Source organism: Pyxicephalus adspersus, chromosome 1, assembly GCF_032062135.1.
Source record: "Pyxicephalus adspersus chromosome 1, UCB_Pads_2.0, whole genome shotgun sequence".
Classification (NCBI taxonomy): domain Eukaryota; kingdom Metazoa; phylum Chordata; class Amphibia; order Anura; family Pyxicephalidae; genus Pyxicephalus; species Pyxicephalus adspersus.
The window spans coordinates 102,767,098-102,838,764 of NC_092858.1; the positions used below are offsets into that span (position 1 = coordinate 102,767,098).

Below are 71,667 nucleotides of genomic sequence, written 5' to 3' on the forward strand. Positions count from 1 at the left end.
ATACTGTTTTAGCTCAATATGTGGTCAGAAAGGGAAGTCAAGCAAAACTTCTGACTCTGTAGGAATGTCTGATAATATTTTTATTTTTTGAGAAATCAAAGAAGAATTCTGTGGACTAAGACCTAAATCAGTGGTGATCAAGCTACCTTAAATAGGTGTTCTCCTAATGGATCTTTGACAACAAAGAGCCACACCTAATATTTAGTGAATTTAATACTAAAGAAAGCTAAAAAATACAACTGACATGCAACAGGAGATGGTAAGAGCCTGAAGAATTGTTGCATGAGACAGTCAGAGACTGTTGATATGCAACAGGAGGTAGTCAAAGACTACAAATATGGTATTTGAGGATTATAGATAAATAATAGATTATAAATAATAAGGCACACTTCAGTGCTCTAACAACATATAACTTTATTTAGAAGAGCAAACAGAGGTAAGAATGGAACCACAGGTAAAAAAGGAAAAAAAAACTACAAATGCTTTTCATGTGTATTTAATAAAGAAAGTACCCACTTTCTGGACACTACATACAAAAGTGTATTAAACGTGTACTTCTAAATGTAGAAAAAAACATGCATCGAAAAATGTAAAAGTGTAAACCAGCACTTAAAGCTCTTCCATTTATTCAAGTTCTGTTCTGCACTGAAAACATGTTTGCAATCATTTTAATGTCAGGATATAAACAATTGTTTTCTTTTTAATATAGTAGTAACAAGCAATAAATGGAATAGTTGTTGTTTGACATTAGTTTGAGATGCTTCTAAACTTGAACTTTGGAATTCACTGCATTGGACCTGAATGTATTTACCCTCTTACCAAGCTGAATTGCAATGCCACAGAACTGTTTGAGAATGCAAAACATGCTTAAAAAAAACAAAAGCCCATTGATGCCGGATTAAGGAATCTGCACTCTTTTGCGTCTGGAGAAAAAGAAGTTTAAGCTCCGGATAATGAAGGGATTCTTCACTGTAAGGTATGTGAAAATGTGGAATCGGCTCCCTCAGGAAGTAGTTTTAACGACTACTATAAATTGCTTTAAGAAAAAGCTGGATGTTTTTCCAGAAGCACAGAATTTAACTGGGTATTAAGGCTTTAAAGTAAAAATAACAGTGACTGATGATCCAGGGAACATCCAATTGCCTTATACAATCAGGTAGGAATTTTTTTTTCCCTGTTGAAGCAAATTGTTTCAGGGTTTTTTTGCCTTCCTCTGGACCAACTATGTCTTATAGGGTTTTATATCTGGGATATGTTTATTTCCCTAGTGGTTGAACTTGATGGACTTATGTCTTTTTCAACCTAACCTACTATGTAACTATGTAACTATGACCATTACTAGCCTTTTTTGGTCAAACATCCTTATTATGCTACTGTATACTAAAAAAAACATGCACTAATTAATGTGACATCATAAATCCAGCTGCTTTTGCTTCTTATGACCTGTTGGGACATCAACAGCCACAATTTTCTTCTTATCAGTTTACTCCAACCAATAACAAGTATGGAAAGGAGGACACAAGATGTTCACAAGGAAACATACATCCACAAAACATGTACTCAGTATTCCATGTTTTTTTTTGTTGCAGTTTTCTAAGAAGATTAACTCCTAGGTAGCTCTCTAGTGACAGCACTAGAAGGCCCTGCTATTCCTGCTAAACAACTGACCTTAACCCCTTCTTAACCTTGTTGGTTTATTCATGTGCCCCCCCTTCTGTAGGTCAATACTTACCTCCTCCAAGTAGAAGGTGGGCTGGAGACCACTGTTAAAATGTAACTGTGCAGACTACTCCTATAGAACAATGTTAGAACTGAATGTTGCTCCTGCAGTATGTTGTATGCTATACATCCAAGTCAATAGGACAGTGCACAAGCACGTTTACCCCAGCACTAAATTTTGCTATTGGCTCCAGCATCCTGGTAACACCAACAAACCTAAACCGGTTAGAGCAAGCATTCATTACTGGTTATTAAATGTGGTCTTTAGGACAGTTGTCTATCTGCCACAAGGTTGCAGGAGCATACAGAACTGCTTAATGCATGGTGATCTAAACACCAAGACTTACACCAACACCTGGCTCACACCAAAAGGAGAGTTAGACATTCCACAAACCTGGCTGTCCTAAATATACAACTGATGTCAACTGAATTGTATTGTGCAAATGCAAACAAATGTATTTTGTATGAATTCTGCATATTAATAGGTTATCATGGATATTCAGACTGCATCATATTAGCTCCAGTAACATGGTCATGTTGGCATACTTATTAAGAGTGAATGCATGAATACAGCACCCATGGTGTTGCGTTGTCTCTATTTGTTGAAGCCCCACGTAGACAATTCAATATACCCATGTACTTTGCCTGTAACCCTTGGCATGTTTTAATGCATGTGACATGTGCTAATACTAAACACCAAGATGTGTTAAATGACACTCAAAGTATGACATCTACAATTAGGTTACCATAATTTAGCTAGATTCCAGTCATCACCTTGCAGACATACATTATGCAAAAGGAAAATCCCTTACATGTGCATGTTAGTGTATTACTGCATAAAATATGCGTTCTGCAGAAAAAGCCACCACAACATAAATTATATTATAAAGTATGTGTGTTCTGACTGTGTATGTCCTCTTTTCAACGTGTGCACGGTGTTAGATGTCTGTTGTATGACGTTTTGCTGTGCTGTGTCTGCTCTGACTGTACTTATTTGTTTTGACTGCCTGTGTACCCTTACTGCTCTGTTTGTGTGTGCCCTATTAACTCTGTAAATGTGCTCTGTGTGCCTGCTTTTACTGCATGCTTACCCTGCCTGATTAAGTGTCTTGAATGCAAGTCTGTGCTGTGTTCATGTGTGTTCTGTGTTAATGCTTGCTCTATGTTCACGCTGACAATGTGTGCATGCCCTAGTTGTCTGTGTCTGCTCTAACTGTGTATGTTATTTCAATATTTATACATGCTCTAAGTGTATTGTGTGTGTGTCTGCACATCTGCTTTAACTGTGTGTACTGCCTTTTCATGATCTGACTTTATGCATCTACTCTTTTTGTGTGTTGTAAAGTGAGTGTGTTCCATTTGTGTCTTCCCTGACAGTGTGCTGTAGGTGGAGGATGATCTGCTACCTACAAGCTAACAGATAATATACCCCTGGAAAAGAAAAGTTGGGTGGGCATTGAAATGCATCAGAGTAAGGTGGAAAGCAGTATTACATAAGTCATGAGAAGTCTTCAGTACTGCTAACAAGCATCAGGGAGGGCTTTCCTGCAAAGAAGAGCTGCAAAAGGGAATTTAAATAAATAAAATAATGATTTTTATTAATATTAATGACATTTCGGACTGACTGTTCAGCTGATGTGTCCATTTACTCATCAGTCTATACAGGGGCACTACCATCTATACCACTATAATCGGAAGAACCAGACTGTCTTTTATCATACCAAAAACTAGTAATTAGACAAATTATCACAAGCCTACAATCATCCTTAAATCATATCATTGTATGATCCATTGTATTATGTAGCACTATCTGAAAAGTATGCCTAAACTAAAATGTCACTATGTTGTTAACTGAAAATTAGTTGTCACCAGGTAGGCCCTACATGTGAACACTCCAAATCTCTTGAAATTCCAAACCCAGAAAATTTCACAACTGCATTAAGGAATAATAATAACAATATATAAAAAAGTATTTTTACTGTTTTGGGTGAAAATACACTTTAACTGATTTTTATAGAATTTGTCACCATTCGTAATACATACTGTTTATGTTACTTTTACATGGATGTAAACAAATGACACAAACAGCACTGCTTTATTGCTACACCTTTATAAATCAAAACCTAACAGCCATCCTGAAATTCAAGGTTCAGGGTCAAATAGTTGCAGAAACAAGTCGCCAGTTACATGTGCAGCCATAAATGTTTTTATGACCTTGAAAGAGCACCTGTCTTCCTATAGTTACCCAGCTATATATATTTATATACACATACTCCTCCCTTTGCATTCCAAGGTTGGAAGTCTGCTAAGAGAAGGGTTTGCACTGAGCTGTCACACACTGATATAAAAGTGTTTCAACACAGCTCTGTGTATACACTCAGACCTGTAATCTCACAGCCCTAAATACCCCCAAGCCACACTGCAACATACAAGCAATACATTCACAACTTCCCAGTGCTTTCTCCAAGCAGCTGGTGTTCTCCAAGCAGCTGGTATTCTCTTGTCCTCTGGATCAGGGTGAGTGGGCAAACAAGCCAAATTTTGCAATACTGTATGACAATATTTCAATCAATACAAAATTATGAGCTTGTATCATTCACTTTTTCCTCTCATATGCTTCCTGTTTTACAGATGATAACCTCAGACTTTGTTCTCTATCATCAACCTGTAATGATAAAACATTGGCATAGTTAGTGATTTACTAGATCTAAGTTTAGAAGTGAAAATCACATGACTTGAACTTCACATTACACAACTACTGCTATACTCACTTCCTACTTTGGATCCTGTGTCCTCTGCAAACTGACATTTTGTTAATACTGTTATATTATTATAATTATCAAAACATTCTTGCAATAATTACAAAGCTGAACTGATTTTCAGAAAATTGTGTTTGGCTTTGTTTTGAAATACTTTAAAAAGTATTAGTTGCTTAGATAAACATTGCTTATGATTTAATATATATGATTTTATACATCTTCTTTTCGTCTTTATCTAAGGATTTGTACGATATATATACTAAATGAAAATGTGATCATATCCCTATTTCTAATTTATTTTGTATATAATTGCACTGTTACATTTTTTTATTGTGTCAATACCAAGTTGTATCATTTATGCTCTTCAGTTGAAGAAATTCATTTTTGGTAATGAGTTTAATAATAATTAATAAAAACTACAATTATATAATACAATTCTGGAATGAATTGATCGGCACACATACAGTGACTGGTTGTCATTAAATGTATTTTAAAATATTGCCAGTGTCATTACCTGATTTTTTATTATCCCCTTGCAATCCATAAAAAATCTTCATTAAATTAGATAATAAAGTCAAGCTGATCATATACATTACATACACACAATGTACTATGTTTGGGTTTAAAGTAATAAAATGTTAAATATATTATTATTAAAATGCAAGAACAGATGAATAAAGATGATTGTATTTCAGTTTCTCCGGATAATATTAGGAGATCAAGTACACAACTAATGGTAAATCAGCCTTTTTTAAGATACGCCATTGATGGTGTTTACAAACAATGTAATTTGATGATAGGGTTTTGTGCTCAATATTACAATGAGATGCTGTAAAATGTTACTGAAATGTTACCATTAGGCTTGTTTTACCTTGCAAAATGAAATAATTCTTTTGAAACAGAAAGATGAGATTGTAAGGTTTGTCAGATTGTCAGAGGGGCAGTAGGCTTGGAAGTACAATGACTGCATCCTTACACACGTCAGCCATGTAGCATCTCACCTGTGGTCACCTATAGGGCAGTAGTAAGCAGTTCAGCACCACTTGCTGCCCCGCTGCAGTAAAAACCTCTGGTTCATTAAGGACCGGCACAGAGGTTGGGGCAGCTGAGTGTCCCCACCGCTCATCTTAGCCTAATGTTGGACATCTATACCATATTATGAATCTCATATTATGAACTCTAGATTACCCAATAGAGTGAGGGCCTACTTACCAGTAGACGATCTAATTAATTTATATCCAGCCAGTAAAGTGCTGTTACTGCATAGTTAGTAAAGTTAATATAGTAATACATTTTTAAATGGAGATTGTAAATTTACATTGTAATGTTAATAAAAAATGCTAATCCTCATAAACATCAACACTTTCGATTTCTACTACATTTACAATACTTGAACGTAGTCGATTTCTAAATCAGGTTATATGATTTGTGGCTAGTTCAAGAATGAGATTATGAGCATTTACAGCCTTTGATAAATTGTACAATTCTGACATGTTTCAAGTACTGAATGATGGTGGTAAGGTGGTATTTGTTTAGGCTTACAGAAGAAATAAGCAAGGAGGACCTATTAGGTTTGAGGATTAGCATTTATGAACCACAAAATCTGACTAAACAGAAAAATATTGTCAGGCAGAACATATTTTAAAGATAAATTTAGCTTTTGGCTAATGTTTTGCATTCAAGAGTTATGGGACAGTCCTGACAAACACGATGCCACAGTGTTTTGCAAGATGACATGATGTTGTTTTCCATGGTTTACACTTCATGACATCATGAAACAAGAATATTTTTGTTGTGGCTTTAAATACAACCACTATATACAGTATGCATCAGGTATAGAAAAAATGGAAGGTCAGTATACAGGTCTCTTAATGACAATGAGTGTCAGCAAAGTGTTTGGAAGTGTTTAAAGGTGGTGCAGATGCAATCTGGTTTGTCAGAAGCATTTTACAGCATCCTTTGTCTGCACCACTTCTATAGACTGGAAAGCCTTCTAAATGAATAAGCAAGCAGTTGGTAACAGTTGTAAAGCAGGTGAAAGCATTTAGAGAAACAGTAGATGACCCATAATCCTTTGTAACATGTAGTAACAGAACCACAACTACACCAAAACAGCTTACTAGAGCATAGCGTATCAATTTTTGGCTTACTAGCTAAAGTATAAATATATATATATTCATATATATATATATATATATATATATATATATATATATATATGTGTGTGTGCATGAGCTTTGCGCAACCTTTTTCTTCCAGGATCCTAATCCTCAGAAGCCATTAATTGTTGGATTTCTCATAAATATACCACTGTCTACACCCTATTACTTCACACTGTGCATAATATTTATTCTTAAAGACATTGAGGTTTGAAGACATTGGGGTTTGTTGGGATTCCTCAACTAAATTGACAATTTTTGAGCCCATTTGCCTTCATTCCCCCTTAATTCCCAAGCTTATCCTTATCATAAATTTAGAGGTTCAGAGCAATCATTTGCTTAATCCATATGTGCATTCATATGTTGCTTATAGGGAATGAGAGCTCCAGTTTGGTACTTCGGCAGATGACCCACATATGGTCTCACATATCTATTTGCTTGATAAATGTTATTACCCTGGAATCAGCTTTTAAGGTACTTACAAGAAGGTAAATGAAATCCTCTCAGTGTTCACATACACACCTTAATTACTCTTTGTTTTACTCTTTGACTTTTAGAAAATGTCTGACCCCAGGGTATACAAATTATACCTGGTAGTCTTGCCCATTTATTACTAGAGTTTGGACAAGGATTTTTAAAATGCTCCAAGCTGTGACTAGCACTTTTACATTTAAAACCTTCTTTTCTTGACAAATATCAATTTAAGGCCTGCAGCTTCATATTATTGGCTGTGAAGTAGACTAACACCCAAGCCTGGCAAAACCAAGAAATTATTTACCAAGGTTCCTCAAGGGGTACGCTTTTTTTTATAAATGTGAAGCTAACTAGTATCCTCGCTGACACATATCCAGATTTTCTGCAGGTTTGATAACCTTGAATCCAGTATTCATTCCCAACCTTATCTGCTGTATCACTCTCACTTTAATACCAATGCTTATTTTTGAAAGCTTGGACACCCGATCATTCTTTTTCCTCTTCCCTTTTCATCATTTATCTTTTTCTCCCTCCTTTCTTTTTTTTCTCCAAATTCCTGATATTTCCCTTTTCTGTTTCATAGCATGAGGTTTTCCTTCTCATTCCTTCTCATGGGGCCTTCTCAAGTCAATTTTAGTTGAATGTGGCCCTAGATAGTTGTGTGTGATATTACTTTTTTGCATTAAGTATTTATCTGTGTAATATTGTTGGTTCATACCTCATATAATATCTGATTTATAAAAATTCCATTGAAACATATAATTTATGCATTAAATCTAACATTTGGTAGCAATGTTTTTAAATGTCAGTTTTTTTTTTACCTAACTAGGTTTTGTATGTTTGGGTTGAAATTACAGGTATGCCTTTCCCTCTAAGTACAATTTAATTACTTTGGATTGCCCTTGGCCATAAATGTCTAGTTTAATTAACACATTTTTATTTTATTTCACCAACATTTATTTTCAGAGCTAGGAGTACCTTGAGGGAAATTCCTAAACACAAGTCAGGTTTTACTAGTTTTCCTAAAGGTGTCTTCTAAACTATCTATTGGCTACATGACTGCTTCAGCACTTCATACAGTTATCTTAAGCCTGTGACTAGAACATTTTAAATGTGTTTTTAATCTAAATGTAAACCTGTAACTGAGTTAAGTTTTGAGATATCATGGTGGTCCTGCTGTATTTGTGGTCCATCTCCTATCGATGGCACTGTGTGCTGGGAAGGTTCCTGTTTTTGTCAAGTTTGCATGGGTTTTCTTTCCAAACTTGATATATAACTTGAAATATTGATTTCTAGTGAAATGTAAACATTGGGGGTTTAGGGAGGCATTATCACATTCACATATAGAAGCATTATGTTAACTAATTCTGAGGTATTAATGTTGTTGGTAAATAATATGTCCTTTATCTTTTATCTTCTCTGATCTGTTTTACCCAGATTCACTTCTGTCCCCGCTCTCCCCTCTGGCGGTGTTTTAAAACCCATTGGTCTGATCTATTCTGACAGCTGTTCTTTTTGGGAGGGGCCATGCTGAACTTGTTATAATGATGGGAGGCTAAAAGCAGTAGATAAACACTGCAAGGCTACATATCTCGACATTTTGCTTTTGTAGCCATAAAGCAGAGGCGGCACCTGGCTCCATATAAAAGGTGAAATTGGGATATATTCATTTTTTGGCTGATAAAGCGGAATATAATGATTTCTTTATGGGATTTAAAAAAGGCTTGGTCAAAGCATGAGAAGAAAAAAAAACAATAGGACAGCTTGGATAATGGTGGACAAGTAGTACTGAGAAGCAATGATAAAAATACAGCGATTTTCAAACAGTTGCAGCTATCAATGGGAAGCAATGGAAGGACTAGAAAAGTAGTACTTATTTGTTTATAGTCTTATGAGATAATTCACTTTGTTTGTGCTAAATATCAATGTTTACCCATGGAAGGCACTGATTGAACATGTTTACAGAAAAATACTTTTGTTTGTAAAATGATATATTCTTCCACAGCTTACATAACCCTACCATCTGTGTTTGGGCTGAAAATCGATTGTATCAGGCTGTATGCACAATGATTATCCGCCTAGGACGGCTCACACCTGGATATTTCCGTTTACTGCAGGTACACTTGTACGTGTATTACCTATACATGCAGAGTTTGGTTTTATCACTATTGAGTGTGTTTGTTTTTAATGTAACAGCCTTTATTCTGGGTCTCATACACAGGAACACATTCAATAAGATTTCACATTGACATAAAAAATGGAATTGTTGTGTCATCTACATATGATTAATGCATTCAGGATGAATGTGTGTCCTTAAGTTGTATCACACATGTAAGCACAGCTATGTGAATATATTTATTAAGCAAACAATGTAATCTAGGTCTTAACAGGTCTGCATCCTTTTTAATTACAGCTACAGGTATCTGGAGAAGTGGCATCAGAGCCCAAAGACAGATTAGTAAATCATTTGGCATTTCTTCTTGCTCTCATGGGTCTTGGACTATCCTACTACAGTGTCCGCCAAATGATGCAAGAGTCCAGCATTCACTCTTCACAAGGACATAGATGAGAGCGTTGCAAGGCAGGGAGAGGACAGTACTGGATGCTATCAAAGGCAGACAGGTCAATAATGTATGTATGTATGTATGTATGTATGTATGTAAAGAATAGATCAATTTAAATCTTCCTACATCTAATAGGGGAAGTGCAACATAAACATAGTAATGTGCCTGAAAGAATGTATTGGGAGGACAACGAATGTATAAGAGCTAAAATCACGTAGCATTCATTGTTACAGATGGTAAAGCATGATAGCCCAGAACAAACAGATGTCTTATTTTCATAATGGAATAATCCTGGTGTTTTTATAATTCAGAAAAGTATACATCATTTAGGAAGCTAATATAATGTAAGTTGCTGGACAATAAACTGGATGAATAATTTATGCATACAAAATGTAAGTTACATAAGTGACCTGATATCAGTAAATGATACTGTGTATGATCTGAAATAGCAAAAAAGGTAAATGGATATAGCCATTTAATGTAAACATAATTTACTGTGCAAAAGATGGCTTACTAAATGTATTATGTGAATACACACAAGCACTTTATGTTCCTATTAATATTTTATCCTCATAACCATAATCCCCAAGCTTGACAAAGAGCTAGAGACCTCATACTCAGTTGTCAACATATGTTGTATTCCCTCTTTTTTTCTATTAACAGCTTCAGTTATAGCAAAGTAAAAATTAGACTTTCATGTTCGCTTTTCATTTGTCTCTAATATATGATGTATTAATTTTATACAAATGGGTGATATTGGAAAAATGTACTATTTGAATCATCGGTCTTCTGTTTACACTCGTTTTAAATTGTGTGACAATAAATAGTTGTACAACATTAACTTGTATATGTTAGTTTGTGAATAGTTACTCTATGTATACACACCATAAAATGTGAAGCGATCTTTAGTGAACAGCAGTGTGGAGGTTAAACGCTTCAGCGGCATTTGTGCATCCGTGCATGATGAGACATAATTGAGAATGACAGGCGGACGTGTTTATGGATGCCTGAGCAAGCGGCATATTCATTTATGACCATACAAAGAATAGATCATCTAGTTATATAACCCAGAACACAGAGATATCCTCAGCTGACAGCAGTGCTGTGGCTTGAAGTCACCTTGTCACGCACATGGCAAACAAAACAAATAGTTTGTATATGGCTTTGCTTGTTGTTTATTTACAGTTATATATTCTTTCTTCACATAATAAACAGTCCAGTACAAAAGGAGTTGGTAGACTCTATGGATAAGACAAATTGCGTGGAATAATTTACATGTAAATATTTAGAGTATTATTAGGAAAATATTTGTGTACTGGTTTAAAATAAAACAAATTGCTTGGCTTTCACACTGATCCAATTGCTTTATTACTTTGGGCAATTCACATCAATTAATGTAAGGATAAAGATTTTGCTATTGTTCATGATATTGTCATTTTCAAGTTACAACATTTATTATGAATATTCTTATGCCAAAGCTATATATATTGAGCCACTTGTGTACTGACCTGGAAAAAGTATGCAAATAAGGATATCTGATTTCATTTGTTACATGCTTGTCCCAGGTCATCACTAAAAAAAATATTGAATAAAAAGGCTCAACATCTATGAAACCAGCCTAAGTGTATGACAAACACAAAGGAAAATATTTACTAGCTCAACCTCTCAGGAGCACATTTGAGTGTCGTGGCTAGGCATGTAATATGAATAAATCAGAACTGCAAGTTCCACATCTGGATGTTTTTTGACCAGCAGACAGAAGATTATTCACTTTAAGTCCTCAGTGTCTACTGGATCTATGAAATTCCAATGTAAGTCATGAAGGGAGTATTTATTCCATTTCTACCTCCTGTGTCTGGACCTGTATTTGTTTTGGTGGTCTGTATGAGCCCATTCCTGCTGCCCTTTCGGCTTCCTCTTGAGTATATGGTTCTTCTCTTAGCTGTTTCAGCCTGTAATGGAAATATCACATCCAGAGTGAGACGTCATTCCTTTGCCATGCCCACAGCTCAGTAGTTCACCCAATGCACAATGTATTCATCTAAACATGTTCCCACAAGTCACTGTATGCTCGATATGCTAATGTTTATTTATGCTACTGACAGCTTGATGTTTACACTGTGATGTAGAGAGTTTTTAAACTTTGTCAGGTTTATTTTTTAAAAATTTGGGAATTTCATTGATAAAAAAATTATTTCTCCTGTCACTGTAAAGCTCGTACAAGTTGTGGAGGCCACCACTGGGACAGGTGAATATGGACAATATTATTAACATTTTTAAAAGCCCCATTTTCCTCACTCCACTAAGATATGTTTTTTTTTGTCTACGTTCCTTTGATATCCTATCACTCCCCATCCTGTCTTGACAGGAAGTGAGAGGATATATCCCAAACTAAAACACAGACATACAATGGCTGGATCTAACTCTGTCTTGCTCTAACAAAAATGAACTAGGTATTAACTGGATTTGGGGCTGTTGTAGTCTATGATCCCAGTTTTCAAAACATCTCCATTATGAGAGATATAAACTCTGTCAAATGCGTGCAGACTTCAGTAACTTTTACGTAGCTCTGACTCAATTCAAACTAAATCCACTATTCTAAAACTAAAAACTGATAATTCTGGAGGTCATGGTTTAAAAACAATTCTAAAAGCTTACTCTAAATTTGTACTTTTCAGATCAGGTAGCTGCTTGAAGGCTTGTTAGGCTTCAAAATTATCCTAGGATATTAGTCGTAAATTATTTTTTATCAAGCATACTTCATCATCTCAGGCATAAATATGCTTTTAAATGTCATACAAGATTTAATTTATGTCAACACCATCTTACAGGTATGCCACTGTGGAACTAGACACCAAAGTGCTAATGAAATGTCCTCCAATATGTCATTAGTGGGCCTGATTTATTAAAGCTCTCCAAGGCTGAAGAGAATACACTTTCATCAGTTAATCTGTGTGATCCAAAAAACCTGGAATGGATCTGATCCAGGAATTAAACATTTGCTAACAAGTAGCAAATGACTTTAGGAAATCCATGCCAGGTTTGCTGGATCACCCAGCTTCACCGAAGAAAATGTATTCTTTCCAGCCTTGAAGAGCTTTATTAAATCAGGCCCAGTATGTCAGTTTCTTAGTTAAAGCAGAAAACTGAAACAAATTTACAATTTTAAGAAAACTCCATAAAGTAATGTTTAGGTTTTTCATGTGATAGGAAAGAACAACTGTTCATACACAAGTCTGACTTATTTTTACTCATAGGATCAATATTTCCTATTCTACATGGTACAACCATGCTTGACTTCAGACACTAGTATATTAGGGAGGGCTGGTCGAGAGGCTCTTCAAGTTTCCATGAAAAAAAGCTAGAAGAAAAGTACATCCACAAATATATTAGGAATCTCTTTACCTTCTTTTGTGAACTTTCGTTTTGAAATGCTCCTTTAAGGTCTTCAGATCCACAAAATATCTCCTAGAAAAAACATTAGTTGGCATATATCAATACAATAGATATAATTACATGTATACAGTATAAAAAAACCTGTGCAAAATCATTTACTATTTTCAAAGTGGCTAAACCAAAATAAAGGCTGCAGCCTACAATGCCCTTTACAGCCAAACTATTAAAGTAATCTGCTGCCATGCTGTCAAACCAATGCAAAACTTCTTATAGACTTGAATGGAATGTTTCTCCTGAAATACAGGCTCCATGGCATGTTAGCGAGTAGGTATGGGCAGCCCAACATTACATTTTTGAAGACTTTATGCATGAAAAAGTGCAATATGTCTATGTCATGTTTGTCATTGGACCTGGCTAAGAAAAAAAAGGTAACTCTTAGAACTTAGGTAGTATTTTTGTTACAGGACCTTTCAGAATAAACCTATCTCAAAGTGTCTGGTAAGCAGGCCAAGTTCAGACCTCATAACAGTTGAAAACGTTCTTTCAAATGATAGGTCAGACTGTCTTTATGCAATGCAATAATTGTTTACTTTAGACAGTGAAAACAACAAATTTCTAACAAGAAAATTACTGACAATACAAATCATACCAGTGTAATAACATTGCTATCTCAAAACCACCCTTTCCGAGGTCCAATATCAGTTGTCGCACATGCTTGATGAAACACACTACAGCCAGCAGACTGGACATTCTCCTGTCAGTATGTTCACTGCCAGCATGTGCTCTCCTGCTGAGCCTGACTGGCTTCCAGAGCTGGGTCTTCCTTCCCCTGGTTGGAATAGTGCTTTACCAATACAAGCAAATCAGTGAAGCTTCCACTGTCAACCCAGCCACCTCTAAAAACTTTAAATGTCTTGTTACACTGACTCTCTAGTTTTAGTAAGACAACTGTACAAATACTGCTATAACAAATCTTTGCTTTAGCACCATCAGAGTCACCAGACTGTGGAGAGTATGCCGATCCATTAGGAGAAAAGTAAAAAGGTACATGTGTGCAATATTTGGGGTTATGGACTCTAACTATTAAAGCAAGAACATTAACACAGCGGATAATCAAACAGCATTTTAGAAAAGGAAAGGTGAAGAAATGGCAGCTTCTATGTTTCTTTTATGACAAATCTTTTCTACAGTGTATATAAAAAGCAAATTTATTTACAGTATGTTAAGAATCATTACTACAGTAAGGTCTATAAATATTTGGACAGAGACAACTTTTTTCTAATTTTGGATCTGTACATTACCACAATTAATTTTAAATGAAACAACTCAGATGTAGTTGAACTGCAGACTTTCAGCTTTATTTAATTTAGTGGGTTGAACAAAAAGATTGCATAAAAATGTGAGGAACTAAAGCCTTTTTAACACAATCATTTCATTTCGGGGGCTCAAAAGTATTTGGACAAATAAAAAAGCTGAAATTAAAATGTTCATTTCTAATACTTGGTTGAAAACCCTTTGCTGGCAATGACAGCCTGTAGTCTTGAACTCATGGACATCACCAGATGCTGGGTTTCCTCATTTGTAATGCTCTGCCAGGCCTTTACTGCTGCGGCTTTCAGTTGCTGTCTGTTTGTGGGCCTTTCTGTCCAAAGTTTAGTCTTCAACAAGTGAAATGCATGCTCAATTGGGTTCAGATCAGGTGACTGACTTGGCCATTCAAGAATATTCCACTTCTTTGCTTTAATAAACTCCTGGGTTGCTTTGGCTGTATGTTTTGGGTCATTGTCCATCTGTACTATGAAACGCCTCCCAATCAATGTGTCTGAATTTAGCTGGATTTGAGCAGACAGTATGTCTCTGAACACCTCAGAATTCATTCGGCTGCTTCTGTCCTGTGTCACATCATGGATAAACACTAGTGTCCCAGTGCCACTGGCAGCCATGCACGCCAAGCCATCACACTGCCTCCGCCATGTTTTACAGATGATGTGATATGCTTTGGATCATGAGCTGTTCCACGCCTTCTCCATACTTTTTTCTTGTCATCATTCTGATAAAGGTTGATCTTGGTTTCATCTATCCAAAGAATGTTTTTCCAGAACTGTGCTGGCTTTTTAAGATGTTTTTGAGCAAAGTCCAATCTGGCCTTTCTATTCTTGAGGCTTACGAGTGGCTTGCACCTTGCAGTGCACCCTCTGTATTTACTTTCATGCAGTCTTCTCTTTATGGTAGACTTGGATATCGATACACCTACTTCCTGGAGAGTGTTGTTCACTTGGTTGGCTGTTGTGAAGGGGTTTCTCTTCACCATGGAAATGATTATGCCATCATCCACCACTGTTGACTTCCGTGGACGTCCAGGTCTTTTGGCGTTGCTGAGTTCACCAGTGCTTTGTTTCTTTCTCATGATGAACCAAACTGTAGATTTTGCCACTCCTAATATTGTAGCAATTTCTCGGGTGGGTTTTTTCTATTTTTGCAGTTTAAGGATGGCTTGTTTCACCTGCATGGGGAGCTCCTTTGACCACATGTTGTCTGTTCACAGCAAAAATCTTCCACATACAAGCACGCCCCCCCCAAATCAACTCCAGGCCTTTTATCTGCTTAATTGATAATGACATAATGAAGGAATTGCCACACCAGCCCATGAAATAGCCTTGGAGTCAATTGCCCAATTACTTTTGAGCCCCTGAAATGAAGTGATTGTGTTAAAAAAGGCTTTAGTTCCTCACATTTTTATGCAATCTTTTTGTTCAACCCACTGAATTAAAGCTGAAAGTCTGCATTTCAACTGCATCTGAGTTGTTTCATTTAAAATTAATTGTGGTAATGTACAGAACCAAAATTAGAAAAAAGTTGTCTCTGTCCAAATGTTTATGGACCTAACAGTATATACATTTGTCTGAAATGATAATAGCAATGGGAGATCTATGGAGTAGCCATTACAGACCCCCCCTAACAATGAAAAATACTTTGCAGCAATTCTCATTAGAATGCATCTGAGACTCAGCTTGAACTGCTATACAGATAAACTGGGTCACAACACCAAACTAGCATACTTATTCCATGTGAGTGAGCAAGATGGTCAAGTAATCACTACTGCAACCATGAAATCAACTTTGTCCACATGGCATAGCTGGTCATTAGGCTCAATTACAAACTTAGTGAAAGTCCAAGACACTGCAGATCAATGATTTTTGTATTATATTATACAACCCCTAAATATTAGAAATGAATTTCCAGTATGAGTCAGAACATTTCAAGCACCCCAGAAGCACAGTATTTTTTGCACATAACTAGTAAATAACACTTCAAAGCACATGCTTTATAAATAACCAAACAACACTGATCCATTTAGTTTAGTATTACTACACTTTCCAATTCGTATACTGAGCCAAGAATAAGCAACATTACCCTTTAAATGCATCAAATGTAGCCTTGGGGAACACATCTGTTGAGAACCTTTGTTCTACAGTACATTCACATATCACTAGTGGGTAAAGCCCAAACCCATTTCCTTTTGCATAGAGGAGGAAAGAGTTACTTACAGCCTCCATCAGGCTTTTGTTGTTGTTCATGTCCTTACATGATAGGAAACCTTTCCAATGACAGACAAAAACACTGTTGGTAGGATAGGAAAGGGTCAGAATGGCCTTTAAGGCTGGGTCCACATGGACATTTTTAAAATGCATGTACGCATTCCTACTGCTTTCTAGCGTTAACCCTGCATTTTAATTTTTGTAAACTTTGCAAGCAGCTTTATAGATAATGCTCATAAACATACCTCAATGAAACGTCCTAGTGTAGATTAGCCCATTGGATTGCATAGGAATTTCAAACATGGGCTTTTAAAGCCTCAGGTTAAACACTGGGGAAAATGTCTATGTAGACTAAGCCTAAAGGTGTGTGTTCTGACCAGACAAGAGCATATGAAGACCAACTGACACCGTGTGACTTACGCGCAATGTAGACAGTAGTGCTGAGCATTTCCAGGAACATCATAGTCAATTTCCTGTTTCAATAAACGGCCGGCATTCTCAGGGCGCATATCTTCATGTATTTGATCTATATCCTTCACCCTCCTTTTGGTTTTCCAGGTCTTAGCAATATTTTTCTTTTTATCATTTTTGTGATTTCCAACCTGCTTTGAGCGAGTCATCTCTGGAAACAGACAAAAAAAAAAAACATAAAAGTTAAGGTAAACAGATGTAAGAAGAAAACAAAAAAAGGTGCCTACTCTTACCCCTAGATTATGTAAAGATCTCTCCTATGTGCTCAGACAGTCCACAAACCCTGCTGTCAAATTCAACCAAACAATGACTATTATTACACAGTATTTATATAGTCATCATATTACGCAGCGTAATACAAAGCCCATAGTCATGCCCCTAGCTGTCCCTCAAAGAGCTCACAATTTAATGTCCCTACCTCAGTCATTTGACTTTAATGCAGTCTAAGGTCAATTTTGGGGGGAAGCCAATTAACCTAATGGCATTTTTTTTTTTTTTCGAGGTGTGGGAGGAAACCACAGTACCCGGAGGAAACCCACACAGACACCGGAAGAACCTGCAAACTCCAGGCAGGTAGTGTCCTGGCCAAAATTCAAATCTTGGACCCAGCGCTGCAAAGGCCAGAGCACTTACCACCGTGCTGCCCATATGGTTTGTTAAATACTCTAATAAAAGCACTTTTGTTACATCTGTACAAAAAGAACTGTTGTTCTGCCAGAAACCCAGTGTTATTTGTGAATTTTGTTTTTAGCTCTCTTTATGAACTACAGAACGGTATGGAGTTAGGACTATTCCTGTCCTAAATTTATCAACACTTTATCCATGAAGGAGCAGCATTGTAAGAAAGTCTTATGAAAGAGGCCTGACAAAGTGTAATATAAGGGAGCTGATTGAAGTATCTAGTCTTGGGGCTGTCAACTTGATTTTGGCATTTCAATTTAAGTACAATAAAATATTATGCTTACCAGCAACCACTTGAAACAAAAACATTGGAAAACAAAGTACAAAAAATTCAAACCCCTTCCAGTTTGTATTGTTGTTCGCACCCCCTAATAAGTAGTCTCTGATTCATTTGATCTGGTGGTCATGTCATTAAAAGTGAACAATGTTACGTGATGTTTAAAAACAAGAGGCACAATTCTGATTTTTTACAATCTTAGAGCCATGAACACACGAGTAGGACAAATGGCTGCAGAGCTAGAGAGGTGTGTGTAAAATAATATATTATGATGCAATAGGTTTAGGAGACGATTCCTCAAGCTGAATAATTTCCTAGGGAAGAGGTCACAAACAATATCTTCATATGGAAACACCTCGCATGTATTTAAAGTATTCCTATTCCATAGCATCCCTCAAATGTAGCTCTACATAGGAACTAAGAGGAGCATGTATATAAGAAGGCAGATATTGATGTCCGCCACATACGGAAATGTTGGGTCACATTTTAGCCTTCAATTTACAACTTGTTTTTACAATCAGCCAACAATGTCCCAAATCAGCTGGACGAACTTTGTTATTGGAGGAGAGCGGTCACATGACTATGATTATATTCTTAGAAGAATTGCAACAAAAGGTAGCTAAACACACATATTCTGTACATATATACGTGTGTGTGTGTGTGTGTGTATAATTTATCGGCTTTTTTTACACATACCCCTCTCTGCACAAGTTTCCTTTATTAGAATGGGATGTGAGCTGATATTAGTGAATACAACTCATAAAAAACAATGATCTTACCAGCTGCACCCACGTTCTAACATCATTCCTTTGTACCATACTGAGCGAATAAATGTAGGAAAATACAAGGCCGCAGTTCACTGTAACCCGACAGCTAGTTTTACGGAAACAAGTCTTTCTAAAACGGACTCACCTGGTTTTAAATGCTTAATGTTTCAGCCACCATGCATGAGAGAAAGCAACTTTACATTTACTAGAGAACCAACTGTATTATTAGCACTACTGTCCCTTAACAGCTTAGTATACATTTACATTGGCGGCCATATTTCTGTGGCTACAATGTGCGCTTTGATAGCGAATGTTTATGATAAAATGTCTGCAGAGAATAGACAAGCAAAGCCGGCTAGTGGCAGCTAGTTCCCATCCAATAAAGTGACCTGGAAGTGACGGCAGCCAGAAATCCGGAAGTGGGCGGGGCTTTACGGATCAACCTTCTAGCTAGGGAAACTGCAGTTTTCTCCTCACACAGCAGAAAAGTTTTGTGTCTGTGTGATTTATATATTATTAGCTGTCATGTTAATTCTGGAGTGTCATACCCTTAATATAGGGCGCACTGGTATTTATGTGGGGCGATATAAGAGAGACATATGATGGGGGCCACTGACATTGCAGGGGGATATTGGGGGTTCAGAGGGTGTTAGGTGATTGGAATGCATCGGTATTATTACAGGATGAAATGGAAGGGGGCAAGTGTCAGACAGGTGATGGGGTGCACTGGTTTTGTTGTAGGAGATATAGAAGGATGGGGAAAAGTGGGGACAGGTGTTTTGTATACTGGTGTTATTACAGGGTAATATGGGGTTATGGGAGGGGGATAGACATGTGATGGGGTGCACTCCTACTGTTAGGTATTTTGGGGGTACAGGAGGGGGTGGGACAGGTGATGGGGTGCACTCCTATTGTGAGATAATATGGGTGAGTACAGGAGGGGGTGGGGACAGGTGATGGGCTGCACTCCTACTATTGTGAGGTAATATGGGGGTACAGGAGGGGGTGGGACAGGTGATGGGCTGTACTCCTATTGTGAGCTGATATTGGGGTACAGGAGGGGGAGAGACAGGTGATGGGGTGGATGTGCTCCACAGAATGTGTGTGTTGGGGGGGACAACGCACTCCTTAGAATGTGTTTGTGGGGAGGATAACACAGATCAGGGGGCAGCACGCCTCACAGATGGGTTGGGGGACAATGCACTCCACAGAAAGGGATGACAATGCAGATCAGGGGGCAACACACTCCACATATGGAATGACTGCAGAGTATGATGACAAAACAGATTAGAGTGACGAGGGGCTCTACAGATGAGGATGATGATACTGTGCAGGGGTCTGATTTGCAGTTAAATGGGGTCCTTATTCTGTAATTTGTGGTAGAAGACCTGATCTATAGCCTAAATGTACAGTACAGTACAGCCTAAATGTACTCCAGGCCCTCCCTTTTGCTGTTCCCTCAGTGTTAATCACACTGCCATGGTGTAATAATAGTCTACCCCCCTCTCTCTGCTCTCATTCAATCTGACAATATCTTAACCCCACTATCCCCACTCTTTCCTATACTTGGCAACCCTACCTTCTGTCCCAACCTGGTGGACTCTGGATACAAATACTTAGCAGAGCAAGCCGTTTCATTTTCTTGATTTTTTTTTTATCACAAAATCTAATGGCCCTCCATATCAGAGATGAAAGATGATCTCGAGTTTGCTCCACTGGGTTTCTGGCACATTATCCAGCTCAGACATTTTATACACTTTCTTCCATTGCCAAACCAATTTATCTTTTCTTTTACTGTATTGGAGCAATTTTGTTCAGGTCATGGTCCTGTACATCGGGCAGTGTCCTTGCTATATGTGGCCATGATTGTTCCTGAACCTGATTTTACTGTACTTACAAAGATGGGAAAGGGACCTTGGTATGGTACAGGAACAAATCTCCATGTTGTTTCTGTTTGCCCATAAGTCCTCGGAGTACTGCCTACCAAGACTTAGGATACAAAATCCTCACTCGATGGTACTGAGTCCTGACACGTTTATCCAGTTTTTTATCGTAGAAGTCACACCGTTGTAATGAAGGCCTAGGCATGCTCCTTCATATATTTTTTGACTGTCCCAAAAAAATTTTTTTTGTTCTCAGGTTTGTCACCGTATGCAAAAAAATAAACAGATTTGAGCTGGCATTCTTCATGCTTCCCTGGTCCTGCCTACAGTAATTTTCTGCTCAATCGCTAATATGGCTCGGGCATGTATTCCAGCTCTCTGGAGTCAACTGGGGACTCATACTGTAGTTTATAGTTCTCTAAATCATATATATCCAGGGTTATTCCCATCCAGTGGTTCCTATCCTTATACTAGACCTGACCACTGAAATAATGAAGTCTCTGTACTAAAAAGGAACTAGCCTTGTTGTAAATAAGCGGGGTATTTCCTATCCCTATAATGGACCTAACCACTAAGAAAATGATGAAGTCCGTCTACTGGATGGGAATTAGTGTTGTTATATATGAGCAGGCTATTTCCTATCCCTATACCGGAACTTTCCATTAAGGGGCATGAAAAGGTCCTTGTACTGGATGGGAAATAGCCTCATATATGAGTGAGTTATTTTTTTAATCCAAATACTGGACCTGACTACTAGGCAAAGATGAGGTCTTTGTACGGGATGGGAATTAGCCTGGATATTTATGAGTGGGCTTTTTCCTATCCCTATACAGGACCTGAACACTAGGGAATATTGAGTTCTTTTACTGGATGGGAAGTACCCAGGATATATTTGAGTGGGCTATTTCCTATTCCTATACCGGACCTTGACAATAGGAGGCATGAAAAGGTCCTTGTACTGGACAGGAAATGGCCTGCTTATAAATAATGGGGTATTTTCTATCCAAACACTGGACATGACCACTAAGGAATAATGAGGCCCTTGTACTAGATAGGAATTAGCCTGCTCATACAGGGACCTCATTATTCCTTAGAGGTCATGTCCAGTATTTGTATTGAAAATACCCCATTATATATAGGCAGGCTTTTTCCCATCAAGTACAAGGACCTTTTCATGCCTCCTAGTGTTAAGGTCTGGTATATTAGCCCACTCATATATATCCAGGGTAATTCCCATCCAGCAGAAGGGCCCCATTATTCCTTAGTGGTCAGGTCCAGTATTTGGATAGGAAATCGCCCACTTATATATGAGCAGGCTCATTCCCATCCAGTACAAGGATCTCATTTTCCTTAGTGGTCAGGTCCAGTATTTGGATTGGTCCAAGAAATCCAGGGTAATTCCCACTGGACCTAACACTAGTAAGCATCATAAGGTCATTGTAATGAAAGGTATTTACCCTTGATATAGATGAGTAGGCTATTTCCTATCCAAATATTGGACCTGACCACTAAGGAATAATGAGGTCCTTGTATGGGAAGGGAATTTGTCTGCTTATACAGTTAGGTTCATACATTTTTGGACAGAGACAACTTTTTTCTAATTTTGGTTCTGTACATTACCACGGGTAAATTTAAATGAAACAACTCAGATGCAGTTATACTGCAGACTTTCAGCTTTATTTCAGTGGGTTGAACAAAAAGATTGCATAACAATGTGAGCAACTAAAGCCTTTTTTAACACAATCACTTCATTTAAGGGGCTCAAAAGTAATTGGACAAATTAAAAAACTGAAAATAAAATGTTCCTTTCGAATACTTGGTTGAAAACCCTTGCTGGGAATGACAGCCTGTAGTCTTGAACTCATTGGCATCACCAGATGCTGGGTTTCCTCCTTTATTTTTGCTCTGCCAGGCCTTTACTGCAGCGGCTTTCAGTTGCTGTGTGTTTGTGGGCCTTTCTGTCCGAAGTTTAGTATTCAACAAGTGAAATGCATGCTCAACTTGGGTTCAGATCAGGTGACTGACTTGGTCATTCAAGAATTTTCCACTTTATGCTTTAATAAACTCCTGAGTTGCTTTGGCTGTATGTTTTGGGTCATTGTTTATCTGTATTATGAAACGCCTCCCAATCAATTTAACTGCATTTAGCTGGATTGGAGCAGACAGTATGTCTGTGAACACCTCAGAATTCATTCGGCTGCTTCTGTCCTGTGTCACATCATGGATAAACACTAGTGTCCCAGTGCTATGCACGCCCAAGCCATCACACTGCCTCCGCCATGTTTTACAGATGATATGGTATGCTTTGGATTATGAGCTGTCCCATGCCTTCTCCATACTTTTTGCTTGCCATCGTTCTGGTAAAGGTTGATCTTGGTTTCATCAGTCCAGAGAATGTATATCCAGAACTGTGCTGGCTTTTTTAGCAAAGTGCAATCTAGCCTTTCTATTCTTGAGGCATATGAGTGGCTTGCACCTTGCAGTGCACCCTCTGTATTTACTTTCATGCAGTCTTCTCTTTATGGTAGAATGTACAGAAAATGTACAGAAAAAACTAAATTAGAAAAAAGTTGTCTCTCTCCAAATATTTATGAACCTAACTGTATATGAATGGACTATTTCCTTTCCCTATACAGGACCTGACCACTAGGGAGCATGAAAAGGTCCTTGTACTGGATGGGAAATAGCCTGCTCATATATAAGTGGGCTATTTCCTATCCAAATATTGGACATGAGCACTAAGGAATAATGAGGTCCTTGTACTGCATGGGAAATAGCCTGCTCACACTGAGAGGGACCTAGCGGGACGGTCCTTCTATTGGATGGGAACTAGTCACAACCAAAGTCATCTGTCGACAACCAGGGATCGGCTCAGAGCACCAGTGTGGGAGAAGAGAGTGTCACCATAGAGAAGAGAGGAGCTGTGATACCCTGGATCGACCCCCTTAAGATCCCTCTGTAATAATACGTGTGTGTGTGTGTGTGTGTGTGTGTGTGTGTGTGTGGTGATAGGACCAACTGGCATGGTGGGTATAGTAGAAAGCAGCATCATATGGACAATTATAGAATAGATCTATAGTGTAATGACATAAAAAAAAAACAAGTCTCCTGTCTTTGTAAACAATTTAAATGTAGTAGTCCTTTTTAGAACCTAATCCTCCTGTGCTTCAGATCCCCTCTAATGCCCCTCCTTCACCTTTAATAAAGAGATTCGTATGAATAAATGTACTATTTACCCACCAAAGTTCCATATATATTTACAAACATGCTAAAGTGGGAAATAAGTGACAAGCTAGGTGTGAAAAAGTTTGTTGTTAAACTGCATTAGTTTGTTTAGGCAAACACTCTTGCTGTTTATTTACCATGGTGCATGATCCTAGAGACGAAGGGGAGGGGGGGCAGAGGTGTACATTGTATAAATATGCCAAAAGGTGCCCATCTGTTCAATGTCAGATGGTTTGGAGGTGCAAGTAATATTCAATAATATAGCTGCCACTTGGTAATTCATTAAAAACTGTACTGAACTTTTGTGGTTTTCTTTTCTACATAGAAACTATCCAGCTGAGCAGTTACAGGATGTCGCCTATGATCTCTGTAAGCATTACAAGAAGCAATTTTTTCTCTTTCTTTACATCTGTCCCACTGTGTTTGTAGTGTAAACAGGACAATGGTCGGATATTATAGCAATTTACACCAAATTTGGTTTATGTACAACGGACATGTGAGCTCATCCTCATTTCCTACTTGTTAGACTTCAAAATGCAGGGAGAGGACAAGGCTCCCCTGAAAACACAATAAATAGAAGGATATAGTACAGCCTATAAACACCAAGTCAGTTTTGGTTGGCTTTTTTCTGCATTCAACATATGCTGTACCTTAATAGATGACGTTAGTAATTTTTGTATCTGGCATTGTATGTGTTTTTAACCTCCTAAAAAATAAAACCATACACTAAATTCACAAATTCCTTTATTGATACCCTTTTTTTTGTAAGGTCTCATCTGTCACATACCGGGAAAGATGGCCTTTCTCAACCCTCCTGCCCTATGGGCCCTATTGGTGGCAAAAGTAGCAATAAAGTAGCACAAGTGTCTTTGGCATGTACCCCTACTTCTAGAACTGGGTGCAGATGGAACTGAGGATAGAAGCGAACGCACAGTAAACGTGCAAGCAGCTGGCAAAAGGGTCTGCAGACACATGGTTTGTCAGAGGAACAGGCCAAGGGTAGTAACAGGTGGGTGACATAGTACAGAATCTACAGGCAGTTGCATTGTCACAGGGTCAAGTCTATGTTAGAAACAGGTGATCAATAGTTTGGCTGAGATCAGCCAAGGAAGAAAGAATAGTTTATGGGCAGCCGAGTCGATAAGAAGTATGCAGTTGTCAAAATTGCGGATACCAGGTGCTATTGCAGATGCAACCAAATGACAATAGGAACTGTAAGTGCCTGTCCACATGCCTGAATGCACATTTCTTGCCATTAAGTGAGATCTTCCTTACATTGGTTTTCTCCATTGTTATTTGTGTTTTGCTTGGTTGAACACAAACATCAAGGTTGTTTGTGTGGTTTGGGGCAGATTGTGGGCAGAAAGGGAGTACGGCTTGAACACATATAATATTTATCATTTGTAATACTAAAATAGGAACCCAAATTTATCCTGCAATCAACCTACTCGTATCTACCCTACTTGTTAGGAGAAAAAGGTGCAGCACTAGGAGGCATTTAGGAAACATGCTGACTGTAGTATGCTCCTTCCCCATTATCCACTAAACAGGATACAGCTGCAATGGTGACACTACTTGTGTTTGTGTGTTGCATGTTTCATATGTGTATTTAGCTGTCTGCAGGAAAGTTTAACAATGTGTATGCCTAAACACTGTGTAAGAGTTCTGAATGTAAACACTTCTTGACCTGGATACTAACACAAAGCCAAATTATTATCACCGTCAAGGTTTACCTAAAGCAATCTAACTGTATGATGTCCCAGCCATATACATGGTGCATACAGTCTTGGGAAAGTTTGGGGTAAAAAAACAGTTCACCTACCAGTATACTTTTGGATTATGTGAGAAAATTGGAGAACCCAGAGAAAGCAAAAAACAAGGAAACTCCAAGCAGACAGTATTATTTGTGTCAATCCATCCCTATTCTCTAACCATCTTATTGTGTTTTTCAACTGTCATGAAAGTTATTAATGAATTATCTACCAGTCAGACCACTCCCTTGTTATATCCAAAGTATTGTGCTGTTTGTATCACATTAAATCTAATTATAAAATGAATACTAGGTAGAGTTCCATTGTAATCTGGCAACAGAATAAGTAATATACATCTCCATGGAGACACCCAACTGAGCTCAGGGCTCTCATTGCACTCAAAGTAAGGTGATCGGCCTTCTTTTTTTTCCCCAAGTGGCTTATGAAAAAATCATTGTTCAGACAATACTAAAAACCACATCAGTTCTGTGGGGTAGTTTTACTTCAAACATTTCCAGGAAGTAACCAAAGTTAAGATGGAATTGTTTGTATAAAATCGCAAAATTGCAATCGTTTTTATTAATATTAGCCAAAGTGACTGTAAGAAGTTTCTACTTTTTGAGATTTTGTACATTAACAGCTGTGTAATAAAATTTATATACATTTTTTTACCAAAATAGATTTTTTAAGCCATGAAATCAGCATAATAATATAATATAGATTTATGTGCCTCACTATTTGAATGTGTTGTAAAATAATATATTAATTTTTAAAGAAAGAAATTTTGCGACTAAAGCTTTACTTACCCCCTTGCCTTATTATCAAGGTGTCTCCAGATGAGCAGTCCAGTTGCAGGGTTTAGTAGTTTTAAAAATCTAAGAGAGTGTGGTGCTGAAACCAAAGCCAAACATTCACAGATTACCGATATGAAATGTGGTTTATGTCCTGAGGGGAGTTTTGTTTTAATTATGATTTTATTCATATAATTTCTGTACCTGGAGTTACACTTTTTTTCAATTAAAAGGAAAGTTTATTTCATGTTTTCATAGTTTCATATGAAGAAGGTTGCTACATTACACTACATTAAAGTGAATCTCTGAGCTCCATTTGTTCCCTCCCCCCACTACCATCCCAATCTGCCTACAGTTTTGTGCATTTGTGCAGCTCCATTCATTTCTATGGCAGATGCATTATCCTTCAAAAATGAGAAAACCTTATTTGCGTAACTGTCAAAAAACACACTAGATGTACATTTTTCAATGCATATGAGGAAGGAGAACTCATCATGCATTACCTACAAAGTTTCTTTTACATTGACCAAAATAAAAGTTTTAATCATTTCTTGCTTTCCATTGATGCCTCTGAAGTTCCTCTTCCTGAAGCTGTTGGGCAATTCAATCTACCATAACTAATCCTAAACTGAAATGTATTGTTTTAGGTAGATATAATTAATTCAACTTCCAACTATGCACAGCATCTTTGTGACAGCATCATTTTCACCAGTATAATTTTGTATTTTTGTGATGAGACAGAAGGAGTACCTACTATATGTTGGTAAAAAAAGGACATATTAGGTAAAATTTGCAAAGGAAGAACTTCATTAAAGGATACAAATTGAGACTCTTTTTAAAGTTTAGAGCATGTGATAGTTTTCCGTTTGCTGTGCCTCCATCAAATGTTTTCAGCTTGTTGGGAGACGTGAGGAATTATTTATCTCCTGGTTCTATTTCTGCGCTTAGTGTTAGCTCCTGTTCATATGTATCAGTTACACTTGAAACTAGAACTCAGACAAGTGACAGAGAGCGGGTGCTCCATGCACAGATACTACAGAGATAACTAGAAAAACACAACTCATTTAGGAGCACAGGGAGTTCATTGTAGTTGTGTCAGAAAAATGTAATATTTATTAAGTTACTACTATTTAATGGATCTAAAAATTGAAATTTGTGAGCTTTCTTTGGGTTGCTATAGTAATTTTAAAAATGACCATGTTTGCTTTACATTTAGGTATAATATAGTAAGTGTGAATGTAAATGTCTGGACAAAATATAGGCCTACACCCTCCCCCTAGGTTGGGGAAGAATAAGGACCCCTGTTATATCTTAGACCATAGTTATTTCAAACCAAGAAATTAAAAGACATTTGTTACTATTTGAGCACCTTAATCACTCCACTAGCATATATTGGGATTGCTATGGCTATGGTTTTCCAGTAGTAACAGATGACTGTAAAATGTGGAACACAAACAGGAATATGCATAAAAATATAATGCTTTTGAACTATGCGACTGAAGAAAACTATTGTAAACTTACTGGACTGCAAGATAGTCTAATCAAGCCCAGACTATTGAATAAAATGACCTAAAAATAATTTATAAATTGAAAGCTTTGGCAAGGATAAGACTCAATGGGCCTGATGTGTTAAAGCTCTCCAAGGCTGGAGAGGATACACTTTCATCAGTGAAGCTGGGTGATCCAGTAAACCTGAGATAAACCAGTAAACCTGAAATAATATATTCCAGGTTTGCTGGATTACCCAGCTTCACTGATGAAAGTGTATCCTCTCCAGCCTTGGGGAGCTTTAGTAAATCGAGGTCAAAGAAACCTTGATGCTGAAAAAAATAGGAAGAGACGGCAGAAGCTAAGATGGATAAACCGCACTCAAGCAGCAATGAATATTCCCATTCAACAGCTAAAAGAAGTAGTTGCTGACATAAATATTTGGCATGCTAAATTCCATAGAAACATAAAGAGTCAGCCTTGATTAACAAATGTACAGCCTCAAAACAGTTTTGTTTTTCTAATCATTTTTCAGACATGCATATGCGCGTTATTTTGTATGGTAACATAATAGTACCTTTAACATGCAAACATGCATTAAGACATATGTTTTGCATCTACAAAAAAAATAAGGCAGATGATCTAGAGGCACATTATCTGCAATGTTGAAAAAGAATGACCTCATGTGTTGTTGTGTGGATGTTCAACTGTATACATATGATTCCCTTAAACTTTGTTAGGTTACTAGTATATAGGGCTGCATATGCAAGTAAAAGAGTGAAAGATGAACATTCACATGCTATACACACAAGCCTGTTCTGTTCTATAGAGAGAGGGAGGATGGGAAAACGGAACCCCACTTTGCTTCCCTCCCTTGACTTGTATAAAGGTTGTTCCTGATCGGTCGTTCATGAATCTGTCCTGAGGGATCCATGAATTACGTTGGGCAACCACTGTACACATGTCAGATTCTCAAGTGAGGCACGCCTGACTATTTATCTCAGATACCCATCTGACCTGTTTACATGACATTAGTTAGCACTGTGTTTAACATTTGTTTGCAGAATTATATAAAAAGAATATATAAATAGGAAAATATTGTATCCTTCTAACACAGAACTTTTATAAATGACTGAACCATATATTGGTGACAGATGTAGACTGGGGCATCGCCAAGTAACAGGTGTCTGCTAAATTAGATAGGGACTTACTGATGACAAACATAAAATAAACACATGGGTCAGTGGCATGCTAAAAGGCAGGAGCTGGTACAAGCTATTGGCAGATAAACAATATTCACACTCGCTGGCAATGTAGGAGGTCTGCTAACATATACAAAGCATCTGTCTGTATTTTTGCTAGTCGTACATACACGTTTAAACCCTAGCCTTTTACATGTTACCTATTAAATTTCTCCTGTATGAAGAACTTACTGCAACTTTAATGAGGTCACAAGACCCATGTGTGTCTGAGCCAATTAGGCCATAGAGCAGTGTACCTGAGATGGTCTGCATATTGTGGAATGCTATGCACACACAAATTAATTTTGCACAGTGTTAGACACTTGTCTTGCTGTAAAGGGATTACACATTGGGAGACGTGTTGCATATTTCAAGACTGAAACTCAGTGCTCTGACCTAGCTAATCGAGACTGGGAGCCTCTTAGCACTTTAACACAGATGTCTTAGAAAGAAAAGGCTCTACAATTTATACAGCTCTGCTTGGCTGAACCCTTCATCACTAAAGATCAAACATTCTCTTCCCCATCAATTACCACTTCAGGCACCATGAGTCAAAGTTTCTGGAAGATTTATAAAGCAAAAGTTCTACAAACATTTGGCACAGAGCAAGATGGAGAAACATTTGAAGAGGTAAGCATATTATGTACTTATACCAAGCACTGAAGTAGAAGTTAAGGTAGAGCAAGTATGTCTTATATGATTTTCTTTCATTTGTATGTATTTATTTAAAGCAAAGAACAACAGCGTGCAATAATTCATGTCTGGGTGAAAAGTTATTGCGAAGTATAGCCACAGAAAAAAAATTATATGAATTGGTCTATACTGTATTACATCAATACCACCATATAACCTGTTTTATACTAATACAAGCTGAATAATTATTAAGCTATTATTATGATAACAGTTTTGCATTATTGAGTATGTTAGTAAGTAAATTATACCATGTAGAAGCAAGTAAGCAATAGTAAATAAGTCACAGAAATGTCAGATCAATTTAAAAAAGCAAACTGAACAAACTGCAAAAAGTAACAATTTATTCTAAACTGATTTATGTACTGGAAACTCCAATATGGTTATTTTGACTTGTTGCATATTATATGAAACAATATATTTAAGTCAGCTATGATTGTAAGATGCCCATAAAAAAGGATAAAAAGGTGCTTGGAGCTTTGTCCTATACATTTCTAGTGTGGCAGCAATACACAATGAAATTTTGTTATTTTAGGGTATATTGTCATTCTTAGATTCTATGAAAATGAAATGTACTGAAAAGTATTTATTAACTTTTGTTAATGACAAGCCATACCCATAATCTCCCTATAATTTTTCTTAGTGTTCTTCCAAAAGCCTTTCCTTAATGAAAGATGTACTAGACTTTGAGATCTAGGATGGTAAAATGGGCTGATCAAGCAGTGGAATAAATAATTGGCCATATTGATTTCAGCCTTTAAGATACCACATTGTATCTTACCTTACCATTCCTTGTGAAGATGATGTTTCCTGAGAAACACAAGTGTAAAGTATTTTAATACTGTCTTTGATAATAAATGGATACTTGATTGTTGGTATTTTGATAACTCAAATTAGAACAAAATGAGTAACTGAACTGAGTAACTGAATTAAAAAATAGATTTAGAAGATTATAAATGTAATTTTGTAATGACAATGTTGTAATTGTTGTAATGTTTATTACAGAGTAACACTTCAGAAGTAATTCAAGATGAAAGCCAGGACAATGAAGTTGAAGGGTTAAATATGTCACAGCTTGCAAGAAAGGTACAAAGTAGCCAGAGTTGATATAAATTCATGTATGCAAGTGTAGAGTAATACTGAGAGAAAAATCCCTTACGCATAGAGCTGTTGGATTTAAACTAGAAAAGCTTTACTTTATGCAATGAGCCAGATGTATGATGATTTTTTGGGTACCTGATAACCTATCTAACTCTTTATTTATCTTCAGGTGTTTTTGTCTCTTTTCTTTAATGTCTCAGAAATAGCGATAGCAGATTATCTAAAGGAAAAGAAAAGACATTTTAATCTATTTTAGCACTGTGAGTGCTATTCATTTGAAATATAGAACTGTGTTCAGTACCCATGGGGTGCTCAATAAAAATATTTAAAAATGTCTCTGGAGGTGGTCTTAGTCAGTAATTTTATCTCTAGTGATCTTGCAGGACAAACCATTAAAGTGAGAGAGTCCCAACAATTTTGGAGAGAATTTAGGTTCAACTAAACATTAAAGCAAACCTTAAAAAGCTCAAAAAAAAATTGATGAACTCACGTCAGGAAAAACGTTCTATATTTGGAGAATGATACCAAAGGGTGAGCAAGCAGACTGTTTTTTATTAAAAGTGGGCTAAATATGTGTTTTAAAGGGGAAGAGTTTGATGTTGTACTCCCTTGCTGTGCATGGACATGGTGACCCAAAATTTGTAATTACAAACACATAAGCGTTTCCCAAACTGCCAAAAACTCCCAAAAAGCTTAAGAAACTGATACCTTCTAGGTAAGCCATTTAATCCCAAATTGTGATGTCTGTTGTAAAGGGTGTCCTGATCAGAGATTAATTGTACTGCATAGAATATTAGAACTGATCCTGCAACAAAATAATTGATTAATCTGGGATGAAAAGTTTAACTTTTACAAATTAATGACCAAGCCCTTGTGGCCCTCGAGAAAATAGTGGGGCCACCCATAACTGTATGGCTGAATCTTTGGAAAGCAGAGATTTATCAGCACATAAATATATGAATTACTCCTAACACTCTAGGACAAAAATGGAACCAACAGCCTTCTATCTAAGTTCTCAGAGAAGAGGTAACAAAGTGACAATTAAACCCTGACCCCTGGGTGGTTGAATGGCAAAAAAACCCTAAAGAATAAGTCCTAGAATATTCAGTTAGTATACTGTATCTTTTTAAAAATAACTCTAGTTATTGTTTGGAGGTAATAGAATACTACAGGGGAAGAAAAACATTATGATTTTCTTCAGAATTGTTAGTACCTTGGAGTCTTTTGTAAGAGTAATGAAAGAAAGGGCATGTCCTCCTGCTTATTTTTGGGGGATTTATAGAAGTCTTATAGGAGATCTTAGTAATTGAATTTACATTTACTTTTTTTGACAAGCAGAATACAACTCACCAGACACTAATATAATTACATTTTTTCATCATTTTCATTTTCCCAAGCAAGAAAAGTAATAGCTCATGGATATTTTTGTTACCTTTGGTACCATCTTCTGTTAGATTTGCTGCTTGCAAAATTAATTTAGCTATGTTCTGTTGTTATTATTCCATATGCCTCTTTTGCATATATATTTTAATTACATTAGATGTAAACTATTCCTGGATAAGGATTAGGTTGCTTAAGTCCTACGTTTCTTAAACACTTGTCAAGGTTTAATTTCGTAGTACTGCTTTCATGTCCTTATTTGCATCCCAGCACTGCTGATCTCCTCCATTCATTTTCTGTCTACATGTACTTGTTCCAACATGACAACAGTGGAGGATGCCTATATGTAAATAATTCCAAACTGCATTTTAAAAACAACTTTTAAAACAAATTACAATTTTAAAGTCAATATGTGATTTTAGAGATTGGGTTTATAGCTATATTGACTATATTATTTAATTACATTTATTATTATGATCACCTGTTATCTATTTTTTCTCTTTTCTTTTAATCCAGTTTATTTATCAAAATTTACAGTATACTATAAAAATTATTTTTCAATGTTTTAACAATTTTTTTCTAATTAAAAGAAAAAATATCAGTGTAAGTCCAATTTAAATACTTTTATGTTTTCGACCAAAAACCAGAAAGAAAGAATGCAAAAATGTTAGACCTCAACAAAAGATGAATCAAGAAACACTATGCAGTTTCACTATCTATGCAGTTTCTAGGACTCAATACCAATTTACGACACTTAATCATAAAAAAAATAACTATAGAGACCTAACTATGATTTGGTAAATGCAAAAATCTAAATTTTTAGTTCGGTGTAATTTTACAGGTTAGCACATGAAAGAATAATACCTATCCATTTGTTTACCTTCACATACTCTGAATCTTACTTTTTAACTTTAAAACCAAGGGTCAGAGGTCACCTGCTTCATGTCAGTTGCCTGAATATTCGAACTGTTTTGCCAGCTTCTGAGGATACAGCATGGGACTTCAAGCAGTTTACAAAATAGGAATGTGAAATCTGACCTACTGAAGTGAACAAACGTTTAGGACTGAAAAATCTAATTTATGCAAAAGCACAACTGTGTAAAACTTCTTTATAGAATAACTGTATTCATTGCTATGCAACATGCATTTCCCCCAACTTTTGGAGAAAGTGAAACTTCTTAGTTCTACTTATGTAGTCGAATGGCACACCTCTGCCATTCCTCCATTTTCTGGACAATAAAAATCAAATGCATTTAAACTGACAAGCTCCTTTTTAATTAAGTTTCCTTTATTTTAGTCTTCAAAGCCTCAAACGGAATAATGTAGATGCTAAATGAACATTTCAGTGCAAAGTAATATTTTTTAAAAAAGAAACAGAAAATGTCAGTGCAAAGTAATACTTTTTAAAAGAGGGACAGTCCCTCCAAATTAAGGACAGTTGGGAGGTATGATGATATGCAGGAAAATTGTAGTTTTAAATGAGTACTTCTAAGCAAAAGACATAGCTTGTTGCACAGCCTAACCTGCACAGAAACATTGTGGTATTACATCTTTTCCTGATAGTAACAAATCAAAAGGTATGGGCCCCAACGTAAGAAAAAAATAACTCCTGTAAAATGTAAGCATGTTTACATCCAATTCTAGTTAAATATTCTATTCACCAAAAAATATTGTGTCATAAGTCTAGGTATAAGGTAAGGTCTATAGGTATATAGGTATGTAGGTTATAGGTCTGATGGTAAGCTATTTCAAACAATACTAAGTTTTAAAAAATGACGCCTGAGCATTTATAGAATTCTTTTTTCCTATACTTAATATGTGCAAGTGTTTGTATGCTACCTATTTACAGGTGCAAGGAGCTTTTGGTTGGAGAAGTGTTACTTCATTGTTCACTAAAGATGATGAACACAGATCAGATCAGGATGTAGAACAGATGGAAGAGCAAGTACCAGAAGAGTAAGTAGGAATGTGGACAAGGGTAATTTTATTCATATTCCATTAAATCAAGTAGTTTTCTTACACTTTTATGCGGTAAGGTTTTTGTTCATGCATTATATAGAAAGGGATAAGTACACATAATTTCAGAGTTTGTTTTGTTGCAGATACACAAAAATGCATGAAATGTACATTTCATACATTTACAATTATTTTAACTCCAAACTTTGTTAGGTATTCTATGGAGTGTAGAAAGTTTAGAATATTATCACTGGGGAGAAAGACAAAATTTTACAGCTGTCACCTGAAGTTAGGCATTTTCCTTTACAAAAGAAAAAAAAATTAATTAATTCAGTAATGCACAATTATCACTTGTACTTCCCCTTTTCCCCTTAGCCAATCCCAAGCCATTTACAGAATACAATGCAAGTGGTCAAAGAAAGAATGCTCATCACTGAATGAGAGGTAGCGCTCTCACTGTTAGGGCACTGGAAGTATAGTGGAGTTGTAGTGTTCATCTATGCAGTAAATGGTGGATGTATGCAAAAAATATGGTGGTTGGGATAGTAGTGGCGGTGGTGGGGAGGAGCAACATAACAGGTGTCTTTTTTATGTTGAAACTATTTTTGGCCATTCCATATCATAGATGAGATGAAAGCCTGAAATTCCTGAAAGCCTATAATTATTTAATGAATTAAAGTGGGGAAGTCTTGAAATCTCAATCATGTTCTTGTTTTAATCTCTGTCTCCTCCTGAGTTGTCCAACATTTTTCCCAAAAGCTAAAATATCTATATATAATTGCCCACAGCAGCAGAAAATGGGCACCTTTTTGTGGAAGGGGGGTAGTTAAACTAATAAAAAACCTATTTAATTAGGCAAAGCAATTGTGCCAACAAAACAGTCTTTCAAGTATATGTCAGTAAAACGTGTGTACGGTGTGCTGGAGTAAGAAATATGTAATGTATATAGTCCAGGGGGAAGGAGCATCTAACATGCAGGGGTCAGGAGTATTTAACATGCAGAGTGCAGAGGTCAACAGTGCAGAATACAGGGGTCAAGACTATGTTACAGAAACAGTGTAGGAGTCAGGAGAATGAAAAAAACCACAGGGAACAGAACTGTCTATACTAAGTACACGTACAAAACAGAAAACAAAGTGCAATGGTCAGGTGTACAGTGAACAAAACCCTGTTGAATTATTTCACTAACTTAATAGCACAGCAGTACCCCCCCATATATGACATTTTAACAACACATACCTATATAAATACACACAGTCACATACACACACTCAGAGACATAGAATGCACCCATCAGTCCTCCCTTACCTTTCTCTGTGGCCAATTGGTTCTCATCAATCCTCTGTTTTTTGTGCCCGTACCTGATACAAAGTATCTACTCCGTGCTGCAGCATATAAACAAAGCTGGCACAGAAAATCTCTAATTACTTTGCTTACTCTGCCGGCCTTCATGAAAGACTGTTTTAGCTTTGTATACAAAAGGCCTTGGCAGGCCACGTTATGCCCTGATTGTCACATGTGGGTCTTATCCTAAAAGTCTTCTCTGATACGAAAGTCAAATTTCGAAATCAACTTTTAAAGGGGTACAGAGACTACAGCTTTTCCTGTTACAGCACTGACTTTTGAGAAAGAACACCGTTAAACAAAAGGGTTTTTCTTTAAAATACGAAAAGGTATCAGTCTATAAAAAGTTTCACTAAAAGCTTTACAAAGTGTATAGTTAACCCCTAAAAGGGATTGTTTTACTCTCAACAAATGAAGTAATGATGTTATATCCAATTCAGTGTCCACTGGATTTTTAGTGTTGTCATCATCGTTACCCACCACTATTTTGATCAGACAATGCAAAACTTACAGTTAAAGGTTTTTGTTTTTTTCCTGTAGAGCTCCCCAGTCCTCTCTGGATTATCCTTCAGAGAAGCGATCTTCACCTCTTTGGGATGTATTTACTAGCCGGTGGCAGCAGAGATCTGCTGAGCACTCTGAGGCACAAGGGGTGCTGGCAGATCCACCAGAACAGCAAAATGAAGTCCATCAAGCAGAGGAGACACCATTCAAATGGAGTTTTCTCACCAGCAAATTAGCAGAGCTGAGAAGCAAGAATGACTAAAGTCTACACCTTAGTTAGAAAATGACTGAAGGCAGTTCTCCCAGGGAACTGTGTGACCAAGCAACCTTGTGCCTTAGTAAAACTGTTGGACACAAGTGCAAATGGAAGCTACCAGTAGCCCATATGTTTCTGACACATAAATATCAGGCGGGTAAAAATTCTGTTAAAAAGCTTTTATGTAGCTTTTATCTCTTGAATTTTTTTTTATTATTTTACAGAATTGCTAGGCATCTTTCTAATTAAAATGTAAAACCAAAATACAAAATTAAATTTTAGACTTATATTTACCAGGTAATATAATAAGAAGATATTCAAAAGACTATACCCTCCATTGACCTCAGATCATTGCAGAATTGAGTTCTTCTAATTTTTTTAGGACCCCCATATAGCACAATATGTTCCTCCACATACTAAGGCATATAAATGGCACACATTTTGTCTAGGTAGAAGCTTCCCATTCTTAACATATTCATATACCTTATAAATATGGTACACATGGGCAGATCTTTTTAAAGTGATCAGATCTGAAATAAAATACTTTGGACCAATTGTTACCAACCAATTTCCCACAGCTGGATCAGTTATTAAACTAGTCAAGTGTATTGGTAAACATAGAAAGTGTTTCACATTTTTCCTTTGGCTGCAATACCAACAGAATATGGTACAAAGTCAAGGCACATCACAAAAAGCTCATAACTATTTAGGAATATTGTACACGTTTGCTGTGTTTTTAAACTTCCAACCAATTAAGGATCAGATTGGAGAGTCAAAATCAACAGCATATATACTTATGTGTTTCAGACCTTAAGCAGTAAATAATGCTGCATTCCTATTCCTATATATAATTATTGTACTTTGACCATTGTAACTAAAATGAAAGTAAAAACATTGTATTGTCACTGTAACATTCCAGCCTGGTTCAATAAACTATACAAAAGTTATTTATTACTGGCTCAGATGACCATCTTCCTGGCTAATATTAAAAACAAACAAATGGGAAGGTATGGATGCCATCTTATATTTTTATTTACCTCATCATTTTACCATAATTGAAAAAATTCTGAATTGCTTATTTGTATGTTTATTAAAAGATTGTATTCCCAACAATTTCCAGTATCTGGTTTAAAATCATATCATGAAAGTAATATGCACCTTTGTTATCCGGTGTTAATTTAATTTTTAATTACATGGAATGTAAATGTTTGAATTGTTGTTAAATAAATTCATGTGTATCATGAATGTGTTTACAATGAATGTGTAATGGAATCATTATGAAACAGATTAGGTTACTGCTCTCATTTGATTTGTGAGTTGTGTATGACTTCCATTGATGACTTCAAAGCTGATACAATTTGTACTCATTTATTTAATAAATGGGTGTATGATAAGGTTTTTAAATGATTGCATTTCCATGTGTATGCAACCATCATATTGTTATATGTAATATAGAAGCTTGGCTGGAATATTGAATATATTCTCCAACTATAAAATCTGGTAAAGATCTGGTCACTTGCATTTATGCCAAAATGTGTTTGCATGATCCAGCATGCACCATTCGGCACAAGTCCCTTGCAGGGCTTATCCATATATAGCATACAAAAATAATTTGTTAATAATAATACCAAGCTTTTTCATTGGATCACATAAATTAAATTCAGTTCTTTTTTGTAAGGCAGCAGGAATACAGAAACTGAAAAGGCATTGCCTCAAGCAACGCAAAAGGCTTTTGTAGTTTCTGAGCAACAGGCTCAAGGAACAATATAATAAGAAAGACAGAAGGCATACTGTAACGCAGGGGTTAGCAAACTCTGGCCTTTAGGCCAGATACGGCCTAGCCAGTAGTCCGTTCCGGCCTAATGCCCCCCTGGTCGATCTGGCCTAATCCTGGCCGGCAGGGGTCGGCAACTTGCGGCTGCGGAGCCGCATGGGGCTCTTGAACCTCCTTGTTTTGCCTCTCTTCCCTATTTACCGCAGCCGGCGTTAACTCTACCGCCGCCAGGGTAAGGGGACAATCACAAACGTATGCATTGTGGAGGAGAGGGATTTCCTTTTAGGGGCGTTCCTTCTCCTCTGTATGCTTTGCAGAGGAGAGGGATTTACCTTCAGGGGTGTTCTTAGTGGGGGGCGTGGCCATCAGCCCGGGACTCGAGGGAGAGTCTGGGCTAGTGTGCCTTCTTTACCTCCTAAAATGGCCTAGTAGCCAAAAAAGTTTGCTGACCCCTGCTGTAATGTAAAAGGGATGTAAAAAGAAGACGGGGCCAAAAAATGGTTGAACAAAAAAAAAAATTAGGTAAATATATTGGAGAATGTAAAAAACAGACATATTAAATCTGACGGTACATATGTTTCCAGAGATTTGTTTTGATTGCTGAGAAATGTCATACTGTAGATTCCCTTGGTGTCTGTTTTTGTTCATGGCTCCCATCGGTCCTTGCTCGCTGACAACTATAGATCCATTTTATAACACGGGCATTTCTCTCAATTACAGATACTGGGGTTCTTTCTGCTTTTTCTTCCTCTACAGCACCAATCCCTCCGCTGACTCTATCCATTGATTCCATGCTACCAAATGATGTGTGGTCTTCTCCTTTTTGGTACATCTCAAGCAAGTTCAACAAACTGCCCTGAAGCCCACAGCTCTCAAAAAATTTTTGTGCATCACCAAAAGTCAGGCTGTCATTGTCTGTAACTTCCTGTGTGTCAGAGGCGTTGGTGCAGGTGGTCTGGCATACTACAGGTTCATCTCTACTTTTTTGTAACTTAGGTGAAAGTGGCACATTCCCTGTGCATGCTTGAGGTTGATTTTGTGAAAATCTTGCACTTCTTCTTAATAAAGGTGTCCCCTGAAGAAATCGAATTACAAGGCCAGCTTCCACATTGTCGTTTTCTTTGCTGCCTAATGCATCATCACGCTTTTGCCTATACATAATCAGGGAATCAGGTCGGTGCAATCTTCTGCCACTGAGTCGCTTCCGACAAAGGGGGCTGATTGTTGAGCAGTTAGGGGGAGGCTGTGGGTTATTTCCTTGATTTGATGTGAGGAAATTGTGAGACATGGTTTGTTTCCTGCTGGGACTAAGTGTGTTATCTTTGTATGTTTCATTGTGATTTTCATTCTTTCCTAAGCAGGGAGATAGATTATTGGACTGGGAGAAGACAGTCACTGGTTTAAATGTTTGTACTGGTGACTGAGGACCTGATTTTTCAGGGGCTCGATGAAGACAATTATTAAAGTCATTTTGTTGTGGTATTAGGCCTTGTTTTGCCGAGCTAAAATGGTTTGTGAAATCATACTCAGTTGAGCTGGATTCAGTTGGTGAACTGGCACTGTAAAGAGATGGGCTCTGTTTTCTTGATAAAACAGGACTCAGAAGGGGCCCAATGGCTGGGTTTTGCCTGCGATGTATCACTTGCGGAGATTTCACATACTTGGCTTTATCTGCTTCCAGTCGATCAGATGCTGTGATCCTGGGTCTGCTCATAAGAGGAGATAAAGGATGATTGATAGGTGTCATTGTGACAATTAGCTTCTCAGAAATTGCCAACGGTTCATGTCTTACACACTGTAGTCCACTTCATAAGATACTGCTTGCACCTCAAGGGTCAAAACAGGAAAACAGGGTAGCTGCAAAACAAAAGCAAGGGTGTATAAGAAATTGAGAAATAACTAAAAAAGAATATCAGAAGTTCAGGGGAAGGGTTGGGAAGCACAGAGAGACTTTTAGCTGTCTGCATGACCCTGTTGGCAAGGTTTATTATTACAATTATTAGTATTAGTTATGCCCTCTGTTCTGCAAACAGTAAGTCAATCTCCTTAATAGGGGCACAGGAACCAATAACCTTACAGTTATAACTCTTCACATTACAAATAAAAGAGCTTTTATTACTAATTTCCTCACTTCTGAACAAAACAGGAAAGGGAAGTCTCTCCAGCTGAGCACAGAAGACTTAAAAAAACATGAGGTACTAGCTATTCTCCATTCATTCCACAAAATAAGTTTGAATAAACTTACACTGAGTTACTTTAAACTGAAAACACATTCATTTGCCTCATAACTTGTTCTGGGGCAAGTCAGAAATTTTACTTTTTGTTTTAGTAACAAAGATTACTAGTACACATAGAGAGCTGGTAGGGACATAGACAAATATAAAAACATAACAGGTCTACCTCTGTAATACTCTAGCCAAAATTAAAAGAAAATCGTTTTTTGAGGATGCACTTTCACTGTCACAAAACAATGAAATATATATATTTATATGTGTTCTGAATATCAATTCCTTGCCATTTATTGATGATAGGCTATTGTCATGCTAACTAGCCCACAGGATAAAAACCATGTGGAAGGGAAGTAAATAATAATAGAGATCAATATGCAGATAACAAGCTGTAATTTGGTCATTTGTAATCAGTTAGGATACTGCCTCGTGAGAGCTAAAATATATATACATACATAAATATATATATATATATATATATATATATATATATATATAAATATATATATACACACACATTCTTGCTGTCTACATCCTTTCCTAACAAGCAATCCAATAGTCTAAAAATACAGACATCTAAAACCAGCCTGAAATAGCCTCAGTCTGCATAGAAGGTTCAGAAAAAAATAAGCCAAACCAAGACCAAAACCAGCTAATTATAAGAGAGGAACTAAGATTAGAGAGCAAGAAACGGGAAAAAAAAAGATTTGTGCTCAAGTTTAAGAGAAAATACAATATGAAATGCAGACTCTTTTGAGATAACAGAAACAACTAAATATATGTAAAATTAATTAAGAAAAAATCAAATCTGATGAGCGTACTTATTTATCAAGAATACAATACAAGTGACACGGAGGGAAAACAGAAGCACATTTTTATAAACATGGAGTGTGAAAGAACATACAATGAAACATAACATATATATTACAATTTCTATTTCTCTGTATTTTCCTTAGAAATAAATATGTAACAGTAAATAAGCATATAAGCATTTCCACAAATAAAGAAACAGTTGCATATTAGGCATGTGCATACCAATAAAGTAAATATATATATATATATATATATATATTTATTTATTTATACATTCATAGCTATATCTCACCTGAACCTTGTGGTCTCATCATCAATGAATTAGATTGTGCTTTATGTGGTGTTGTGGGGAGCAGTGCTAGTATGTGATAAGAATGAGCAAAGGTGTGAGATAGAAGGATATTCTCTCTGCCAGGGTGAAGAATAGCTGTGTGTATAGTATGAGTGCGTGAGAGGGTGCAATAAGTAAGGAACTGTGTCACAGTGCAGTGTAAAGTGTGAGTATGTGCTTGACAAACAAGGAAATCTCCACCCTTTCCAGACAGTCTCCCTTCTCATTATCCCTTTGCTGACTGTTCTGTACATTAACTCCTCATTTCCCATCCATATGAGCTCCATTCTTCTGTAATTAACTTGTCAGCTGTTATTCTTGTCACCTGTTTTAACAATAATAGCTGTAAAAGTGCTAATTCTTTCACATACCCTCTTTTTTTATCAATACATCCATTTGTTGAGGATGCTCTTAGTTTTTATTTTCTAAATATAGGTATACTCATTCTACTGTATAAATTAAAAATAAAATTAGAGTTTGAAAAAAATATTAGTGTCATGAGGAAGTAGGCAAGACATTACATATTATTTCTGTGGGTGAGGTAACAGTTATTGCCCGACCAGATGATTCATGATATCCCAAATGCAGATAGCAGATGGCAAAGTCTGTTCAGGGTAGGGCAAACAGATGAATAAACATATAACAGTCAAACCTTGAAGAATGGGTGTTGTTCATCCAGTGTAGATTTCCAAGGAAAGATTGCAACGTTTGTTTGCTTCAAACTTTTTTCTTACCTACCGGTAGAAGTACTTTCCGAGCTACATACACTTGGATGTGTTGTTTTGTAGGACTCTTATTTAAACGTGATTTTATTATACAGGAAATCTTTATTTATTGATCTTGATATTGATCTCATTGTCACGTCGTCACGATAAGATAAAAGCCATCCTGTAAAAAATTGTAAAACATTAAAAGTGTGTTTTTTATTCAGTCAGGCTGCTAATGATTAGCAGATATATAAGGCCATCTCTGAATGGGTCTGGTACATTGTATAAAAATAAGAACCAAATTTAGGTTGGTGTCATGCAGTCCTTATATTGAGATTAGCTGCTAGGGGTGAAAATGACCCTGGGGACATAATACGAAGATGAATTAAGAGATAAAAGTACTACAGCGATCCTTAATAAAATTCATTTTTATTTGTACCATTTGAACAACAGGTCTGGATATCACTTTACCCCAATACTCAGAAAAAGGTAATCATATTTTCTTTTATATAGTTACAGTACTAAGTGCTGCCGTATTTATTTTATTTGCAGCAGATTTTGAACCATTATAACAACATCTAAAACAGTAATAGAACTCTTAGAATTGTACACAGGGGTCACAGGCTACCTAAGTAAATATTTAGTACGTAGTCCCAAGCCACCATAATGTATTTTACCAATTATCTAGTGATCAGACAACCCCCTTTTTAACAGGCAAATTCTTATTGTTTTTCAAGATTTAGCTAGCAAATGCACAAATTTGAGAAGATGGGTTTTTGTACTTAATATAAATATCCATTGATTCAATGAAGCTTGTGGTATACCATCAACATAATCAATAGCTGAAAACAGACTTTGCAGTAGAATGCAAGAATTGCATAATATTATTAACTAGCATTTATATAGCGATGACATATTACGCAGGCCTTTACAAAGTCTGTAGTCATGTCACTTCTGACTTCCCTACCATAGTCATACATTTTTAATACATGTCATTTTATTGGGTAGAAGACAATGTACCTGCATGTTTTTGGAATGTGGGAGGAAACCAGAGTACCCAAAGAAAACCCATGCAAACTCCATGCAGATAGTGCCCTGGCTGAGATGTGAACCTGGGACCTGGTGACCTCAAAAGGCCAGAGTGCTAACCTCTAAGCCACCGTGCTGCTTTAAGGCACCTTCCTTATCATAACTAAGGAAAATATTTGTACCATATGTTTCTTACCACTGGAATCTGTACTGCAGAGGTAACATCAAACTGCTCGTTGCATAATCCTAGAAAATGCTCAGTATCAAAACTTTTTATAACAAAAATGAACACATCTTCTTAGCCTATGCAACACCTAAAGGCTGCTATTTATGAAGGGACAGAGCCCTATTATAATAAGGCACCTTGCATTTTTAGGGGTAAATATACGTTTTAATACATTTTACAATCAAAAGATACTAAACAAGGTATAAATACCAGGAACAAGTGCAAGTGGCATGAATATGAAAAATAAACAATATACTCAAGGCAAATGCCAGTAAACCAGCAGGTATATTCTCAATAACAAATAAAATAGAGGATGCTGGTAATTAGTACAAATGCAGTATGGCAGTGAATCAACAAACTATAAACATAGGAAAAAACAGATGTGAGCCTGGGTTGGCCATATTCTTGCGACAAACATGAAAACCATACAGTTTAAGTAAAGAGGGAAGGGTCTGGAATAGGGGAAGTAATAGGGAGAAAAGGGTAAGGGAGCGGTATCTATATAGGACAAATAAAAAGAGTCATGAGGAAGAGGGGAGGGGCCCAGTCTAACTTTCAGTGCAAAGGAGGAGCTTAAGTGTTCCCAACATGCCCATTGAGCTCGGGACTTGTCCATACAATCGTTATCAAACGCCATTATCTTCTCCATTCTCATAATATCTTTTACCTTATCAACCCAGTAAGCAAGGCATGGTGGAGTAGACTGTTTCCAAAATAGTGGAATGAGTTTTTGACCAGCCACCATATTATATATATATTATGTTATTATATACCATCGTGTTAAGTTTTTTAGATTTTTTCTCCTGGGTGTACCCGCAGGCCGATGATTTGTGCGTGAGTTCAAAAGCTGCTAGCCAGCCCGACCCTTCAATCTCCTGGCCAAGATCTCTATGTCAATTAGAGACAAACTTAGGTGTGATTGAGTCATAAGACCCAACGGGAGTCTGATAAATTAAGGAAACCAAATGTCGGTTAGATTTGGTCAGGGTGCAAAGCTTTCCAAACTCAGTCAGAGTTCGATGTATGTTGGCTGAAAGATGCAAGGATTTGCAAAAAAGCGTCAGGTGCAAAAAAGTCAACCAAGATACCGACCATGGAGGGTTTGAAACGGCTGAAAGAAATCTACCCGAAGATGGATCCAGAAAATGTCTGGCTTGTGATCAATCCCCCAAGGTATAGTCTGCCATAGTACCCTGATGTAGACCAAGGGGAATAGAAGGATTATCAAAAAGGGGGGTCTGTGGACAATGTAAAGAAGAGAGAGCCAGACGATCTCTAACAGAATGCCAAGTCTTCAGTGTGGCTAAAGTAAGGGGAGAAAGGGTAGAGTGATAAGCTTCAGTGGGATCCCGAGTCCATGCCACATTCCAGGGGAGAGTGATCCTGTTTCAACCGAATAGATAAAGTGCATTCCGGTTTGGATTGCCATTCTACTACTCTGGTAAATAAGGCAGTGGCATGGTATAGTTGGTCAGGCAGGCCCATACCTCCAACCTGTTTGCGTCTGCACAGAGATACATGTTTAATTCTGGGTCAGTGGTCACCCCATACAAATTGAATAGCTTAGGAACGCAGTGTCCAGAAAAACATTTTAGGAGGGGAGATAGGGATGGTCTGAAAGACATATAACAGCTTAGGAGTGAGTCCATCTTAAGGGCATGAATCCTACCGAACCAGGAGGGTGTGAGTTTTTGCCAATTGTCCAGATCCTGGGATATGGATTTTAGTAGAGGAGTATATTTGAGTTGGTAGAGACGAGAAAGGTCTGAGGGTATGGAGACACCATTTGAAAGAGAAATTTTGGGATAATTGGGAGACAAGCCTAGAGGGCAGGGAAATATTAATGGCTTCTGTTTTAGAGAGATTTACCTTGAAGTTACTGTGACAACCATATCTATTCATTTGTTTAAGGATGGAAGGAAGGGAGGTGTGAGGTTGAGTAATGTATAAAAGAACATCGTCAGCATAGGGAGCTAGTTTGTGGTGGTGAGATGGAGTTAGTATGCCCTGGATTGAAGGATTGGATCTTATAGCGATGGCTAGGTGTTTCACTACCAAGGCAAAGAGAAGGGGAGACAATGGGCATCCCTGCCTAGTTCCACTGCAGATAGAAAACTTTGTGGAATGAGTCCCATTGACCAAGATTTTAGCTGTTGGTGTGGAATTCAAAGCCATGATTTTTGCTAGGAGAACAGGTCCTATGCCAATCTGCTGTAATGTTAGTTCCAGGTATTGCCAATTATCCCTGTCAAAAGCCTTTACGACATCAATTGAAAAGAGGCAAGCCAGAATTGTGTGCTTCTGAGTGTAGGAGATGAAATGTAGGGTCTGTGTAGTGTTATCCCAGGTTGAGAGGCCCACCTGGTCTCTGTGTATCAAGGAGGGGAGCAGTGGTGCTAACCGGGAAGCTAGGATTTTTGCATATAATTTGGGATCAACTTAGATAAAGTGCATTCGATAGTTCCCACAATAAGCAGTATCTTTCCCCGGTTTGGGAAGAACTGCAATATTTGCAAGAAGCATATCAGGGGAGAATAGATCCCTATCCACTGGATTAAATTCTCTAGTCATAATGGGTACTAGTGAAGAAGCCAGAGCCTTATAAGCCTTGAAGAGCCTTATAAAATCTGGGGGTCTAATCGATAGAAAAAATGTAGTAGCCATGGGGATCAATACATGAATCGAGTACAGTGGGAGCAAAAGATTTGTGGAAGGCGATGGAAACCCCTTTAGATTCAGCAGAGGGATTAGGGCAATAGAACCACTGAGTATACGAATTTTTAAATAAAGGGATAGAATCACTCCTAAAGTGGGTCTCCTGCAAAAACAATATTTGAGTTTTACCTTTGTGGAAGTGGTACAAAATTTAGCAAAACTCTTTTAGCAAAAAAATTTAGCACAAACTCCTCTCTGGAAGGTTAAAGTCTCTAACTTTTAGAGAGGCCAGGGAAAAAAGTTCAGCCACCATCATCGTACACAATTCTGAAAAAAATTAGTTGAGATACCGCTCCTGTTTCCATAAGGGTGAACAGGATAAAGGGGGTATAGAAGGGGGAAATTAGGGAAATGTGGAGGAGATGGGCAGTGGGGGGAATGACTAAAGAGTAAGACGCACCAAAATGCGTCAGGATCCCTAGATGGGGTAACGTGGGCGATGCAACAAACGAGGCTCCCGTCCGCGTCCAGCAACACCAATTAGCACTTGTCTTGACAATAAAACAAAAGAAAAATCACAGCTTATCATAAAGGCAATAAATTCTGCTTAAACACTTTTAACAATACCAGCAAGTGGGTAATTAGGAAAATAATACAGCAGTAAACATAAGAGCAAAAAGGAATAACTGCCATGGGAAAAATCAAACATTGGGGGACCTTGCATTTTTATATTATTTATATCATATATTAAGTTATAATATCACGGACATTAATGATGCAAGTTCTGTAGAAGTTTTTCCAATCTCATGTATCATATGAAACATCTGTATATTATTGTACAGCATTGCATAATATCTTGGTTTTATCAATATGTTGGTGCTTTACAATGAGAACTGCAGCTGTACAGAACATTCAGCAGTTGTCAACATTGAACAAGCAAGTCTGATGTGGGTGAAAACGCGTATTAAAGCAAGTATCACTTGGATATTGAAATTTCCAACTGCAGCCTATGTTGATAAAGTCCCAGTGTATGCAATCAGTAGCCCTATAATCTCTCAATGAAGATATATCAACACGATTGTATATTCCGGAAACAGATGGATATAGTTTTAAATGTAGGTGTGTAAGAAAAGCGGTTCAACTGGATGTTGATATCAAACATTCACTTCAGACATTTCCCTTTGCCTTGTAAATGTAACCACAAGATAAACATGTTCCACTAATGTGGTTTGTGATCAGTACAATATGCCTTGAGCAATACTTTGTTCAATGTAATCAGTGTAATGTCCATACCCAAATATTGGGTAATTGGAAGGAAATTGGATTGGTCTTTCCCCATTTGCTAGTTTACTATATACTTGTGGGCTGAAGTTCAAAATGTCCTATCCTAATATAGATAACAACCATCTATAAATCATGATATAAAAACTTAAAACAAAAAGTTTTAGGGTTGGATACCATATAACTTGCATACTAACACAGCCTTAACCTAATTCCTAAATTTAACATTTACCTTGACCCTAACTAGCCCCTACTAAGTGTCTAACACCACCCACTCCCAACCTTATTCTTCAATGTTTAATTTTTTTTTAATATATTTACCTAAATAAATGTCCAGGTCTCTTAACAGTGCCACTTGTTGATGGACAGGTTGATGTGAAGGACAGGTATCACTTCATATGTGCCTATGTTAGCCAGTCCCCTTGTATTGATGTAATCAACAAACTCACTGATAGGAGCCCTCTGTGGGACAGCAAATAGGAAAGTGCACAGATAACTCAAGTAGTAAAGTGGACACCTGAAGAAGGATTCCATCAGATGAACGTAAACAAGGAAGAGGAAGGCAGGGGAAGAGGAAGTTTTACATTTGCCCAAAGATCAGCTCTAAATTATTTCTTAAAATTACTGTAAACACATAGCTTTCACCCTATCAGTTCATACATATAGCAGATCTCAGTAATGAACATATATTTGTAGTAACAGTATTTAAATAACTCCAGGCTAGAGTTTTTTTAAATGTCTCTTTGTAGGTTAAAGAAAAAAAAAATCTGCAATCTGAGCTTTCCCCCTTAGTACCTGTTCGTCAGTCTTCTGAGTTAAATATTCAGCATCACCCACCCATCCCTTCAGACTGAGAGGGCAGACTGAAAATTTTCACTTTTATTGGTGAACTTGGGTGATCCAGCAAACCTGGAACACATTTCTTAAAAGTAATTTGTTATTTGGTATTTGAATGTTTTCAATCCTGGAGCAGATCCATTCCAGGTTTGCTGGATCACCAAGGTTCACTGATGGAGGTGTACCTTTTCCAGTCTTGGAAAGCTTTAAAAAATCAGGCCCAATGTATTGATGCATTTTTAGCAATAGGAAAAGGACCCAGCCAGCACATCACCAGCCAAAAAGTATCATAAAAAGATAATAAACAGCAAACAAATGTGGCAAAGGGACATCAAAGTAAGGGTTCCGGAACAAGGCTAGCAAGTAACCCAGAGGTGGGGTTTTAGTTGATATTTGACAATACAGTATATGATAAACATTCCCACTTGATTCATGTATGACAACATTTATTTAGCAGACAGTGTTTCCACTTATCTGAGATTGTTCATTGCTAAGGTACACAGGTCAGATGATTCTCGGCCAAAAATCTAGCGTGTGTATGCAGCCTAAGTAAAACAAAAAAAGGGAAAACTGGTTTGATTGCAGTATTCAAACCAGGAAACCTAACTTACATAAAAAATATAATTTAATAATTACAATTACTATCATTTTTATTTTAATACTTCACTTGACCCTAACTATTTATTAACTGTCTAACACTTAAAGCTCCTCTCTGGGCACAAACTAAATCGTCTAACCACCCCACCATCAAACCCCTACTTTTTACCTTACATAAAAAATATAATTTAGTAATTACAATTGTTAAATTTTGGGCTAGTCAATAAGGAATTTAGGTCACTCAAAGTAAATCTCTTTAGCAAATTGTCATAACATTAATCTAGTGTGACCTACATTGACTTCTAACTGTGTGGTATGTTGAATATACAGTTAAAGGTTAAATGTTGTCCACTTAAATTTAACTTTAGCTTAGATCCTAACCTTTACAGTAGCGGGTAATCTAACCCTTAACCTGCACCAAAAAATTCCAACCTTTCCCCCTAAGATGTAAACTCAATGTTTCCTAACCTTTGACCATAATAGTAACCTAATACAAGACATAATATCTGCATTTAACTGCAGAGTTAGCCAGTGGATCATGTAACACAGATCCAGTAACCTGTGCACAGCTTGGATATGGAATTTACACTTATCACTCAAAATTAAGAGATAGTCTTACTTGTACCTACATATTGTACTGATTACTGTCTTTGCCACATTATTAGGACTTTTGTGCCAATGCCAATGTCAATGATGTCTTTATATGCTCTCTCCTCAATGCTTTTTTTTTCTGTTGAAGCCCTTAAAATAGAATATACTCCTGGATGTGGAGGACCAGCTAAGCTCCCCCCTTTCTCACAGGGAGCAGAGCCTAAGTCTGAGTGGCCCCAACACTTTGGGATTTATGGCTCTGGCAAGTGAACAGAATGGTGAAGAAGCACATAGAAAACATCAGTGGGTAATGGACAAAGGCACAGTTTCACTTTGACTTGACATAACATATGTTAACACACCTCAGTAAGGTAAATAGGATGGGTTCTTCAGTCTACAAGGTAAATTACCAATGAACACCACGATACAGGACCATTTCTCCTTCTGACCACAGTCACAGAGGCACCATTCTACCCATTAACAGAGGAGTGCTATTCTGCTCCAGACATTTATTTCTCCCACTTATCACTGACATCAAGAAATTGACCAATGATGTAGGGCAGTGGTCGTCAACCGGTGGTTTGCGGCTCTGGCCAATGCCCCCCGGAGCAAAGTCAGAAGAAGGACCCTGCTGGTGGGGCACACCTGCCAGACCCACGGACCATGTTCCACGTATGGTATGCAATGAAGTGGGTGGGTTGTGTCTCTGGACACAACCCGCCCACTCTCCTATCGCAAGCTCAGATCTGCGATAGGAGAGTGGGTGGGTTCTGGCATTATGACATCACTCTGGTTGAAGTTTCTTCCCCTTTTAGCATGCATGGTTTGGTGCTGGCAATTTCAGTGGTCCACAGGACCGAAAAGGATGGCAACCACTGATGTAGGGGTATTTTATTAGTCCCACTGACCACAATTTAATCCAACAGTGTGACAGTAAAATGTAAGCATGGATACTGCTGATTAATAGCCGCCACCTTCTCTATAAAATATATGCAAATAATAACAAAAATATATGAAAAAATATATATATATTGAATAGTGGTTGGTTGATAGTGCTGATCAGAGTCAACTCTATTCTGCCCTCAGCGCTAAAGTAACTATGCTCTAGATCATCCAATGACAAGCTGCAGCACTGACAAGCCTGCCTCTGTCTTTTACAGGGAGGTAGATGTCAGGATGATATTAGTGCATTCCTCGGTAATAGCTCTATTTTCTGTTAGGGACAGAGCTCGGAGCTGACACTATAGGGACAGTTTGTGCTTTGGGATAAAGTACATTGAGAGGCTTGGGAACTCCTAGGCAAGTGAAATCACAGCAGTTGTAGTTATTAAATTTAACTGACTAACTGATACAAAACAGCTTGAAGGAAGGGAGGAAGGGAGGTTGAGGTATCTATGCCCTGCAGTGCTAGATAATTTAAAGATCAATCTAGTGATTTGCTGGGCTAAAGCCGCATACACATGTGCAATATTAGTCGTTGGAAAGGATCTTTCACGATCCTTTCCAATGACTAGCACTGCACGATACATGAACGAGTGCTGTACATACAGCACCGTTTTGCTCTATTGAGAGGGGAGGGGGAGCACGACAGAGCGGCACCCTGCTGCGCACTCTCCCCCTTCACTTGCATTAGGATCGATAGTCATCCATGGTCCGTGGATCTGCCAGGACGGTCGTTTGGACGATCGATATTGGCTTTGAGCTGATTATCGGGCGAGTACCGTTGGACGTGTGTACGTAGCTTAAGAAATTGGGTGTTTCACGTACGTCATCCAGGTGCTGTCTTATTCACCCTTGAGTGTCATGTTGAAATGGGTTTTCTGTGGTGCAGGTTGCATTTTTACTTTAAAACGCACTATGTTATCTCTTACTAGTGTGCAGTGTTTAATGTTCATTAAAATGAATCAATCCTGAACTAGGGACCTGTTTCAGACACTTGTTGCTGATGCCAAGAAACAAATGCAACAACAGCACAACCACCCATAGCACAGTTAGAGGTGAATGGAATCTAAAAATGGATTCAGACTGCCTGTATATATAAGCTAATATGAGCTCTAAATTAATAAAAGAGATACCATGCTTTTTAAATGTGCCTTTCGACACGGTATGTTTGTTCCTTTGCCAACTTTCCGCCACATTTGTTTTTGTCTCTGATCACTTCTCAGCCTCTCCTTTCATTGTATCTTACAAAATATAAAGTGCCGGATGGGTTCATAAGTGAGTGTAACAGGGCAGTGCTTGGTTCACTTTGGTCATTAATTAACGAAACGTTGATGTCATAAGAATTTTCCACTGTATGGCAATCAATTTTCTTGCATAAAATAGAATAGGCCAATAAATTAAATGCATTCCATATCTAGTAATCAGACAATGTCAGCTAGATAAATAACAGGATTGTATATACTAGGTATATAAAGTGCTTGAGAAATGAAAGCAGAATTGTAGAAAAGCAGAATTTAAAAAAAAAACTCAAAAGCACCAAGGACTTTTTTTATTGCAGAGGAGATATGCTATTTATGTTGAGTAATAAAAGCTTCTTACCGTCTGTTTGCAAGAATCCACAGAATGCAGAATATTTTGGGCATGCGCAGCTCATTATTCATTCTCCAATTTCTGCCTGACTCTTAAACCATATATATGTGTTTATTCAGCACATAATATGCAATGTATTTGCTTTGAAGTAGGTACAATGTAGGTAACAGATCTGTCCTAACGTAGGCCTAAACAATATCATAGAGGTTAGGTAGCTTTTAACAACTTCAGTCTATTCTTAAACTGCAATGTAAGTTTTATATATAATGACATAATTAAAAAAAAGTCTTTTGGCCTTTTTTTTACAACAGGTGTAAAACATCAAAAAATGGAACAGATTCCATTGTGCCATTTATTTAACAAAATTGAAGCCAAAATGGAGAAACCATGTGTGAGAAACCCCATGATTCAATAGCTTGTAGAGGCACCTTAAGCAATAAGTTGAAGCAATCATTTTCTTTTTATCAGTATCTCACATCAATGTTGATTTTCTTTACAGCATTGCACCGGAGTTCATTGAGGTTTGTAGGCATTTGTTTATGCACAGATCTCTTAAGGTCCCACCCCAGCGTTTTGATCTGGTTGAAATATAAACCTTGACCTAAAATTTTAAAGGGGGTGAACTTTCTTTTTCTAAAGACTGCATAAGTAAGAACAATGGTTTTAAAATCATCCTGTTATTCCCATACACTCATTATAGTAAGCTACAACTGGAGGTATTTATAAAAACCACACAATTGTATAACTTTATTCAAAGAAAGGAAAGCATGTCTATAAAGTAAACTGTATAAGGTTTTTTAGGAGTGTTCCAATTTGGGTACATTCAACCAATAACACTGAACTCCAGCCATTTTTTAGGGTTGTACAGATATACAGGTTCCTCTTCTGTACTGAAATTGCTTACTCTTCTTACATTGTACAAAAAAGAAGCTGCAGCATTTAGCAGTAATACAGTTTCTGGTCTGCCCCTTTTATACATTGAATATCAATTATAGAGGCTTAGCACGACATGGGGTTAATATATATGTGAACATGTTAGGTGGAATATGGATTCAGGATATATTAGCCTGATGTGTCCATTTTAATCTCTTTTACCAAAGCCCCCACTGTTTGGATTTTCAGATGGATATGCCTCTAGAATTTTAGCATTAGGTGGAATGATAGGCTTGTACCACTAATGGTGTTGCTGACCTCTCCAAAATGCTTATTGTTGGGCTCTAATGCTTTGCTTTGTATCACAAACCTAAACCTATAACCTATAAGTAGGCAAATGAGTATTTTCTAGATCAGTAAAAAGAACAGAATTCAGGTAAGTATAACAGCCAGATTATATGAATCCTGTATTTCACTTATGACAAGGGTAACAATGCCTATTTTGGAAGGTACCTCTATGGTGTATTTATGTTACTAGCCACATCCGAATTATTAGTGAATATCAAAAGAAAAAAATGCAGGTCTTATGGATGGAAATACAATATATAATTTAAATTGCAAAATAATTACAATATAGTAAAACCATAATAACTAAAATTGACTTATTTTAACAAACATAAAGAAAATAGAGTACACAATTACCTCTTTACAATGCAATAGCATACATAACCTCAGAGGCCCTTTTCAACTATACTGTATATACCAGGAAACATATTCTGAATCCAAAATCACAAAAAGTATAAATGGGATCCTTCAAGCAGTCTAAGAACAAATCACCCAAGCTATTGACCCTGTGTAATGGCAGCATAGAAAACAGGAGAGATCTTGGGTCAGCGAGAGAATTCACATTGAGAAAAGACTTCAAATTCAATAAATGATATAAAGGTTCTCATAGGGAGTAGCTGCATGTTAGACTGTATTACTGCCACATCCATATATAATAAAGCATGCCAATATGTAAAAAAAACCTCCGTATCCCACAAAACAAACAACAGTCTTCCTGGATTTGTAAATGATCACCACTCATTCCCTTTCCTAAAAACATTAAAGATCTCAAAAATGTCCATGAAGCAAATCGGCTTCATCCACACCTATGTTTGTGTGCCGCAACAACTGTGGTATTGAACACTTTTAAGTATGAAGGGGCCTTTAAATGGACCACTAAACTGAAGCACATAGATATAACATGGAAAAAAAATAGAATTTCTACTTGCAATTTATTTTCATATAGCAAAATGTATTTGTGCTTTACTGGGGAATAAAATATACACACACATTCATAGTTTATGAAAGTATAACCTAGTCCTTCTTCTAAAAATGTTTTAGGCTAAAGACTTATGCCTCTAATATAAATCTTATTTCTTTTTCAAACTACAACATTAAAGCAAAAACATTGAACTGTAAAAAGAACTCATATTGATTATAAAATACCTTTTGTAGATAACTTTTTAACATCAAAATGTGTATTTATCCATTCCATCCACTAAAAGATGAAATAAGCTGCCATTGGTGGACTCATTCTAAAGAATGCTAATTGTCTGGATGTAAATCTAATCTTTGGTGTCAGTAGTTTCAGTCACACACCTAACACAACCATGCATATAACTGTGTGACAAATATCTGAACACCTGAGCTATATACTTATTCTGGGTCAGTGATTCAGAAGGTAATAAAGGATGAGAATAAAAACACCAACTATGCAAGCTGGATTTTTAGTTACCTGTTAACAGACTGAGATCTTATAATTATTCACCACCTACTAACTATGAATCCTCATGTAGACACACAGTTTCTACTGTAATAGAAATGCTGAGAAATGTGGTCTGGCATCAATTGCTGTTCCTTTTTTCATTGTAATAAAATCACACCTGATTGATTCACCCACCGCATGAATGCAGAGATGAACGTAAGTAAGTTCCAATGCAGCATATGAGCATACATTTCTTACTTACCATATTCTGTCCATTACTTTGCTACTATACACTGTTTGTAAGCACTTAGAAACCTGATTGATAAAAGAAATTGTCTTGTTCAGTTTGGGGTTTAGTTGGGCTTTAATCTATCCTTTATTCAGTGTTATATGGGGCCATGCTATAACATTGTGTGTATGATTTGAGGTATTGATTTACCACTGTCAGTAATAAGTGTAGCTCTGAGTGTTTTTATTTCCCACACTTGTAAAGTACATGCATATATGCAGCGACAGTACCTACAGAGTAAATGCTTCACAATGTGACAACAAATCTAAATGGCATGGTCACTTGATTGTAGACTGTACAGAAAGGAAAGACTCCAATCAATGTAATGACCCTCTGTTAGCATGTTACAGCCCTCATTCAATGCTTGTTCTAGGAAAGCTGCACAAGGAGAAGAGGAAACTGTAAGGATTAATGATATATTGTATTGTTTTGTTTGTATTGTATGAGTAGGACTATTTATCCCCTCATTGAGTGTGCTGTCATATTACAACCTACAACTCAAATCGATTTTTATTTGGATTTTGTTTATTGCACTTAACAAAGCAGTATAAGTTGTTGAAGTGGAACATATATGAAAAGTTGAGAGTGCACGTGTTCATCCTCCTGCTATAAAACCTCTTTAAAAGATCTGGTCAAACCAAATAACTTCATAAGTCACATAAAGTATCTAACTGTAATTCATACTATGGTGATGTTTTTCATCCACAGGGACAGGAAATCTGGTGAAAACTGAAAGAAAAAAGGATGGCTCTACGTACAATTCTTGAGAAAAACCTGTCTCAGTCTACCAGAGATTTGACAGTGGGACATTGTAGCTGTACTTGCAACAAAGCACTGACTTGGAGTGGGGAGGGATCGGGGTGAATACCTATGCATACTCTTAATTTAATTTTTTTTTTACCCTAAATATTGTTTGCGTCACAAAAAGATTTTGCACCTTCAAAGCAGTAGGCATGTTTTGTAAATTAAATGTCGCAAATCCCCCAAAAATCCATTTTAATTGCAGGTTGTAATGTGACAAAACAGGGCAAACACAGGACAAAACAAGGGGAGAAGAATACTTTTGCAAGGGACTGCAATAGCCCATTGCAGGTGTAAAAAAAAGTAGACACAGAAAAATGAACTGTATATTCGGAAATTATTCAGAAAGAGGAGTAAGTGGCATTATACGCATACGTAGTGCTGACTCTGCACGCTCACCATATGTAAAATGATTGAAAGGTTTTCATCCTTAATAGTTTTATCTTGGATATTCAGCTTTTGATGAACAGCAATGAGTGAGTGTATTGGTGCAAAGTGCATGTTTTATATATAAATATATATATATACATTTTTAATTTGTGTTACTAAAAGTTCTACACTGTGGGGGATTTTACATCATCCATTACTCACTGAATTTATTCAAGAAAGACCTGCAGTTAAGAGGGTAGTTCCACCAAGATTTAGAATATATGAGCTTCTGACCACAGTATCCACACCATACGCCCAAAATAAAGAGTGAGTCCTGTTCTTAAGGAGTGGAGGAAGTCACATAGATCATCATTTCTTTGCTTCTTTCAGCTGAAGATTGCTGCTGGTGTTAATACCAGGTGTCTATTGGGAATTTCTGGAAACTTTTGAAACTCCTCAGAGTTTGCTAAAATATACAGTTTTTGTTTATGAGTATAGGGTAATGAGTAAGCATTAATGTTTATTTCATGTTTGTGCTGCCTGCTTTATAATTAGGGTGTGTGTGGGATTGGTAATAGATTTACAGAATATTGATTGGCACAAAGATGCCAATTGGAATTTGATGTGTCCACATCAAGTAATGAATGCTGTCTGTTGATAAAAGTAATACTAGGCACTAAAGGAAGATAAAGCCTGGGCCATGTATTATACCAATCAACTAAGAGATAACCTCAGTCCACATATTTTTCTTACTAAAACTTAGTGTTTCAATCAAAATGTACACTTTCCTGTTACGGTTTGACTTGTGAATCCTCTATTTTCAGTCAATATTACTGAAAAATATGAAAAGAAACACATCTTAAAATGAAAGCTAATAAATATAAAACTTTATTACTTTCAACTTTATGCTTCAACTTCATGTATACATATATGAGAAAGGCAGAAGTGAAGGTGGCCTCACACCCATAATGGATTGGCATGCATTATCCTGGGATTTTTGAGTCTCTAGCTATCCAAAGCATTTTTATATCACATGTATCTGTCAGAAGTGTTAGAAGCCAGGGCTGAAGCTAGTATTTTCTCCCCAAAACCCTGTGATTTTAGTTATCCAGGCAAAAAGGCACAGTAAAGTAACATTTTTTTTTAATTATAGCAAACAATGGCATGTTTACTTACTAATATATTATATATTAATACAAAGGAATGTACTGTACTTATTTAGAAGCATATTGTGTTATGACAGGTTCACTGCAATGCAAAGGACAAATTTATATGGGATATATGGGATATATCTGATTATCGAATACAGTACATTTCCCTAAGTGATAAAGAAGGCCTTCTAAAGTTTGTCCAATACATGCCCAGGCTAAACGTGTCTGTGCTTTATGTTAGGTTCCTATAGCAAGAAATGCCATCAAATGTCATCAACCCAACACTAACATTTGTTACAGTTTTTGTTTCCTATGTTTAACATTGTATATATCTTAAGCAACCAAAGTTTCATACTGTTATACATTAACATTTGGTATATTAAATAACACTATTAAAGTGGATGAGCAACATTAGAAACATCACTTGGAATAAAACAACCATTTTTTTTTTTCGTGGGTCCTTTCTTTAACAGTGCTGTTATCTGTTGATAGTGCCAGGAGTTCCATTATTTTTCCACTTCTTTAAACATGATGAAAGCAGCATTTTCATCCCAAGGATAGTCTTAGATAAATATTTAGGGGGTTATTAACAACACAGCAGACCTAAGCACCTTCAACCTATCTAACTCCTGCGCCCCTTCGCCACATCCCAGACCTGGTCAATGGCAGAGAGATATCTGTAACATTGACCACAACCTATTCTCAAACTGCCTTACATCCCTCATCCCCACTCCCTATCACCTCCTCAGATCAAGCTGCCATCCAGTTCAACCACTCCCATTCCGTGGCTCTGGATAAAGTTGCCCCTGCCACCTTCCACTACCCCCGCCCTGCCAACCCCTCCCCTAGCCACTCTCTTCGCTCCTCCAATGACCTACTACTGACTCCCTCACTCATAACCTCATCACATGCACGACTCCAAGACTTTTCCAGAGCTGCCCCGACTCTCCGGAATAGTCTTCCTCATCCTATTTGGCTTGCTCCTACCCTCTGCTTAAACTCAAAACACACATCTTCAGACTTGCCTACACGTCTTCTTCTCTCTCCTAAAACCCTCACTACTTCCCATCACTACATATCTCCCCTCCTATTGTGCGACTCTTCCCCCACCTCCTAGATTGTAAGCTCCTCGGGGTAGGGTGCTCTTCTCCTCCTGTGTCACTGTCTGTAACTGTCATTTAGTACCCTTTTTTAATGTACAGCACTGCATTATATATTGGCATTATATAAATCCTGTTTAATAATATTAATTGTCATCTGCTCTTCATAATACACTGCCATGCTTTGCCCATTGTGGTCTATTCCTTCCATTCCTATGAATGGAAGAATAAACATACTCAAAACTGTCCAAAGATTACACTAGAGGCCAAAAACCTTTACAGTTTAATTTAAATTACCAGCTCTAGGATAATTACTCCTTTTGTATTGTGTTTGGTGTTATGTACATGGGGATGCCCTGTTTTTCTTTTTAAAACATTTTTTTTCTTTTTCTAATTTTAATTCTTCCCTAATGATATAGCATTGAGGAGCTGATGGTTTCTCTTTAATGAGAAATATTGGCCAGGGGTGAACACTGCTGCCCTGCAGATGTGATAAGGCAGCTTTATCTCTGCCCAGATTAAATCAACATTAAAACCAGGTTTGGCCGATCCATTTGACACTGGTTAGCATCAAGCTAAGATTACCAGCAGGCCGGTGAATAGCTTTTTCTGTCCTATAACCTATGGTAAGTGAAATTAATGTAGTAAGAGTGGTGGCCAAATAAAAGGGCAAGCAATGGGCAATCCTTAAAAATATTGCCTGTGGTTCATCTGTAGTGTCAGTACTGTGATCTGCTTGGTGTGCAGAGGTATCTTGGCATATACATTGTTTTGCTTCCTCACAAACAATATTTGTCATGACCTAAACCCCAACTTGCATTTTAGCTGGACAATTTGGTCCAGCAAAAGTGCTATGTTATAGGAAGGGGGAACAAAAATGTGTACTGAAAGACTAAAAGGTATTCACAGACTATACCATATATAGTATTTTAAATTTGGACCAGATAAATGTTATCCCTTTCACTGCCAATGATTTGTCCCACCATGGTTAACAGGATGATACAGCTGGATCAGCATCCACACTGCTATGCTTTGTACACACGTCAGATGATTCTCATGTGATAATCGCCCCAAGGCTGATATGAGACAAGAATCTAGAGTGTGTGCAGCACTCGTCATCCATCGTTCCAATGACTGTCTTGCAGGTCCACAGACATCGAACGATTATAATGAAAGTGAAGGGGAAAAAGTGCAGCAGGGTGCCACTCTCTGATCGATAGAGCAGAACAGCGATGTATGTACAGCGCTCATTCATGCATGGTGCCATCTTTTGTCATTGGAAAGGATTTTTCAGGATATTTTCCGATTATGGCACGTGTACCCAGCCTCAGACAGCGTACACTTTTTTTTTTTTTTTGCTGGAAACAATCTTTTATGATCGTTTTCAACGACAGTGGGACAAACGACCAATGTACACAGATAACCCATTCTGTTCTTTGGAAAGGGGTAAGGAAGAATGAGCAAGGAGTGCTGTCCTCCCTTAACTTGTATAGCGAACATTCCCAATCCTGAGGTCACCTTTGATTCTGCCCTCTCATTTACCCCCCATATTCAGAACATTTCCAGGTCCTGTCACTTTCATCTACGCAACATCTCCAAAATCCATCTACCTGTCCCCAGAGACCACCAAACTCCTTGTACATGCTCTTATCATCTCTTGTCTGGACTACTGTAACATCTCCATCTCTGGTATTCCACTAACCCGACTCTCTCCTGTACAATCTATCATGAATGCTGCAGCAAGACTCATCCATGATTCCCACCGCTCTTCTTCTGCTGCCTCTCATTGTAGTAAAATTGAGGCTCCTGTGCTTTGCCTTCAAATCTCTGCACAGCTCCTGTCCAACCTACCTTTCTGACCCAGTAGAAAAATACTCCCCTAGCCACTCTCTTCACTCCTCCAATGACCTACTACTGACTTCCTCACTCATAACCTCATCACATGCACGACTCCAAGACTTTTCCAGAGCTGCCCCGACTCTCCGGAATGGTCTTCCTCATCCTATTTGGCTTGCTCCTACCATCTGCTTAAACTCAAAACACACATTTTCAGACTTGCCTACACGTCTTCTTCTCTCTCCTAAAACCCTCAATACTTCCCATCACTACATATCTCCCCTCCTATTGTGCGACTCTTCCCCCACCTCCTAGATTGTAAGCTTCTCGGGGTAGGGTGCTCTTCTCCTCCTGTGTCACTGTCTGTAACTGTCATTTAGTACCCTTTTTTAATGTACAGCCCTACATAATATATTGGCATTATATAAATCCTGTTTAATAATATTAATTGTCATCTGCTCTTCATAATGCTCTTCATGGAAGAATAAACATACTCAAAACTGTCCAAAGATTACACTAGAGGTCAAAAACCTTTACAGTTTAATTTAAATTACCGGCCCTAGGATAATTACTCCTTTTGTATTGTGTTTGGTGTTATGTACATGGGGATGCCCTGTTTTTCTTTTTAAAACATTTTTTTAACAACTTTTTCTAATTTTAATTCTTCCCTAATAATATAGCATTGAGGAGCTGATGGTTTCTCTTTAATGAGAAATATTGGCCAGGGGTGAACACTGCTGCCCTGCAGATGTGATATGTGACAATATTTGTCATGACCTAAACACCAACTTGCACTTTTGCTGGACAATTTGGTCCAGCAAAAGTGCTATGTTATAGGAAGGGGGAACAAAAATGTGTACTGAAAGACTAAGGTATTGGGTATTCACAGGCTATACCATATATATTTTAAATTTGGACCAGATAAATGTTATCCGTTTCACTGCCAATGATTTGTCCCACCATGGTTAACAGGATGAAACAGCTGGATCAGCATCCACAAGTTTGTTTCTGGTTTTAGCAAGCAGCCACACTGCTATGCTTTGTACACACGTCAGATGATTCTCATGTGATAATCCCCCAAGGCTGATATAAGACAAGAATCTAGAGTGTGTGCAGCACTCGTCATCCATCGTTCCAATGACTGTCTTGCAGATCCAGACATCGAACGATTATAATGAAAGTGAAGGAGAAAAAGTGCAGCAGGGTGCCACTCTCTGATCCATAGAGCAGAACAGCGATGTATGTACAGCGCTCATTCATGCATGGTGCCATCTTTTGTCATTGGAAAAGGATTTTTCAGGATATTTTCCAATTATGGCACGTGTACCCAAGCCTCAGACAGCATACACTTTTTTTTTTTTTTTTTTTTTTGCTGGAAACAACCTTTTATGATCGTTTTCAACGACAGTGGGGCAAACGACCACTGTACACACATAACCCATTCTGTTCTTTGGAAAGGGGTAAGGAAGAATGAGCAAGGAGTGCTGTCCTCCCTTAACTTGTATAGCGAACATTCCCAATCCTGAGGGATCCATAAACTAACTTGGGGAACCGTTGTCTCTGGCAGGAAACTGGTGTGTATGAGAAAGATTGTTCACCTTGGGCATTAATCATCTGTCGTGTTTACATTAGAGACAACAGGGGTCTTAAAATACCCCAACATCCTAACAAAGAAAGTCTAACACTTTTTAATGTACCTAGGGTGCTTACTAGCAATTAAGTTTATTGCAAAAAAATGTTTAGAAAATTAAAATTTAATTTTGTAAAATTTAATAAAATATTCACACTACTGCATTTTCTTTTTACAAGGTCAGAAAATATATAATGTTTTAGGGGATTATGCCATCTTGAGGCTTAAAATGCATACTTTAACTTGTTTGGGAAAAAAAAGTCAGCAGTAAATGGGTTAAAGATAAGCAGTTTTTTTCAAAGTTCTAATTAACTTTCTCTACCTTGTGCATAAAGTAAACTTGTATGGATTTGAAAGAGGAAAACAAACTTGGCTGCATTTTGCCTGGAGGTGAAAAGCTGATCTGACAGTTGCTTCTTATCTGTGTACAAAGTCTGCTTGGCCACACATGAGGAAGCGTGGCATTCTGAGGGCGGCGCCCGCCACATTTGAATTTTAAACGTTTTGTTTTCGGCTGGATGGAAGCCACAACGTCATTGTCAAGCAGACTAGGCGGGGGGTGGAGAAATAAATACGAAGACAAGAGTTCTGTAATTCAACGTGCTTTACAAATACAATGACACAGACACACATTCAAAGATTCTGTACACTATTAACAGCGACATTTTAAAATAAATTAAGTCTCCCCTAACATTTTTCAAAATATATTTTGCAATGTTTACAAAGGAAAATATATATAAAAATCAAGGTGAAGGATGCTTAGATTCTATTTTTGTGTGTGTAGCATGATTAAAGATGTAATCTTTTATATAAATAGATGGGAGGTAGGGGTTGATTTTTTTTTGCAAAAGACAAGCCTGTCACAAATATAAAGCTAAGTAAGCAACATAAGAAAAAACCAGCAACTGCTAAGCGCCTGAACATTTTTTGCTGATTCTCCTGGACATGTCCTTGAACCTATACATTCATACATGGCAGTTCTCAGACTTTAAAGAAAACAAATACTCAAAACTATGGATGCTCCAAATGCTGACTTCTTTTGGAAATGCAAGATATCAGGACTTCTTGCATGCTTATACATATACTATATGAAGGCATATAGTAACCATTATAGGTAACATTATATTTACAGCCAGCATACAGTGTGGACTTAGGGCAGCATATATTGGAGGAGTTGGAAATAAATAAACACAGGTACCAGCTTTTAACCTATGCTGCCTTTATAGCCCTTTATAGCTTTAAATATGTGAAAGGCTTATTTGAAGTAGTTGATGGATGAACGGGTAGACTGTGAATGATATGCTGGTATCATACTTTGGCTGAAACAATGACTACTGGATAGCCTCAGAGACACCTAAGATTCACCTATTTTTTGCAATAATAAAAGCTTATAACAAGACCAAAGTATTAGATTTACTACAAAACTCAGTATTGCAAAATTAGAGCACCAAATTAAATTTATTGGAGCACTGGAAGGCCTATTATCCCTTGCAGATATATTTCATTCAATAAATATTTGCTCTTACAGGAGTATATAGGTGTAAATTAGATATAGATTCACACAATTTACACTCAAATTCAAAATGTTCATGTGCAATTCTACTATATTACTTAGTATGCAAAATTAGCAAAAAAAGTAAAACAACCCCAAGTGTCAGCGCATAACATCCTATACATATGGGTCTTGGTATGGTATGCAGTGATCTCCCCAGCCCCTTTAAAGTAACCACCCGTTTGTTTTTGGGTTGTTACTGAAAAGTTGGGTCACAATACAGGGGCCACAACCCACCTACAACTTCTTCCCACCCAGCTAGGGAGAATACTGGTATGTTCAGAATTTAGGCAAAAACCTTTAGGAAAAGGTCAGAAATAAATTAAGCAATCTTTTCAGCATATAACAAAACTAATCAAACAGCCATCTTGCCAAAATGAAGGTGTCAAAAATGACAGCAAACAACACGCATCTTTATGTATTAATAAATACACATTCATAAAAGCCCACACAATCCACACAGCAGCAGTTGAACACATACATTCTTTGGGAAGTCCAGTAATCCCACTGGAATGTGCAATGTTACTTTTCTAATCTAAATCTATGGGATAGTAAATATGGTAGCAGCCCAGTTGGAGGTATATAAAAAAAAATGGGAAAACCTAGGCAAAGTAGCAATCATCTTAAAAGAGGTTTTCCATGTCACCTAAAATGTGGTAACCCTTGCCAGTTTGAATTTACTAATCAGGAGAATGATGTTTTACAGATACGTAATGGGGGTAATGACACACTAACATTCAATTTCTTCTACTTCTACTTTCCCTTAGTACGAATTCTATATTGTAGTAACTAGGTTGGCAATGTAAAAAAAAATTCAAGGTGCCCTGCAAATCTCAGCTCATTTGATTCTACACAGACATTTGGTGGATGTCACGTTTCCCATGTGTAGTCTCTGAAGGCAATCTGAATGAGACGCAGTTCAAGCTGAAAGGCATCTGGACGCTCCTGAGGGTTAGCAGACAACATCTGTTGCAGCAGTTGTTTCATGTGCCGATTCATAGTTTTTTTCTTGAGGGGAATAGGAAGTTCCATTTTGGGGTTCTCAAGCAGCGCTTCTCCCACTGGAACTATTTGTGCCCCACGCTGAACATAACCACCAAGCAATCTTTTTTTCGTGTGACTATCCAAAATAGTTAGGCTCTCAAGCATGGCCCACAAAATTACTCCTAGGGCAAAAATGTCCGCTTTTGCCGTATAATGACCCTCCCACACCTCGGGTGCCATGTAAAAATCAGTGCCACAAGCAGTAGATAAAAAGCTTTTGTTGACGCTGGCTGGTTCCTCGGGGTTTAATCCTGAAGCAGAACATACTTTGCTCAGCCCAAAGTCAGCCACCTTTAGGGTAGGTTCTTCCATACCATCTCGTGGTTTACACACCAGAATATTATCAGGCTTTAGATCACGGTGTATAATCTGGTTCTTGTGAAGGAATGCAAGTGCACTACTTAGTTGCAGCATGAAACTTGTGTTGGTTCGACGACTTGGCCTTCTGGTTAAAATGTACTCATTCATATCTCCTCCATCACAAAAATCCATCACAAACCATAGACAATAGGTACTGCGGGGATCAAAGGCAATCTTGCCCTTCAGAGATGTTTCCACCAACTTTAGGAAAGCAAGAAAAATAAATAAATTGGGAAATAAAATTAGCAATCCCAAAACACATGTACAGACACCGGAGTTAAAATTACAATTTGCCAAAAGAAAGAAAAAAAAAAAATAGAAGGAACATTTAATTACTGTTTACAGAATATAAAAAAAATTCTTGGAACAGATATATTCATAATTTACTTTAGAAAACACAAATTAAATGTTTCATATTCTTTACACATTTATTAGTGTGTTTAAGTTACTAAAATTATATAAATAAAATCTTTTTCAGCCCATATGGAAGCAGGTCTGAAGATGCCCATACAAATTCTGAGGTTGCTTTAGACTGAATATAACACCAAGAAACAAATGTATTTTTCACTATAGCACTGCCAAGGTAGGACATACTAAACTAATTTACTTAAGGTGTATTTTTACTTTAGCTGGTGTTCAGTTAATCAGTCAGATTTAGTGGTCAGAGTGGAAATTACACTTTAGCCCCCCTAGCGGTAATCCCGAGTGTGGATTTTACTTGTAAAAAGCGGTAATCCCGAGTCACACTCAGGGTCACTTTAAGCAAAGAAAAGTCCCACATACCTTGCTCCATTTTCGTCCCCCGTCGTGCTTCTGGTCCCCGCAGGTCCTGGGGACACGTCTTCTCCCTCAGTTCTCCAGGCGCGAAGTGAAGAGCCGAGATCCACAGGGTTTTCTGTGACGTCGGTGCGGGCACCGGTTCGTTCGGGCGGAGAGGCGGGAAATACTAACCATTTTGTATTGGATTTAATACAAAATAACTGTATTGAGTCCGATACAAAGAAATCTTCATATAATATACATATATATATTTATATATATGCTACTGTACAGTTTTATTACATTTTTAACTTTTTTTTCCAATAGATTTTTTTTACGTTTAATATTAAATTAATTCAATTTATTAACTATTGGACATATTTTGGGTTATGCCTAATTATAGCGTACAATGTAAAATGAATTTCCATGCAAAAAATTGTAAAGCTTTTTGCATGGAAATTTGGACAGAATTAGACCGCTAGGGGCGTTAAGTAAATCAGTTTTGTAAACATTTATTTTTTTCCTCACCGGAAGGTAAAGTGCTGAACTGGATCCATGTAACATGCGTTGAACAGTGCCATCTCTCTGCAGGACACACTCCTCCATGTGAATTACATTGGGATGCTGGCCTTGGATGCTGCTCAATGCCCAAAACTCTCTCAGTGCCAATTCAACATTCTCTGGTGCCTGGCAGCGTATTTTTTTAACTGCTACTCGCTGGCATGTCCTCCGAACTAAGGCCTCGTACACCACTCCATAGCTGCCACGGCCTACTTCCTTTATCAGGTCATACTTAGGCTGGCTACTGACCATCTTCATGTTTACTAAAAGGGAAACAAAATTGATTGGTTACTGAATCTTTTTTATAATTGGTATGGTGAATCATATGAATACATTCACTTTCAGCATATACACAAATCAATATTTAATTTTGGAGAAATGTAAAACAAGTCATTCATGGTTGTATGCCTCTAAACATTACAAACATAAACATATTTGGAATATTACATTACCCAGAGGAGATAGAGATGAAATAGTTGTATTTCAATAGTTTAACATCCCTAGCGGTCTTCCCCGAGTGTGACTCGGGTGGATTTTACTTGCAAAAAGCGGTAATCCAGAGTCACAAATTTTGGTCGCTAAAAAAAATAAAAAAAACCCACTTACCTTGTTTGTTTGGCCTTATAATAATTTTGTATTGGATTCAATACAAAATAACTGTATTGATTCCAATACAAAGAAATCCCATATATATATATATATATATATATATATATATATATATATATAAAATATATGCTACTGTACAGTTATATTACAGGTTTCACTATTTTTATGCACCCTTTTTTTAACAGATTTTTGTGGTATTTTATTTAAAATTTAATAAATACTGGAAATATTTCAGTGAGTTATACTTAAGAAACATAAACCTACAATGTAAAATAAATGTCCATGCAAAACAATGTAACGCTTTTTGCATAAAAATACGGACAGAATTAGAATGCCAGGGGCATTAAGTTACTGCAATCACATGCAGGTGCCGGGGCACAATTTTAAGTTATTTCCATGGTGGCCTGGGAAACTTGAATCCTTGAGCATTCTCTTCTGCCTAACATATCAGCTACTTTCTGGTTTTGGCTAGTACACTGCTTATCACATTTAGAAGTGAGAACATACAGGTTGCAGATGAACCAGAAAGAACAGATCCCATCCAGTGTAAACAAAACTCCCATGGATTGTGGGGACCTCCAATGGAGGTCTGAAAATAAAGTATGTGCAGGCACCTGGAGGTACCAGCTTGGCATGTCACCTCAGCTTTTTCAAAATGTATAGCTTTAAAACACGGTAAATAGAACAGTAGTATGAATTATGTGAGCTTGTGTTTTGTTAAAGATTTAAAAACCATCAACCCCCATATATAAACTAGAAAGCATTCTTAAGTTGAACCTAAATAGATATTTAGGCTTGTATAAATTGCAGAACAACCAACAAGAACATTTCTTCTTACCTTCACTTGAAAACGCTTTTATATCATAGACATTTTCACCAGGAATTCTCAGTATCACACCACTGCGCCAAATAGCAGCTTGCATTGCGAACGAAAATGTGCAATAACACCAGCTAGATCTGTAGACAGTGACTGAGAGAAAATCCAGTAGACATTTATATTAGTTATCAAAGCAACACACCAAACTCCATTTAAGTGTTAAAATGAAATGCCTGCACACTCATACATATGCTCAGTTCCTCCTAGAGCAACTAGGACTTCAGGTCAAAGCCCTATTTAATTGAATGGATGGTGAAAAGTTGCAGGAAGAGGAGAGCCTGATCACATGACCTGTAAGAATCACATGACTTCTCTGTGGGCCACCGCAGGCATCACACAATAGCTCACAATTTATCTATAGGATGTGAAATGCATTGTGCGGTCCAGCAGATAGCAATATCATGAATGGGCCCCATAGAACTGAAATGACACAATTTACAAGCCAGGCTCCAAGAATTAGCAGGACAATCTTTTGCTGGGTTTTAGTTAAAGGATCTCGCACATGATAGGGATCAAAAATATATCATTTCTTTTTACATTGTTTATCATAAATCATACTTTGCATTCACTTGTAATCATTGCTGCTTCTGTTTATTAAAAAAAAATGTGGAGTCTCACCCTGAACCCAAAACATTCAGATTGTAAGCTCTTTGGGGCAAGGCAAGGCTCCCTCCCCCCACCCCCCGTGTCACTGTCTGTCATTTGCTATTTAACGTACAGCACTGCATAATATGTGGATTTATATAAATCCTGTGTAATAATAATGAAACCTGAACACACAAGGACTGGGGAATAAGAGGAAAGTTAAAACATGATCATACAAGGTACCTTGTGATAAGAGTTTCTAGAAATGAATAGAATGGTCTGAGCCTTATCAAAGAGTCCGCCTGACAATGCATTCCCTCTACATTCACCACCACCAGGGCATTGACAGACAGTGAATGTGAGACATCTGCACCTTTTGTCTAGAAAGCAGCACAATGATAGCTATGTACCCTAAAATGTATACACTCAGGCAATCCCCCCCAATACAAAGGAAACTGGAGATTTATCATCCCCAGCAATGCACATCACCCTACAATCAGGCTAAGCCTCTATATTACTAATGCATCTTATTGTTCAACCATTCACCACACGTTTTCGCACAACAAAGGTTCATTTATTTTAATTATACAACAGCAAAGACTAGACAGCACGTTTAGAAGAGTGCTGAGGCCATGTCCTGCAATTGTACAAGCTGTCAGATACATGTAACGCTAAAAACACGGCATTTAAACGGCTCTCACCTCAGCTTTTCTCTCCTGTGGCCGCCGCCATTTTGACACGCTCGTGCACGAAGCAAGCGCGTACACCTCGCGTTACGTCAAACAAAGGAAAACCGCGCATGCGCGGAAGCAAGAGGCTTTGGGCGGTGCAATGTAACGGTAGGAACGCAGGAGCTGTGCCTTTGGGAAGGCGGAGCAAGGATAAAAACATCGTGACGTCACCAAACGAACGAATGTGACTCTGTGAATGAGTCTGTGAACGTGTGTTTGCTGGGTCATTGTGTCTCTGGTCTCTTCACTACTGCATGTTCAGTCCTTGCAGTAAGGAAGTAATGAGCAGCTCAATGCGGGGTCCATTTGCACTGCTTACATTTTGGAAGATGCAAACTTTGCCCTGTGCTGTATCTCCTAATATTTTGTATGGAGAAGAGACACTATTTTATTAGACAAATGTCACACCCCTGCCATGTCCCCTGGTAAACAGACAAGTTGTTTTCTCAACTATATTTCATGTATTATAGGTTTTCAAATTAGCAAATGGAAAATATACTGACAGGAAGAAACATTTTCTGACAAATGTTGTAAGTGTATAAATAGGGACAGAAATACTTGTTTCTATAATGATGGGTTGGTTTTGGTTCCGGCCATTAGCAAGGCTAATAAGCTATTGGGACAAAAAAAGGCATGAAGGAGACATTACCAAGGGGAACATATGGCAAAGCCAAAGGGGAGATGGCCTTTTATTTTGCAGCTTTAAGATCCACATGTCAAATATATAAAACCTTTACATTCAAACCTGGAGGTTTTCCTAAAACTGCACATGGTGTTAGGGAGCAGTGCAATTGTAATCCCTAACTCTGAAAAATATTCTGGCTATAGTGGAAATTTCTAGAGGCAGAAAAGTAAATAGAATTGTCCAAAATTAGAAGACATAAGGCAGATGTTTTCTGGGTATTATGAGTGAAACGGCAGTGAAAAAAAATCTTACAAAAACAATGCGAGTAGCTAGAAAATTGGGAGAGACAATGCAGCTATTGGGATACAGTAGCCACAAAATGACCCAATGACAGGCAGATCAGCCATTCATTTTTTTTGTTCTGGGGATTCCTTAGGGTGGTCACCTAAAAGCCATCCTCTCCTTGACCATGCTAATGTTGGAGTTCTTGCAGGGACATTGGGCATAAAGCTGCTTCTGTGCCACAAACTCCCAACTCAAAGATTGTGAAGGGTGTAAGTTTCCCTGCAAACCTCTTTGTTCATTCATGCTTCCCGTACCACTTCCATACTCACAGAGGTACTCATTGCTCAGTACATGCTGCTGGTATACCTCTGCAGCATATTAAGAAATTTCAGCTCATAGATGTGTGGCATATCAGTCTATTGAAACATAATGGTGCTACATTTTTGCCATGGTCAGGTAAGAGCTACAGAAGTGTCTATAGACTTTCCTGGCTGGAAGAAGCACATCCTGGGGTTTACTGTATTTTTACACAAAATGCTGCACCATGAATTTCATGCCATCATCACTCAAGACCTGTGCCTAGTGTGATGGAGGGTAAGCCACTTTTGACCCAGTGTGGCCCCATTCTCTTATACATAAAAATTGCAGCACTGCTGTAAAGCATTTGACCTGGAACTTGACATAGGCTCTTGGGAAAACATGGAAAATCTGGGTGTCCTAATGCTGGGGATGAAGGTCTAAATGAGGAGGCACCATAGGGTACAGCAACATGCCAATTGCTTTGTCCATACCGGGTGGCATACATTTTTTTTCCTTTTCAGTAAATGTAGAAGGGGAATATGACTGTTATGCCAGCCTTCCATGGATAATGCATTGGGTAAGCCATGCAGTTAGATTATTTGCTCTTCTGAATCAGTTAACCAGGGGCAGAGGCTAAGAAGTTCACTATGGGCTGTTCCTGATTTTAAGTGAAAACTTAGTGGGCAAAATTTACTATTTCACCTGAAAACAAATTTCAGGGAACCTTCTCATACATTACTATGCATCTTAAGTGTCATTGATTGGCAGTTAACTTTCAGAGGGAAAGCAGCTGTCCAGTGTCACTGCAACCTATATATTTATGTGGCATAGGCTATTTGTCTCATTTTCTTAAAGGCATCACCAGCCAAATAATCCCCCCCCCCTTTTTTTTGTCACGTGATTGGTAGTTAAGGGCATGTTCACACCCGCCTCTTCATTGCACGATTTTGCATGGCTCCCCTCCAGCTACTCGGGCACTCACGTGGCAGTGTTTGTTCAAAAAGTAACAGCGTCTGCACATGTGACAGCTGGCAGCAGTGAGTGGTACTAACATTCATGCCGTATGGCGCTGCTGCAGGCAGCATTTACTGGCGTAAGGAAGCAGTAAACTCACAACAACCTCACTGCCAGTGTGAATTAACCCTAGGTCATCCTGATCCAACCAATCACGGTGATCACAGGAAAAGATGTACTTTTCTTTCTTTACCACATTCCCCCCCCCCTGCACTTTTCAAATGCCTGTACAACTCTCAGGCTTTTTTTAATGTACTCTGTCCTTTTAGGAGTAAGAGTATAGATCAGGAATTCTGACTACCCCACCATTTTGGGATGACACTTTAGGGACCTGTGCCAATGGACTTAAGTTTGCTTCAAGTGAGTTTTACATTCCATTAAAATCGGAAAAACAATTTGAGCATGGTTCCATGTTTGATACGGGACAAAAAAGTGTTGTCATACACAGCTACTACTCTGCAATGGGCAGTTAGGCCCAATGCAATGAAAGCAATTCATTTTGAATTGCACTCCAGCATGCTATGGCAATGCGGCTCCAATGCACTTGTG

The 71,667-nt window shown here is 37.5% G+C and overlaps 5 protein-coding genes across 10 annotated transcripts; 2 read left to right on the plus strand and 3 right to left on the minus strand.

Moving 5' to 3' along the window:
- Positions 1-4,093: 4,093 nt before the first annotated feature.
- ZNF593OS (ZNF593 opposite strand) lies at positions 4,094-10,512 on the plus strand. 2 transcript variants are annotated; one of them, XM_072421726.1, is made up of 3 exons: positions 4,094-4,236; positions 9,117-9,228; positions 9,525-10,512. In XM_072421726.1, the coding sequence occupies exons 2-3, from the start codon at positions 9,178-9,180 to the stop codon at positions 9,678-9,680; spliced, it is 207 nt and encodes a 68-aa protein (XP_072277827.1). In that variant the 5' UTR covers positions 4,094-4,236; positions 9,117-9,177; the 3' UTR covers positions 9,681-10,512. The 2 variants fall into 2 exon arrangements, with proteins under 2 accessions (XP_072277827.1, XP_072277820.1); XM_072421719.1 differs by lacking the exon at positions 4,094-4,236 and adding an exon at positions 8,642-8,760.
- A 502-nt stretch (positions 10,513-11,014) lies between these two features.
- Positions 11,015-19,094, minus strand: ZNF593 (zinc finger protein 593). 2 transcript variants are annotated; one of them, XM_072421697.1, is made up of 4 exons: positions 18,952-19,094; positions 17,031-17,232; positions 13,081-13,143; positions 11,015-11,627 (listed from the first exon to the last, which is right to left on the minus strand). In XM_072421697.1, the coding sequence occupies exons 2-4, from the start codon at positions 17,228-17,230 to the stop codon at positions 11,507-11,509; spliced, it is 384 nt and encodes a 127-aa protein (XP_072277798.1). In that variant the 5' UTR covers positions 17,231-17,232; positions 18,952-19,094; the 3' UTR covers positions 11,015-11,506. The 2 variants fall into 2 exon arrangements, with proteins under 2 accessions (XP_072277798.1, XP_072277806.1); XM_072421705.1 differs by lacking the exon at positions 18,952-19,094 and adding an exon at positions 18,819-18,943.
- A 146-nt stretch (positions 19,095-19,240) lies between these two features.
- Positions 19,241-37,405, plus strand: C1H1orf232 (chromosome 1 C1orf232 homolog). Of its 3 annotated transcripts, XM_072421757.1 has the most exons (6): positions 19,241-19,301; positions 24,240-24,283; positions 29,727-29,815; positions 30,881-30,961; positions 34,206-34,312; positions 36,197-37,405. In XM_072421757.1, the coding sequence occupies exons 3-6, from the start codon at positions 29,732-29,734 to the stop codon at positions 36,420-36,422; spliced, it is 498 nt and encodes a 165-aa protein (XP_072277858.1). In that variant the 5' UTR covers positions 19,241-19,301; positions 24,240-24,283; positions 29,727-29,731; the 3' UTR covers positions 36,423-37,405. The 3 variants fall into 3 exon arrangements, with proteins under 3 accessions (XP_072277858.1, XP_072277865.1, XP_072277874.1); XM_072421764.1 differs by lacking the exon at positions 19,241-19,301 and having other exon boundaries at positions 23,702-24,283; XM_072421773.1 differs by lacking the exons at positions 19,241-19,301; positions 24,240-24,283 and having other exon boundaries at positions 29,540-29,815.
- A 21-nt stretch (positions 37,406-37,426) lies between these two features.
- FAM110D (family with sequence similarity 110 member D) lies at positions 37,427-42,317 on the minus strand. 2 transcript variants are annotated; one of them, XM_072421746.1, is made up of 2 exons: positions 42,215-42,317; positions 37,427-40,047 (listed from the first exon to the last, which is right to left on the minus strand). In XM_072421746.1, the coding sequence occupies exon 2, from the start codon at positions 39,935-39,937 to the stop codon at positions 38,801-38,803; it is 1,137 nt and encodes a 378-aa protein (XP_072277847.1). In that variant the 5' UTR covers positions 39,938-40,047; positions 42,215-42,317; the 3' UTR covers positions 37,427-38,800. The 2 variants fall into 2 exon arrangements, with proteins under 2 accessions (XP_072277847.1, XP_072277839.1); XM_072421738.1 differs by lacking the exon at positions 42,215-42,317 and adding an exon at positions 41,524-41,693.
- Positions 42,318-62,402: 20,085 nt separating this feature from the next.
- On the minus strand, positions 62,403-68,941 carry PDIK1L (PDLIM1 interacting kinase 1 like). The gene is made up of 4 exons (XM_072421786.1): positions 68,865-68,941; positions 67,540-67,671; positions 66,060-66,355; positions 62,403-64,973 (listed from the first exon to the last, which is right to left on the minus strand). The coding sequence occupies exons 2-4, from the start codon at positions 67,622-67,624 to the stop codon at positions 64,239-64,241; spliced, it is 1,116 nt and encodes a 371-aa protein (XP_072277887.1). The 5' UTR covers positions 67,625-67,671; positions 68,865-68,941; the 3' UTR covers positions 62,403-64,238.
- Positions 68,942-71,667: the final 2,726 nt, after the last annotated feature.

What these genes read in the sequence shown, in the direction of transcription:
- ZNF593OS (XM_072421726.1), top strand. Translation starts at nt 9,178, where the DNA reads ATGATTATCCGCCTAGGACGGCTCACACCTGGATATTTCCGTTTACTG. An exon ending in GATATTTCCGTTTACTGCAG is followed by an intron (nt 9,229 to 9,524) that starts GTACACTTGTAC and finishes TTTTAATTACAG; the next exon opens with CTACAGGTATCTGGAGAAGT.
- ZNF593 (XM_072421697.1), bottom strand. Translation starts at nt 17,230, where the DNA reads ATGACTCGCTCAAAGCAGGTTGGAAATCACAAAAATGATAAAAAGAAA. An exon ending in CACTACTGTCTACATTGCGC is followed by an intron (nt 13,144 to 17,030) that starts GTAAGTCACACG and finishes TGTTTTTTCTAG; the next exon opens with GAGATATTTTGTGGATCTGA. An exon ending in ACGAAAGTTCACAAAAGAAG is followed by an intron (nt 11,628 to 13,080) that starts GTAAAGAGATTC and finishes TTTCCATTACAG; the next exon opens with GCTGAAACAGCTAAGAGAAG.
- C1H1orf232 (XM_072421757.1), top strand. Translation starts at nt 29,732, where the DNA reads ATGAGTCAAAGTTTCTGGAAGATTTATAAAGCAAAAGTTCTACAAACA. An exon ending in ATGGAGAAACATTTGAAGAG is followed by an intron (nt 29,816 to 30,880) that starts GTAAGCATATTA and finishes TGTTTATTACAG; the next exon opens with AGTAACACTTCAGAAGTAAT. An exon ending in TGTCACAGCTTGCAAGAAAG is followed by an intron (nt 30,962 to 34,205) that starts GTACAAAGTAGC and finishes ACCTATTTACAG; the next exon opens with GTGCAAGGAGCTTTTGGTTG.
- FAM110D (XM_072421746.1), bottom strand. Translation starts at nt 39,937, where the DNA reads ATGACACCTATCAATCATCCTTTATCTCCTCTTATGAGCAGACCCAGG.
- PDIK1L (XM_072421786.1), bottom strand. Translation starts at nt 67,624, where the DNA reads ATGCAAGCTGCTATTTGGCGCAGTGGTGTGATACTGAGAATTCCTGGT. An exon ending in AAAAGCGTTTTCAAGTGAAG is followed by an intron (nt 66,356 to 67,539) that starts GTAAGAAGAAAT and finishes TTTCCCTTTTAG; the next exon opens with TAAACATGAAGATGGTCAGT. An exon ending in GTTCAGCACTTTACCTTCCG is followed by an intron (nt 64,974 to 66,059) that starts GTGAGGAAAAAA and finishes GCTTTCCTAAAG; the next exon opens with TTGGTGGAAACATCTCTGAA.